The sequence below is a fragment of the Centrocercus urophasianus genome, unplaced genomic scaffold (genome assembly GCF_019232065.1).
Source record: "Centrocercus urophasianus isolate 14NV4802_14NV808 unplaced genomic scaffold, USGS_Curo_1.0 seq_16, whole genome shotgun sequence".
Taxonomy (NCBI): domain Eukaryota; kingdom Metazoa; phylum Chordata; class Aves; order Galliformes; family Phasianidae; genus Centrocercus; species Centrocercus urophasianus.
The window spans coordinates 30,462,001-30,534,089 of record NW_024884711.1 but is presented as its reverse complement, the minus strand read 5'-3'; the positions used below and the strand labels follow the sequence as shown (position 1 = coordinate 30,534,089).

Genomic DNA, 72,089 nt, shown 5'->3' with positions numbered 1-72,089 from the left:
AGAAAAATGCAGAGACGTCTAGCAATGCCCAGGATAGAGTCCAGTTCTATAGAACATCATTCAACTACTGTAAACATTACACAATGCTTTCAACACCTGTAATGCTATGGAAAGTACAGCAGCAATAGTGGAATAGCACAATCCTAGGCTACAGCAAATGAGAACAAACCCAAATTCAGTAGCCATAGACACAGGAACAGAGGAAGAAAAACTGCTTACCTTCAGAAGGCCTTCAGGTGATCTTCAGCAAGATAGCCTTGCCTCCACTGCCAACCCTTAAATGAGGCTGCATGCACCTGAGCTCCCTCGGGTTGGCCCTGCCTTTCCACCAGGTGCTCAGTCACTGGTTCAAGCCATGACTCGGCATTTCCACTACAACAAATGATGAAATCAGACTGCAGTCCTGCTCCTCTTTCAACACGTGTCATTGTTTATTCCCTAGAATAGGCACCTTGCTGTACCACACTTGTGGAAAACATGTATGGACATGGAATCAAATCCATGCTCACAGTATGACCTACCGGTGCTCAGTTAAAGTCCTGCAACAGTTACACTCATTTCTGAGGTACCAAGTTTCCCCACTGCTTGACCTTGCACTTTTAGAAATACTTTTTTTTCCATACATTTTTTTATGCTTGAAGTTTCTTACATTAGAAAAAAAAAATACTATCACTGTTAACAAGGCATACATTACATCAAATTACATCAAACCTACCTTACTGAAAAACACCAAAATGTAAGATGTAGTAGTAGTACGAGCAAGGATCTGAAAGAGACTTTCCTGGGTGAAACTTCTGGGACTATTTCTCTTTTAACAACTTGGCAACAATCTGCACAAGGATTTTGATCAGCATAGCTTGCATGTGGTAGTAAGAGCTGCAGAAAGTGATAAAGGTGGGGTTATTCCTACAAGCTGTGCTAAGTGATCACAGTCCTACAGGATGTTTTGGAATGCTCACACAGTAATCAGAAATACAGATAATGCTGGAAGGAGAGAAGACCACTTTGAAAATCAGTTTCTCAGGAAATCATTCTTTCAGAACAGAAGGGTCAGTTCAAATGAGCTCCAGAAAGCAAGCTTGTGGCACAGGGCGCGAATGGAAATGTTGAGTGAAAGGAATTCATTTTGCTGCAGTACAACGCATTCCTGAGAACACTACTATGTTCAGTCTTGATGTCCACTTCTCAAAAACCTCTCATCTTCCTTACAGACAGCTCCACAAAAGTGATAAAGATTTGGGAAACAAGTTGTGAAAGTCTGAGCCAAGGAACCATCACACAGCCAGGCTGGGCTGCAGAGCCTCTGCCCTGGCTGACCCGGAACGTGCTCCCAACACTGCTCCTCCACAGTTACTGGCCAGGCTCATCAGTTTTGCAGCCTTCCATTAATACAGCAATTGTTTTTCCAAGTGTTGTTTTTATGCTTTCTCCCGCTGAATACGGGAATCATAAAGGAAGGATTTCCCCCCGCACGCAGATGTAATAGTTTGGCTTCTAATCTTAGGAGAAGATGTGGATGTCATTTGCAAATTTGCTTCCTAAGGAAGCAGAGATACACAGTCACCGTGTGCCCGCAGACGTGTCCAGCCCAGTGACCTTCCTGCCAGCTTTAACCTAACTTGACTGAGGAGCACTGATTACTTTCAGCTATAGAGTTCCTACACACTTTCCTTAAAACAGGTGTTCAGGTAGAAAAGGGGAGTTTGTAAGCAACCCAGCAAAGAAGAAGGTTGTACCATCCTTTGATGTAACAGCACTGACTGAGACACAATGAGAATACAGCAATCGCAGAAGATTCATGTTGAGCTCATAATCGATGACCAAACACAAATCTGTAGAAAGTGCTGGAGCTGGAAAAGCCAGATTAACAGAATTGTTTGCTTTGGTTTTCCTCAGAAATACCAGAGATTGGCCACAGCTGCAGAAAGGTGCTGACAGCACAGAGCGGAGGTGGAACAAAGAATCCCCTCAGGTCTCTGCCTGGCGCAGCTGCTCCAACTCTTAGGGCTACGCTGCTGCCAGAGCAGGTAAGGCACTTCTCCATGTCAAAGGGCACGGAGCTTGGTGAGGGCTGACCTCCCACCGAGCCCTAGGCCACAACTCACCTGCACAAGTCAGCGTTGTGTACTTTCTCTAACCACTCCCCAGGCACACGGGAACCTTTCTAGTTTAAATCCAGACTCAATTAACTCCACCTCTGGAAAGCAGTTGGTGGGTTCTTCTCTATTGGAAGGGCTAAGATAAATGGAAGAATCTCATTTATCGTACTAGCGGGATATGTGATCAAAATGACTGTACTGACACAACTGGTATCTTCCGGGTACCATTTGATCAATTTCCTTAATGAACCAGCTTTGTAAAAAGGTGCCTGAATAAAGCAGGGCACGCTGAGACATTCATTTGACTGACAAGCCGCAAACAACACTCGTACCAAGGCGAAACATTAACCCCACACATCAAGTAAGTGATCCCTGTAGTGTCACTAACAATTTGGAGCGACCCTTCTCTCATTAACTTCCCTTTTCATATACATCATTTTTATTAAAAAATCTGCATCTTCAGTCCTTCAGACAATTATTAGTTGAAAGTGAAAGGTTTACATAACCCAACACTACCACAGGTGCACAGCAAAGCAAGCTCTCAAGCAGTGTCAAACTTGTTATTCAGCCAGCTGCACTTCACAGAGATGCCAAGAAACCAGCGTTTCTAGAGTTAATTCATCAGTTTGAAGACAAAACATTCACTTAACTCCTACGTATTGAATATCAGATGATGCCTTCCATAAATAAATATTTTTGCTTGGACAATTCTAACATTTTCAACTGACAGTGTTCTTTATCGATAAGCAAAAACATTTTTGGTTTTAACTGTGGGAAACTCATTTTTGAAGCTATGAACTTGATAATTAGTAAGATCTTCAAGTATTTCTGAAGTACACCCATGTCACAGCAAGGACATATTCCTTTAAATATTGTAAGCAGAAAAATCCTCCAGGGGAATAAGTAGGACAAACATGTTTACGATTATTCAGCACTGTAAGATTGCTGAGCTGGTGATGTCAGCTGTATGAGGCATTTCTACAGGGAAAATAACAAACAACAGGATACCATTGGAATGACTGTACCTATATTCACGCACTGAAAGCGTGTTCGAATTCCTCATATTGCTGCACCAAAAAAGGTGAGAATTCTGTAAATGCTTCTCACAGATGCACATAAGAGTAGACACCAAAAGTAACATGGAATATATTCACCTTCCAAAATAACACATTTCAAAGTATTGTTTATTAGCAGAATGTATTCCAATAAACTTTTACTTTTTTTTTTTTTAATTTGTAGGCAACGCGAAGTGCTTTTGAGCATTTTGAAAAGGTGAAGTGAACCTCTCCCCTCAAATCCTTCATGCTGGAATTCAGCAAATCCCCCTGCATCTCAGTTTCCTTTTGATGAGCACAGAACAAATATTGTGTTACAGGGTGACAGCAGCCCTTTCTGTGATGTGACATGGGGCTTCTTGACAGACCTCACTGTCAGCTCACACTGTTGCCCATGGAGCTGCCTCTTGGCTCAGCACCAGGTTCAGCAGCTGAAGGAAATGCACAGTGCTGATTTAGTAACACTGTCGGTCTGCACTGGCCACCCCCGCTTCATGGTCTGCTACGATGCTGTAGCCGCACACACACCTGCAGCTGCACTGCCCTGTGCTACACAAGGTGAGGCCAAAGGAATCCCTGGGCAGCAGAGCTCCTTCAATGACCAAGTGCCCCCAAAAGTGAAAAAGGTAACTCCAGCAGGTATTGCTTTTTCCAAGCTTGGGCAAAAGCACCAAGCCAGCCACAGACTCCAGCACTGGTGTGAGTTATCAAATCCAGGACTTCATTTTCCAGCATTCAGCACCCCAAGTCGGATTCTCATTAAGGAAGCTAAGTTAGCAGTATCTCATTATCCAGGCCCTGCATACCTCCAGCAATGACACTGTGCCCCCTGCAGTTTCCAGGGGATACCTTCCCTCTCGCCTTCCTGTTCAGAGCATTTTTTTCCAGCCCAAAGAAAGTCTGGGTTGAGACATGACAATGCTCATCAGCACAACTAGCAAGGCCTTGGCTCTGGCAACAAGCACAACATGAGCGCTTGGGCAAAAAGCATCTCAGCATCATCTCAGTAACTGTTTCTCATCTCCTGTGGAGGTACTAGGGGGAAAGCCATTATAAGCACAAAAATATATTTTCAGGGAAAGGGTCCTCATTTTTCTCAAAGCTCACCCTCACTCCCTCCTCCACTACCAAGCAGGCCAGAGACACCTGCATGCCATTTACATGTCCTTAGAGCAGCTCCAGGCACCGCAGACCAGCCGTGCACCTCGGGACGCCTCCTGCTGCACTGCTGCTGGGCCGGCGCCCCTCTTGTGGGCATGGCAGCAGGACCTGCCTGGCCGGGCTCCCTCACCACACTCCACATGCCGGTAAATGGGCTGCACTGTGAAAGATCATTCAGAGGTGAAATGCTACTGGCTGTGAGAGGACCATTCCACACATTTTCCCACACAGAGTTAAGCCCACATTTACAGCAATCCTAAATTATTAATATTGCAAACAGTGCTATTAACACTTCTGTGAATAACATACTAGGCAAGTAAAATACAAAGCAACTGGTATCACTGCAGAAGGACAGAGCCAGTAACTGTGAATATACTTGCTGCTCATAGGCTGAGATTTAATCTACTGCAGCAATTTACAGAACAGCCAACAGTCACAGTGGCTTTTAAAGGACCTATTTTTGAACAGTTTATCTGGTCACAGCAACGAAACATGCAGCTCTTCATTCCCACGTGGCTGCCCTGAAATGAGTTCTGTTGGGGCTCCCCAGTGCCAGCTGTACAGTCGCTGCTCTGGGGGTTTATCTCTGCCCCCCCAACCTCACCAGCTCATTTTGTTAGAAATACTGAACTATTTGCACTGCACCATGGCAAGGAGAGATGGCATTATTCTCATAGTTGCATGTGTCATATAATCATAGAATGGCATAGGTTGAAAAGGACCACAGTGACCATCTAGTTTCAACTCCCCTGCTATGTGCAGGGTCACCAATCACCAGACCAGGCTGCCCAGAGCCACATCCAACCTGGCCTTGAATGCCTCCAGGGATGGGCATCCACAACCTCCTTGGGCAACCTGTTCCAGTGCATCACCACCCTCTGCGTGAAAAACTTCCTCCTAATATCCAACCCAAGCCTCCCATCTCAGTTTAAAACCGTTTCCTCTTGTCCTATCACTAAACACTCTCAAAACAGCCATTCCCCCTCCTGTCCATATGCTCCCTTCAAGTACTGGAAGGCCACAATGAGGTATCCCCAGAGCCTTCTCTTCTCCAAGCTAAACATGCCCAGTTTCCTCAACCTTTCTCCCTTTCCTACTTTTTTTGAGCAGATCTCAAAACGCACCGCTTGCAGCTGAGCTATGAGACTGTGGCCAGTTACGCCAGGAGGATGGCTGGGACTGAAGTCCCACCGGCAGAATACACAACACAGCAGATGCCTGAGGGAGCAGGAAGGGCTGCCCAGGTCCATGCAGGCCTCTGCCCAGGAGCTTGCTGAGCTAAGCACAGCCTCCTCCACATGAAGGACATGCTCTGTCTCCTGCATTAAGGAGTTTTCCAGCAACAGTGATCTAAAATCTCAGAATGTACCAAAAGCCTTCTAGGAAAAAAAAAAAAAAAGAAACAAAATAGCCACAACAAGGTTTCTATCTGCAGCACAGCACAGCCGGCAGCGTGATGGCAGCAACGCACAGGTGGGAGATGCGGGGCTCTGCACAGCCCACCACCAGCACAGCGGGCTGCACAGCGAGCAGCACCGCCCTCGCAGGGCTCCCACGAGTGGGCACTGCGGCACGGTTCCTTCTGCTGCCAGCCCGAGTTCAGACCTCGCAGGTTGCAGCCTCGGCAAGCACGGGGACAGCTGGGCAAGCTCTGGCACCCTGCACGGAGACTGCTAGCGGGTTCGGTGCGACAACCCTCCGCCGCAATTCAATACCTAAGGCGCAAAAAGGCGCCTCTCCCAGCTGTCCCGCCTTGCCCACCCCCACGCTGAAGCAGGAGCGCGTTTTCACACCTCACCCCCGAGGCGGCTCCGCACGACCCGCCCCGCGCTGCCAGCGGCCGCCCCTGCGGCACCCCGCCGCTCCAGACAAAGGGCGCGAGGGCGGGATGCGGCTCCACCGCCGCGCTCACGCTGCCGGGGCTCCGGCCGCACGCGGTCCTCCCCGCCCGCCCCCGACGGGCTGCGCGCTTCCGGCCGCCGCTGGGCGCGGCCTCCCGCGGAGCTCCGAGAGGAGCGGGCGGAGCTTCGCCTCGCCGCCGCTTCCCGGCCGCCCGGTGCCCGCCATGTCGCGGCGCGGGGAGCGGCTTGCCGCGGAAGCCGCGGCCGGCTCTGAGGTTCGGCGGCAGCGCGGCTCGGTGCTGCACCGCCGGGTGCGCGGAGTCGGCCCAGGGATTCGCTCGGCGTTAAAAACAGAAAAACGCAATGACGGGAATGCAGAGGTGCCCGCGTGGCACGGCACTCGGCAGCGGGCTCCATTTCGGGTTGCGCTGGCAATTCAGGGAGGATAACGCTGCCCAGGTGGATGGCGCGACCGTGCCGCACTGCACAGCGCTGCGCGGGGCGGAACGCCGTGGCCGCTGATGGGAAACACAGCCCGGGAGCAGGAGAGGATTCTTACGGATCCTTCTTGTATGCTTACGTCGTCCGAAATGCGGATATTCCTCTGTAAACCTTTTACCATTCAGCAGGCACCTCCTTCACCTGCTTCGTTTTCACCCGCGACTATCGATCCCCGGGGTTTCCGCGCCTCATTAACAGATTGGTGGCTAAATGAGGAGAATTAATTTTTAAATCCCTTTAATTCGCTTTATTACTGACACCGGCGCGCCCCGTGCCCGGCTCCGGGGTGGACGCGTCCTCTCGGGGTGGGCCGCGGCCAGGGAGGGGACGGTGCGGGCGGAGCAGCGCCTGCCCGCCGCTCCCGGGGCCGCCGTGCTCCCACTGAGCAACGCCTTCGCCGCCGCAGGGCCGCGCAAACAAAGGAGAGACGAGCGGCGCGGCGGCACCGCCGTTACTGAGGGAAAAAACTCGCCCGCACCCCGCGGACGCCGCTGCTCCGCTGTGGGGCGGCAGCGGAGCTCCTCCCGGGCCGGCCCCGCTCCCCGTGCCGCCCTTCAGCGCCCGCTCCGTAGCGCTGCGCTTTGTAGCACAGCGGCTGAGCGGGGCGCAGTGCGGGTGCGGAACCGCTCCGTTTGCGCGCACCGCCACCGCGCTGCTCCCCTCTCTCTCAGGCAACCGCCGCCAACTGCAGAGGAATATCGGCAGTCAGCACCGCGATTTCTTCGCTGTCTCAGACTCCCGTTTACCCGCAGTATGGGCTTCAAACAGAGACGGATTAATTCTCACCCCGGGATTCACGTGCCACTAAATTAAAAGAAAAAAAAATACATTTATCCTTTAAAGAATTCTCTTAAAACCTTGGCTGGTGTTTAAATCGTGTTGGTGCCCCACCTGTGTTTTATTTCCATGATCTAGAAATGAGGAAGCGCAGAGAGAAGGCGGCAGTGAGCGCTCGCAGCTCCGCCACTCGCACAGCGAGGCAGAGGTAGCGCTCAGCAGCCGGCAGCGGCTCTGTGCGGCGCGCAGCCCTGCGCACGCCGGGTAAGCTGCTCCTTTCAGTGAATGGAAAAAAAGAAAAAGAAAAAAAAGGTATGCGGATCGGTCGGATTGGAAGATGATTCTGTGTATTTGTATAGATTTTGCCCACCGGTTCTCGCACACAATCCCCGTGAAAATATACCGCCTTGCGAGAAGAGCTGGCTGTGCCGTTCCAGTAGTTCATGCCTGTACAATGATTTATTAATGGAGTTTGCGTGACATTTCCCTGCGCTGCCTGCAAAAAAGGCATCGAGACTTGACCGTAAACTCATCAGCACCGCGTGGAGAAGCCAATGGGATCCGGAACGCACAGCTCGAAGCTGGAGAGGAACGCAGGACGCGTCCCTGCGTGTGTCACAGGACAGATCCTGCCCCCGGATTTGCAGCTGATGAAACACTGCGGTGCTGAGGAATAACAAGAGACTTCTGCAGCTTCTAAGCCTAATGTTGAGAATCTGCGGGATTTAAATGATTCGCTGACTTTGTACCTGTCTTTCCGCACAGAATTTAGGCTGAATTTTATCCATGGCTAATCCCATTGACTTCAAAGGGAATCCCGTATGAGTAAAGCAGTTGATGTTTATTTAAGTGAGATCTTAAATATGTGGGGGTTTTTTGTTTGTTTGTTTGTTTTCTCTATGGAACAGCTTGGCTATTTAGGTTCTGAGGTTAATGCTGCTGTGATTCTGTTCCTTGGAAAGTTCCATTTTTAATTTCTCTGTAATCTGAGCAATTATCTCTGTACAAGTCCTCTGTTTTTGGACAACAGTTAAGCAGAAAACCTTCATACTGCACAGAATCCATTTGAAAGTTAAATGAGGTACCATCTAGTCTGGATTCAGCCAGATAGACCCATGGACAAAACGTGTGTTGGTTGGCTGTTTTTTAAATACATCTTGAATGTGGAGAAAAAAGCGCAGTGGGATTTTAATCAGTGCAGTGGAGTTTGAAATTGCATAGAGAGATGTTCAGAGCTGTTCTTTTCTGATTTTCCTTTTCAGTGTTAATTTCAAGGAAATCTCTAATTGTAACTTCACCTTTTACTTCTCCAGCTGCGTCTCTTGGCATTTTCCTGTGCAGGAATGGCGATCCCCATTCCTGGTAGATGGGTGAAGTCTTTGATGTCTCTTCTCTTCTGATAAGTTCAATGCTTCCTGGTTTTCAAGGTAATCACCTGTTAGTTGGTTCATTTATTATTGCTGTTTGATTGCAGGGTCATTCTCACCATCCCCATCAAGCACCTTTTTTTCCAAAATAACAATGTGTTCCAAACAACTGAGAACTGACCAGCTCTGTGATTGAGAGGGGTGGTCACTGGTAAAACAGTCTGCATGTTTTTCCCATAGATAAATAGACTACATGAAGATAAATTTTCAATACCCTGGAAACATTCGCCATTCCTGAGTACAAGAGATGCAAACATGTGCCGTGACTTTAAAATGCAGGTGAAGTGCACAGAATGACTGCTTAAAAATCCCTAGCCTTTCAGAGCGAAACATCTTGCAGTATCTGTGGATTAGCATTTTTTAAGACAAGTGGGCAAGAAGATAAATCAAGCTGCAGAGTTTATCTGATGAATGCTGTCTTCATATGAGGTCCTGTTTGGTCTTTATCTCTTAAGCAGAGAGTGACTTCAATTGCAGTTAATATAAAGATTTATTAACCTGAGAAGTAAATATTGACCAAGGTGAAGCCAAGGTCAATGTTTACCTAGAGGACTAATAAATCTTTGCATTTAACCTAAATATGGAAGCTAGTAGGCTATATTTTGCTCTCAAATCACTACCTACTCTGGTTTTGTCCCAGTAAGAGCGAGGTGTTTGCACAAAACATGTCCAGTATATAGATGGCTGTAAAATATGTCCTGTATGCACTCATCAGAAATAGAAGAATTAGGCTTTTTTTAAAATATAGCTGATTATTTCATCATATTTATAACTGTAAAGAATAAATGAGAGCGGATGTTTAGAATTGTTTTTGCTTTAGGGTGAACAACGATTGAAGTGAATATAGAGGTAGGCAGGGGTTTTGCTTTATTTTACAATCTGATTGATAAATATTACAAGTTGTTATGGAGGTAAAAGGGTACTGATGTGACTGATCTGCAGAGATCTCCGATTTTTACCCTCTTATTTACAGCTCTGCCAGTGCTGGCCCCTTTGTTGCAGTTTGAGAGCCGGCTGTTCTAGGTGAACTGGATCAGATGTTCATCAGATCTGCCGCCCTGTCTATCTCCAGTGCCCCTTGAAAAAACTCAGTGTTTCTGGAGGTGGAATGCTTTTGTCTTTGTAACATTTAATTTCAGACCCACGCAGCTGTGCTATTTGATTGGTTCTCATAGATTTAGTTGTTTGGCTTATTTCAGAGGCTTTACTGGGCCTTGAACTTTTAAAAATGCTGAGAAATCTCCAATCCTTTGGACCTACCTGAAATACACTGCTGTGGTGTAGTCTGTATGTGTCTGAGACAAACACCGCCTTTATAAACCCCTCAGGATGCTTTATGAATTTTACAGAATTAGTCTAAGTGTTTTTCTCTTTTGTCATCTCTTTAATAGATTTCTTTTCCCTGGGTTCCCTGTCTCGGCTGTCTGGCTGAAATGCTGCTTTCTCTCTTCTCGGGAACAAAGAAATGGCTCCTGTTTAACTTAATCAAATACTCTGGTCTCTTTCTGATAGAAAGAATAGTGGCCAATTTACCTCTAGCACTATTAAGTCCCCAACAGTTTTCCTGTGTTTGATTTCTGCATGTGCTTTCAGCACAGCCTTTTTTCCCCTGCCCTGTTTCCTTTGTCTCGCTCTCAGGAAGATGACAGATACCAAAGAATATCTTATGCATAACATATTTTTGTTGCAAAATTTAGTACCATTCCATTAATTTATTTCTTGACTTTTATTTGCAATCAAATTAATTCCACCTTCTGTACGCACGAGGTGTCAGAAAATGAAAGTAATGCTGCCCCGATTAGCAGATCTGTCTGTCTGCTTTCCTCAGCCTTTGTGCAGCAGGAGTCCTGTTGGCTGCAGTGGAAAAGCAGAGTATTACTGACTTTAACAGTCTTGCCCGTGTGAGAAATGATTCTCAAGTTTTGTCTGTTAGGAAATGCGCCCTGGATCATATTTCACAGGCAGACTTTCGTAGGCTCTCTGCTAACATTAGGTTTCTAGGTTCCATTTTTTAGTTGCACTTCCCATTCATCACGCAGAATAACTGATCCTAGAAAATGAATCTGTGTTGGGTGAAACAATAAAACTAGCATCCAGTCTCTGTGCTCACTGTTCTCATGCGAGGAGACCCCTCGAAATCAATAGAATCATTCAGGGGAGGCAGACGAGCCAGAGCTAACTCAAAACAGGTACTCTGCACTGCACAGAAACAAAATGCTTCTGTCCTCTCTGTCGCTATGAAATATGGGTGGCTCCGGTCGTATCCAAATTACAAAAGGAAACACATTTTTAAAAGGTTTCTGTCAAAAAGCACAGCTCTGAACACTGGTCCTATGTTGCCGAGTATTGCTCATGGATGACTTTTGCATAGGCAGAGTGCAGTTTGGCAGATGAGCAACAATACCCCTGGTCAGAGAATGCTAAGGGGCAATTTGTTAAGGAAGTGTATGTATGTAACTTGTTTGGAATAGCAGATGTGTCATCTAAATTGCTCTTTTTTGAAATGGTAGCATTGAAAGAGAGCACTGGGAAAATGGAGGGCTGCTACGTTAGTGTGATGAGACAGAATGTTTCTGTTGTTTAATTCAGTTGTTTTCACTCTGTTTATTTCCTTTTGTAGCCACTGTTTTCAAATGTACTTCAGAGGGACAAAATATTGTCCAGTCTCTGTGAGACTGTTCCTAATATGGTCATTTTTAACCAAAAATATATGTATTTAAAAAAAAAAAGAATCTGGATTTTACTGCCATGGATGGTGGAAACTCTGGCTCCAGGCTGCGTTTGCGGGAAAGAAGCATTCCTTGGGATCCTGCCCTGATGGCTAAATGCTCATCTGGAATTTCTTGTGTAGAAACTGTAAACTAAGATGTACTTGTGCTGCACTATTCATATGATTTTAAATAACATGTATTCAAACCTCAACATGTATTCGCAGTTGACATTCAAATCGGAAAAGAGATTGTTCACATAATTGGTGGAATATGAACTGTTCTTATGGAGCTGGAGGAGCACTGGCTATGCTGTATACCACAGTTCTGTGGCAGTGAAAACATGGTCAAACAAATGCTGCTTTACCTTATGTGACCTGAACCTGCAATTATTTGTAGGTAGTTCCCTCAGATGCAGGCTGCTCCCATCTGTAGAGCTACATACATGTTTGGGCTGCTGTGGTTTTACTGTATTTATCACACTGATCTAAAGATCTACAAATTGCTTTCTAATTTCTACTGCATCGTGATAATTAGATTTTTTACAAATGCTATTGTGTAGTCAAAAGCCTAGTTAAGCATCCTTTTAAACCTTAAGTTATGTTACTGCCAATAAGTGGTCATTAAGGGCATGTGAGGGCAACCAGCGCTTGTGTGCAGTCACATTCTGAGGGGTTGGTCTCTAAAGATGATGTTTTTCATTTTTATGCCATTTTTAAATGATTGCTGGAATACTGAGGCAACTGTAAGAATAGTAAAGATTTTTTATCTCAACAGTGCATTGTGAAGGCAGAGCTGAGCTTTTAAACATAACATTCTATTATTGATGGTGGGGGAACAATCCTTGGTCTGCACAAGGAGAAGCATTCTAAACAATATTGATGGCTTAGGATAATGTACACTATATTTTAATCAGGAAAAGAGGAATCAATAGTTCTGCAGTGTGACAATTTCCCTGCGACACGAGGAAAGAATTTCCTCAAATGTAATAAAGAAGCAGAATGCAATTTCTTCACAAATTCCTGTTCTTCTTATTTATCAGGAGATTCCTACTGCTTTTCAATACATGCCATGAAAAGACATTGCTGCTGTCTGTTCAACATGATTTTTTTTTCAGTATGTCATGTATAGTCAAAACAGAAGTAACTCTTCCTGCTGAGCTTTTGGGTTTTGTGTATGACCTGCAAAGTCTAATATTTGCTCAAAAAGAAGTATGACTGCTAAAAGACAGTCCCAGAAGGACACTTCCAAATGGAAATAGTTAATTAAACAAACCTCAGAGTAGGTGAAAACTGTTAATTTCACTCACCTTCTTATTCCCATCTCACATTGCCACCCTAATTAATTTAATCTTCACTGAAAATGAAGTATAAACTCTTGTTTGGGAAGTAATAATCACAGCATGTAACAGTCTGAAACACTCTTCTTAGTCAACACCAGCTGTTTGGCTTGAGGTAGTTTGTGGTGCTGAAAAAGCATTTAAATTACACAGCAGCAGTGGACTTTTAATGGAATATCTGTTTCCACTCAGTGGAAAACTCTGTCCAATATCAGTGTGACAGAGAAGACAGACTTATCTTTTTTTTTAATTGTTATTATTTTGTTTTTTGTTTTTTGTTTTTTTTTGTGCCAAATTTCAGCATGGAACAGATGAAAGTACAGGGGTGCAGTTATAAAGCCCAGTATAAAGTAATAAAGCGCAGTATAAAGCCCAGTAATCTAAGGAAAGAATAGCATCCTTCTTGGACACACCATAAACTGCATCCTGAATACAATTCCTGTTTTAAGGTAAGCTACAGAATGAATAGAACTTAGTGGCAGGTTTATACCCATCAACATAGCTAGGCAATTTAGCATGTCTCACTGCATCATCACCATATAGCACAGAATAGCTCATTCTGTTTCCTTTCTCCAAAACTGTTTTCATCTAAACTCAAGAACTGCAGGGTTAATGGAATGGAAAATTCAGACGTCCTCGTGCTTGTGATTTATGAATGACAAGAGAAACCGTTCCTGTAGATTTCTATGATGAAATGCTTTCCTTTTATTGCAATCAAGTTCTTTGTGTTTGTTTGCTTTCTGTGGGGGTGGATGTTACCCGTCACACTTTAGACAGCGCATGGTGCTTATGAGCTACTACAGAGTTCTGCTGGCATGGGAATGTAGGTCACAATGGCTAATCCCCTCAAACAGATGCTGTTTTACCCACCTAATTTTCCTTTCTTACCTGTGCTGCACACATTCACAACCACAGCACTCGTCTCAGTACGTTAGACCACCTCCCTATTTTGGTAGCATCTTCGTTGTGCAGGCACAACAAAAATATCCAGCACAGCACTGCCAGCGAAAGTGCAAACAGCTCAAGCAGGTGTAAGTCAGGCATCACGCGAAGCTATTTGTACATGCAAACCCTGACCTGCAGTGTGTTATTTGCAGCCCTGCACCAGATATCTACATTTGACCCTTCAATGTCAACAGAACTGTCTGACTGGCAGAACCTGGCTGTCATCTCCTTTCATTATCACAGGATTTTCTTGGGCCCTTTTCTATTCTTCATATTCACAGTGCTAAGCTTCTGTATTAATTAAATGTCAACATTCACTAGTCTGAGACTATATTATCCAATAAATACCTGCCCGGAGCGAACTACACGAAGGGTGGAACTTGCATGATTTTTAATACAAATTATTTGTTCACAATGTTTGATCAAATTAATCAGTGACAGAATAAATGGGAGCTGTAACTATGGCTGAAAAGGATTTGGAAAATATTAACATTGCTGTTGTAAATCATCTCCCCACTTTTCCTCCGACAGTCTTCATTGCGGGATCTTAACCTTCATCTGGGCCTGTACACCTAACAGCACATTTAAGATAGCAGCGAGCTTTACGTAAATAATGCCCAATTGAGATCCCGTGGGATCTTTCTCTTCCAGGTGCCTCACACTCAGCTCATTTCACTGTTCACGGGTAGAAAGTAGAAAAAAGAGAACTGATGGGAAGCCAAGCCACACACGGCCCTGTTCCATGGCTCCACGTGGCAGCTCCAGCCTGTGCTGCAGCACGTCAGGGTCCCGTGGGCAGGGCGATTGCCCAGCTTGCAAGGCAGGAGAGGGGCAGCCCCGGGCACGGCGAGGCCTGGGCACTGCGGGGGTCCTGCCCCTCGGTCAGGCCACGATCACCCCGCAGCACCACAGGCCCTGCTTCCACCCCGCAGCACAGCCAGACGCTGCCGACACCGAACCGTCTCCAGCAGAAGAGTTTGCAGCCTGCGTCAAATGTTATTTTCCCCAACAGTGCTGCAGATGGAGCTCCAAGCAACTATGGAAGAGAGGGGACTTCCACCTCCTCTGAACTGGAGGCAGGTTTAAGGCAGTGACCTACAAGCAGAGGGCTCCGTGTGGTTGCACTGAACTCCCCTGCGATCCGGCCGCCCTGCCAGAGCACTTCAGTCTCAGCAGCCATGTCGGCTGTCGTGGGGATCGAGCGAGGCAGGCTTGCTGCTGCACTGCTGGTGCCTCTCGTCGCCAGGCCTGGTGGGATTTCTCACTACCACGTGCCTCGGTGTCTGTAGGCTCCTTTCCACTTCCCCTGGAGACTTCAGGGCCGCGGCCTTCCCCAGCAGCCATCCAGCACCAGGGCCTGCTGTTGGCCTGCAGCTCACAGCCCCCACGTGCTCCCCGTCCCAGCACTGTGGCCGGCAGCGGTGGCCTGTTCTCCACAGGCACCAGGGGAGGACGAGGCACCCCAAGGCAGAGCGCCGTGCATGAGCTCAGCACCCTGTGTGGCCCTGGCGGACACCTTCCAGGGCACCATCGCCATTTTGCAATACAGAGGACTACTCGAGTCTTCTCACTCTGACAAATGCCACCGGGCTATGGTGGTTCAAAGGCCCTTGGAAAGGACCTGGGATTTCAACACAGAAAGATGATGCTGGTGCAGCAGCATTTTAATTACAATTCCGGCATATCTGTGTCACAGAACCTGGCAATTTTAATGACAAAGTATGGCGATTCCACAAAGTATTTTTAGAACTAATAAAACCTCCGCAGAATATTTCCATGGAATGTATATTAAGATCCAATTCCTGCATTCGTTAGTAACATCAAATCACATGGGGTGAATGGTTATTTGAGAAAAATGTATTCAATGTAAATTGATTTTATATTATCGAGACTAATGTAGAGAGAGGCTTTCCAGCATCTTCAAGCTTCAGCCATCCCACTGCCTGCTGCAGTTTATGCCCTAATCTTGTGAGATTTACATAGCATTTTAATTTTCAGTCTCGTCCATGTTTGCCAGCTGAGGGACTCTTGTTATACTTTACATTAATTCCAAATTCACGCCACCACAACAGCAAAATATAGAGTGCTGACAAAAGTGAGAAGCCAAACATGACTCAATTAAAATAACACATCACACCATTAATCGCCTCTGCTTGCCCGTCCACATGCCCATGCCTGTGTCTTCCTCCATGACAGTGTCCACAGGCAAGGCCAGCTCTGATCCCACCTCTCCCACTCCCTCCACACTGGGCAGGACATGGCATCCATGGGCAATGGTGAGGAGCTGGAAAGCCCCGTGGGGCAGTGGTGTGAGATGCCTGGGCCCACAAGGAGCTGGCACCTGCCTGCCCTCTGTGCTGATCCTGCCAGAGCCGGCTGGGGACTCGGCTTGCTGGGGCTGCCTGGCTGCGGCTGCATTTTCCTTGGATTTGCTGTTCTCAGCTGGTTGCCAAAGCTTAACACATCTCTTTATTATTTAAGTTAATTAGTTATGTGCCTTATTTTTATATACATTAATTTGTTAATGAACATAAAAATAAGGCACAACAATGACAAAGAACAAATGCAGAGCCATAATAACTCCTGTCCACAAAGTAATCCCCCCAGGTAAATTAACTGAACAGAGCAGGGCTCCCACACTGTTTTTTTCCACCATGCAGAGTTAATAGAAGACTGCTCAGAGTGAGCACTGGGGCAGATGCTGGCTGTGGGACAAGTGATGGTGAGCTTGGGGACAGTGAGCCCTTGAGAGCAGTTAGCTGAGGGACAAGCCCCAGATCTGCCCTTCACAGAGCCTTGTGCGGCATTGCCTGTCAAAAATGCCAAACTGAACATGGACTGCTTATATCTTCCCATCTTCTTCTGTGTGCTTTGTGCCATCACTTGGAACAATACGCTGCCCAGTCCAGCCACCAGCAGCCTGACATCTACATGGGCAGCAAGAGCCCTGCTGTAAGACAAAGCCCCACATGCTTTCAGCTTGTTCACCTGGGTTTGAAGGTCATAACGTGAAGCTGCAGCTGAAATATCTGCCCATGGCTTTGTGAAGCTTTTGCAGAATGAACCTACTGCTTTCCTCATCTTGCTAACCACAGGCAGCTTCTCTTGCCCCTGAAGTCACTCAAATACAACTCAAGGAGTTTCTTTGGGAAGGAGTTTTGACAGGTTGCTGCCATTTGACAGAAAAAGACAAGCCTGCTTACAGGAAGTGATTTTTGTCTTCTGCTCCTCTCCCTTTTTCCAGATAAGTCCTCTATGTGTCAGCACTACCCATTGCCTGTAGCACAGAGACAGCTATCATCAGAAGCCACAGGCCCGTCTGGTTCAAAGGAAAGCGAGGAAAACCACGCAACCTTTACAGTAAGTGCTCATATTTGATCCATTCACACTAACTGCTGGCAGAGTGCTCCAGCCCGGTGCGTGTGTGCTCCTTCTCATTTGAATAAAAACACTTTTGGTAGCCATGGAGGAAAAGAAACAACATGCAAGAAGCACTTGTGAGTTTCACAGGAGCAATCAGTCATCTGAAACTGGTAGCTAAAACATTTGCCCTGTAGCAAAGCACATGGAACTTCAGCTTGACTAATTTGTGACTAGTTATCTTCTTGTGAACAGCACATTGAATCAAACCGGGGGAAAAGTGGGTAATTAATGAATCAGTCAGTATCATCAGCGCAGAGGCGAAGCTCAGAATCTTTTTTGACTTGGGACTGTCATTTATTGCAAATGATCAAATGCCTGAAGAACGTTTTGTGTAAAAAATGTACCAAGCCAGGCAGACCCAGAAACGTTTGTAGCAGAGCTGGGCTTGGCCTCTTCCCCTTGTCTGTACCACAGCTTTCTGTACTGAAACAGTAACCAGAGATGAAAAATCAGGCAGGTTGATAGTAAAAGAAATGATTTTTCACTCTGCTGAAAATGCTGGGAGAGGCATTTCCGATTTCTTTCTTCAGTAGCAACTCCGGCCATCGTGTAGTTTATCTGACCTTTGGCTACGCCGCACCACGAAATCAGACACCGGGAGGAGGGGGGCCAGAACAAAGCAAGGAGAGATTAATACGAGCATTATTTGCGATGTGGCTCAGGGCCATGAGTCACCGTTCAGACAGGCTGCTCTACCTTCTGGCAGCGGGAACAGCCCAAGTTCTGCAGCAGGATTTTTGATTTAAAACAAAGAATTACGATCTTCGCTTCTGTTCTTCTTTTATACACAGTCATGGTCAAACCAGCAAATGGGAGAGGGAGGGGAAAAAAGCTCACTCAACTGGAGTTGGAGCAAAATATAAGCATCAAGTTAATATGTGACTCTCATTCCAAAGAGTCTGTTCTGTGCGTGATTGTTTGGGGCTTTGGGGGATTAACCAATAAAGAACAAAATTCTGCCTGATCAGCCTGGTATTAACGTTGGTGTGGTACTTTCATTAGTGCAAAGTTTTGCTCTCATCTCCCTCTAATACCTCTCACCTTTATGGCCACTGTGTGCGGGGGTGCAAGTGCAGCTGTCTGTGGACAGTATGGTTGTCTTCAAATGTCATCATGCACAAGGGTCTCGACTTGGAGAGTGCTAAATTCTGTGCAGTTCAGATTCAAAGAGCCGGACAACAAAGAAATATATGTTATTGTCACAGTTAGTTCTATATGAAGGCCAGATAATAAAGAGGGGAAATAGATTTCTGAAATTCAACTGCATTTGACTATCATGTTAGAGGTTGGCAACATTTTGATTAAGAAAAGGAGAATGACATGAATCAAGAGATTCAGAATGAGTCAAGATTAGTGAGTCACAGTGAATCAAACGTGAGCAATGAATTGTGCTTGCTTGCTTAGGAGTTCCCCAATGGCACAAAGCTCCAGCCAGAAAGCTGAGAGTAAGAGATCTCTGAGTGTAGAGCAGAGAGGAAAATCCCAATGGAGATGGGGCAGCCTCTCACAGAGCACCCATTCCAGGAAGTTCCCATGCACAGGGCTTTCTAGAGACAATTGGCAGAAGTCTCCTTCTTATAAGCCCTGATGCTAATGGAGGGTTTCAACCATCCAGGCATGTGCTGGAAGGACAACACAATGCTAAGCAGGCAATCCAGGAGCTTCTTACAGTGCACTGGTGATCGTTTCTTGCTGTGAATGCAAGGGAGGCCTGCCAGGGGTTATGCTCACCGCTTGCTGTTGGTGAATATAGTCACAGTATCAGCCTGGGCATCTTTTACACAACCACAGCTGAATTCAGGATCTAGAAGAAGGATGGGGAAGTAAGCAACAGAATCATAAGCTCTGGACTCCACGGAAAATAAAGCCCAGTTTACTCAGGGAGTTGCTAAATACAATCCCCTGGGATGCAACCAGGAATTGGAAATGTGCCCAGAAGATCTGAACAATTCTTAAAAAGCACTTACTGAGGGCTCAGCAAAAAACCAACCTTGTTATGTAGGAAGATGGAATTTTGGCAGAAGACCTGATCAACTACATGAGCGTCTTCCTGATGAAACAAAATGCAGAAAGAAAGCATACCAGAGCTGGACCCGAGGAAGGACACCCACTTCCTGAAAGAGCTGCTCAGGGTCATTGTATGACTGCTGTCTACTGTCTGTGACAACTTTGGTGACTGGGAAAGTCCCTGATAGCTGAAAGGATCTAACACTTCACCTATCTTTAAAAACATGGGAAAGAGAACTGGGGAACTATCTGCTGATAAGCATCATCTCAGTCACTAGAAGATCATGGAGTGTTTCCCTCTTGGGATCCCTTTCTAAGGCTACGAAGGACAAAGAGGTACTTTGGAACAGTCAGTATGGATTTACAGATGGCAAATTGGACCTAGCGAACCCACCTGCTTTCTAAGAGGAAATGACTGAATGTGTGAAGATGAAAGTTTTGCATGTAATCTACCCTCAACATTAATAGGGTTTTGACACTATATTGCGCAACATCGTCACTTGAAAGTTCAGAGTGTGTGGGCTGCAAGGACAGACTGGAAAATTGTCTGAAATGTGGAAGAAACACTGGGTTCAAAGGGCAGTGATCGGTAGCCCAACATAAGGCAGGGCACCACTAACCAGGTCACCCAAGGGGGGTCAGTACTGAGATCCACATCATTCAGTACTTTCATCAACAACTTCAATGGTGACACAGTCATATATGTTGATGACACTACACTATTTGGACTGACAGGAAAAAGGGCAAAGATTCAGTGCGGAGGGTCCTCGAAAAATTCAAGGTTCAACAAGGAAAAATGCAGCTCCTGTGAGGAGCCATGAGGCCTCCCCTCGGCTCCTCTGCTCTGGGATGAGCAAACCCAAGCAGCTCAGCTACTCCTCACACATCATGCCCTCCAGACCCATCATCATCTTCATAGCCCTCCTTTGGATGCTCTCTAATTACTTTATATCCTTCTTATATTGTGGCACCCAAACTGCACCCAGTGCTGGAGCTGACGCCACACAGAGCAGAGCAGACACCCTTCCCTCTCTTGGTGGCAGTGCTGGGCCTGGTGCACCCCAGGGCACACTGCTGGCTCACATTCATCTTGCTGTCAGCCTGAACCCCCAGATCTCTCTCTATGGTCTGCTTTCTATCCTCTCATCCTCAGTCTGTACATGTATCCAGAGTTGCCCCAACCAATATGCAGAATCCAACACTTGCTTTTGTTAAACCTCACATGGTTGGTGACTGCTCAGCCTTCCAGTTTGTCAGCATCTCTGCAATGCTTCTCTAACCTCGAAAGAGTCAATAGTTCCTGTCAGTTTAACATCATCTGCAAACCAATTTGGTGTACCTTCAAGTCCTGCATCCAAGTCACTGCTGAAAATATTAAAGAGAACTGTCCCTAACACAGAGCCCTACAGAACCCCACTAACGACCAGCTGTCAGTTGTCTTCCACAGACAGCGCATGGTGATAGGGCAAGGGGAAATGGCCACAAACTGAACCATAGGATGTTCCACACATGTGCATAAGAACTTCACAGTAAGGGTGATAGAGCACTGGAAAGGGCTGTCCAGAGAGGTTGTGGAATCTCCTTCTCTGGAGACATTCAAGACTCATCTGGATGCCCACCTGGGCAACCTGGCCTAGGGAGCCTGCGTTGGCAAAGGGATGGACTTGATGATCTCTAGAGGTCTCTTCCAGCCCCTGCAATTCTGTGATTCTGTGATTCCTTCACGTCCTTCATGCGGACAACACCAGAGAGCCCTTTGAACCCATGCTGAGCCCTGTGAGCCTGCACTGAGCTCTGCCAGCCCCTGCTTCTGGCTCTGCCATGGCGCTGAAGGAGCTCTCGAAGCAGAGCTGAAGGCATTGGTCCCACCGTCAGGTTTTCTCTTCGTGGGTCTGTTTTGCTGTCTGGGGCATCTTCCTACATATGGCACAGACCTTGGTCTCTCTATAGGTGGGTGAGGAGCAGAGATCCAACACCTCTTAAAGCTTTCACAGAGACTGGGAGCTGAAGCTAGATCAGTTTAAACAGGAAACAAGACAGAGTTACGTACAGAATGGTGGTTAACTAGTGAAATAAATTACTGGGGAGTGAGTGCTGTTAGGTGCAGTGTTTGTTGGTCCCAGGCACTGGCAGTTCTGCAGCTCCAAGGCCGAAGCATGAGTAACTCTGGCCACAAAGCAGGAGGTCACTCTGAGGATGGTGCGAGTGCTGCCAGCCCACCATTCTGCTGCTCTCTGGAAATTGTGTGTCAGAGGGTTTTTCTCTCCGCAGCCAGACTGGGAGCTTGAAGTGCACATGGTTACTGACAACTCCCAACTGTCAGTAAAGCTGTTCCGCAGAAAGTGTTACATGACTGATGTCTCTACAACTGCACTTTTCCAAACAGATGGGGGGAAAAAAGGCACCGGTCTTGAATCAAATTAGTCTTGACAGATTACGCAAAAGAAATTTAACACATGCTCCACATTTTGAGCAACTTCTAAATATAATGTCTCCATTGAAAACAAAGTATACGGCGGCGCTAAAAATGTGTAAATATAGAGCTATAAAACTTTCCTCACATTATAGACTGAGGACCACTGTGAGGGGCTGCTAAAGCAGCATCTGCGTGGGGCAGGAGGCCCTGAGAGTGGCCACACCTTGTCTAACTGCAGAGATAAGCTCGTTTTTGAAAGCTCGCTGTTTGCCTTACAGAGGTTTGTCTATTCAGAACACGGGGCAAAGATAAAAATGTTCCCATTGCAACTGATGTCATGATTGCGTTTAGAAATAATAAATCCTTGACATTATGGAAAAAAATTAAAATAACCCACACGGGAAAAGGTGATATTTATACTCTGTTGCAGCTGGAAACACACTGTAATAAAGAATTAACCACTGTGTCTTGGTCTACTGCCTGTTTTTATTTCATTATAATTAGGCAGGGCTATAATTTTATTTTACCAAGCTAGCTATACTGGTAAAACATTTACCGCATATGCAATTCTAGTCATATAAATGTTTGATGTGTTAGCATATGTGATGCCATCTCCATTTTAAGTGAGAGATACGTGTAAGAACAGCACACAGCACATGTAGCAATCGTACTGCCTTCAGTGCAGCTGGGTAGTTAGAGGAACATGGTGGGTATGTGCAGATAGGTTCTCGGAAAGTTAGAATGGCGTTTTGAAGATAAAACCTTTTTCCAATGATTTGTAGGAATTAATAATTGTAGAAAAAGCCATCTCAGAGACTGAGATTTAGCAGAATGAAAGAGTAAAGCAGATTTGCATAGCCAAAAATGTAGGGGGTTTTTGGAATATTTTCAAATCACGCAGGTAAAACAGGCTCTGAAGGGAGCAGCAGAAGGAGTCTCTTTAACAAAGGAACCCTTTTCTCAAGAAACATTTGAATTCACTCCTAGCTGTTCTGAGTGCTAGAAGGCAAATCACATCTACAGTGTCTCTGGGAAGAAAAAAAAGAGTGAAACAGTTTCCTAATCATTACTTTAACATAACTTTTAAAATGCAAAAAAGAATCCCCTATGCAATTGTAAAAAAAATAAATAAATAAATAAATTAAACAATTGCTTTGAGAAACAGGTCAGGCTGCAGCCTCCTGCTTGGCACAGCACCTTTCCTGTCAGCCCACAGCAGGCGGAGGGGCTGCAAGGACTCTCAGAGCAGCACACTGATGTCAGAACATTAAAGTAGGGAACAATTTCCTTTCATTTGCCAGTGAACACATATCAATACCTGAACATCCTACTTTGACCAGCAAAGATCCGAGAAGAATGCAAATTTCTCCAGGAGAAACCCTGAACATCAGTGCAGTGCTTGTCAGTGTCATGGTTTTGTGATTTTTGGCTTTCAGTTTTCCACATCTTATCATCATGTGGGGCACTGGGACTTTAAGTGTCAATGCTCAAGTCCTGGGTACCTGCCCTGAAGAGAAGAAGAACTACATTCCCCAGGGGACCTTGCGGACAGGGAGAGGAGGTTTAACTCCTGGCAAGGTCACCTGATGAGCCTTTTCTCGCCTGCCCTTCGTCGTGGACACTGCTCCCGTCTCCCTGCTGCTCAACTGGACTGCGCATCTCACCTCAGCGTTGTGGTGAGGCCTATCCACCTATCGGACATTCTCTCTCTCTCATTATATTTGATTTATTAGCTTCAATTCTGATTATATTGTATTATAGTGTGTTATCTTGCATTCCGATAATATACTTAGTAAATTAGTTTGTTTCTCCTCAGATCGGTGCCGCTGTTTTAATTATTTTGGGGTCCCCTGTTTCCTTTTTTTCCGGAGGCGCGGATCTGCAGATCCCTCCTCCCCGCTCGTCACGGAACCGGGCCGAACCAGCCCGTAAACCGTTGACAGTCAGGTTTGTGACTGATGAAATACTGCCTGGTGCCCCAGCACTTCTTGTATCCACAGCATATCTCCCAGTGCTGACCTGCAGCCAGTAGAGCCGGGCATGGCGGGCTGCCCATGGCACCCAGCGCCTGTGAGGAGCACTGCTGGGGAAGGCTCCTGCTTGGCACTGGCAGCTCATCCTGGCTGCACACTGCAGGCCCTGAGTTATTTATGGCTGCCCTCCCGCAGCAGGATTCTTGAGGGAGGATGTTGGGGCAGCCGCTGCTACTCTGTGCACATGTACACATGCATCCACACACGACAGCTGCGTCTTTATTTAATGAATGGATAACGCTCTTCTGACATAACTTCTGTGTTGTTTTTTTTTTCCCAACGAGGTCACAGGCACTGGGGGAAAAAGAGCACAGCTCTGACCACAGTTAATCCACATCTCCTCTGAAAGCCTGGAGGCCTCCCCGCAAATTGTCATAACATCCTCATGAATTCATCGGGGCTGACAGCACGGGTAAGCCTCTGACCATGCAAACAAGCTCTAATGCTAATGTGGCTCCACACACTTAGACTGTACAAATACCTCCTCCCGGCCTCAAGCCACTGCACTGCTCAGAAACTCATGGTCCTTGGAGGAGCCCCAGACCTGGCCCCAGGGACACCAGGTGGCATCACAGTGAGGTAAGAGCCCAACCACTGCTCAGTTTAACCAGGCACCCACCATGAACAAAGAACGACCTCTGTGGGGACTGTCTTATACCTTAGAATAGGGATGAGCTGAGCAGGAAAATGAAACAACCTGAAAGTGAATTGACAACAGGGATAATAATAGGTATAGTCATTGGGCATGGAAGAACATGTCTGCTAGTTTATTTTCTGTGCTTTGCAGTTTCAAATGAGAGAGCATAGGCTGCCTGTTTGCTGCAGGAAGACTTTGCAGCAGGAGACGCCGCTTCCTCGACAGATTCTGTATGTCTTCCTTCCCTTTCATTTTCCTGTGCAGAGGGAAAATGTGCATTTTGCTCCCTGTGTACAGAAAATATAAAGAAACTGGCAAACAGGATGGGAGTGTTTACTAACCCGCTCTGCAAGCCAACATAACGGGGAGAGAACAAATGCAAAATCTCCATGAGAGGGAAAACAAAGCCTGCCTCTCCCATCTTGAATTCTCATGGTCCTGCCAGGCAGACATGGTGCTCCACACATTTAAAGGCGCAAAGCACGTTATAGCAGCTATACCATAGGGAAAAGAGGTGTGGCTGCACACATTTCATAGAAGGGACTGCTGGAAGCAAGGAAAGCACAAGCACAACTCTTTCCCCACCTTTTTTTTTTCCATATGTGATATGTTTTATGAACTACCATGACTGTGGAAGGTGGCATTGCAAAACAGACAACCAATTACAAATTTTCATTTTGAGACCTTTCACACGTGGCACAACAGTTCAGCTAGATGAGCCTTCTTCTGCAGCAATGGAGCTGAATAAAGAAGCTGGCACTCCTGGTCATTATGTATTTATTTCAGCCAAAAATCTTGGGTGGCTTCGGGGATTTGCAGCCCGCCCGCCGCCCTTCAGACCAGGTGCTCCAGGCCCCGTGGCTTTATCGCAAGCCCCTTCAGGCGTGGCCCGGCCTGTCAGAGGGTTGTGTATTTTAGAAATACTTCATACCTTCTTAACAACAAAATCTTTCACCTGGCCAGTCTTTATCTTGTTGTCCCATAATCTTCCATCATGCACTCTTCCCACAAAGATCTTTGGTGACCGTTACAGGTGAGGTCACACCCAGGCACCAGCCACCACACGGCCCAGTGCTGCACCACGGAGCGCGTGTCCTGCAGGGAGCAGGTGCAGGCAGCTTGGCCAGCAGAGGACTTCTGCCATTGTTTTAAGGTGCTGCACATCACAAAGTGCCCTGACACCCAGCTCCAGTCTGCTTCTAATTCTACCAAACTCCTGCATACAGATCTCACCCTGACCGTTCCTCCCCAGGCGCAGGCTCCAGCAAGACAAAAGGACACCCAGTTATGTAGCAGGTATGGCTGCTTTGTATCCCAGCTGTCATCCGGAAAATAAATAGCAGAGTACTTTTCTTGAGTGGCTTACCAAGACTTGAGGCATCTTTTCTCCAACAACCCTGGAGAGGAACCAGTCCCTAGATAATCTTCCCCAAACTGCAGTTTTGTGGAATCTGCTATCTTCAAGCTCCTACAGGAGCAGCTGAACTGGCTGCCTGGTTGTGGATGCACCAGTGCTGCAGCTGTTAAACAAACCTGGGCTCGGCACTCAAGGGATGGGTACAGACAGGGAAACAGGGGAGGAGAGAAGGGTCTGCAAGAAGTGTCCTGCGGAGAAACAGCCCCTGCCCACCCCCCCACCCCACCCCTCCACGGCCTGGCAGAGCATGGGATCCATGTTGTGCAGTCGGGTGACATGAAAATCAAGACAGGAGGAAGGCAGGAAGGCACCATCAAGCTTTGGGAAGCAGTCAGCTTCCCCATGAGCAGTGAAGGCTGATGGCAGCGGGGAACAGAGAGAGGACAGCAACAGCCTGAGGAAGGTAAGAAGCACTGCAAGAAAATGAGAAAGGAAAAGGGGCAGATTAGCTGAATAAATTTTGTGGTGAAAACAGCTGGATGAGCATCTCAGGAGACTGAGAAAAACCAGAAACAGAATGGAGAGATCATCATCATCTGTCCATGCTCATAACGATGACAGATATGACAGACGGCCCCAGCCAAGCATTCTCATCATGCTGTGGGACCTTCCCTTCCTGGAACAAAGCTGCCTCTGCAGCCATCTCCAGCCCAGTCTCACTGCTGCCTCTTGCATTTTTATTTACTGTTAGCTGTTAGCTTTTTATTTTCTGTTTTTATTTTCTGACCATTTTGGTGATAAGTAAAGAACGTTACCTGGAGAACCGTGCTGCTTATGTACAGGCATCAGGGGAGGCTCAGCTGCTTCCTGGCCCCTCTGGGCCCTCCTCACATGTCCTCAGCAGCATCTGTCACCCATCGGATGTCACATAAGAAACATTTTGTTTAATGGCCAAAACCTTTATGTTTAACCCATCGAGCCTGTAATTAGCTCTGTTCTTCATTTTTGTGTTCATTTCTTCTTCTAAATCCCAATCCATAGGATTCCAGTGTAGAGTTTCACTCTCTCCCGCTTTACTCCATTATGCTGTCAGTGCAGACATTCCCCCACACTGCAGGAAATATTCTCATCAAATACCAGTAGCATACAAATAGAGAAATACAACATATGAAAACTATGACAGAAATGACGTTATCACTGTACCTCTATGCATATTCTCTGCACTCTGCAGACTGCAGTATGAGGAATCATGCAGAATGCCTTGGAGATTCCCTATGGAGAGAAGTGCAAGAGAATAACTGGTGTCTCAGCATCCCTTTTAGAAACTAAGCAAATGCCTTTTGAAGCAAAATAACAAGTTGCCAGCATTTCCCCTGATGGTGGTTTCCAGTCCTGAGTACAGCCCCACTCTGTCCCCAGCTGCTGTTCATTCTTGCCCCTCAGCTCCAGGGCTGCAGGATGAGCAATGCATCCCAGCATCACTGCAAGGAGTCAAGCTGCTGGGGGCTGGCAAGCTGCCCTCGCACCTCCACAGAAAAGACAGTGGAAATGACCAGTGGGAGCAACAGACCAGCCGCCCTTGCTAACGGCAGTAGAATCTGTAGAAATAAAGTCAGTGAAGACAGGGATATACATGGTCTGTTGGAGAAGACAGCACAGCTTCTGCAAAGAGAAATTCTGCCTTGTTGACCTGTTGGAGCTCTGGGTGCACGTTATAAGGGCATGGAGAGAGGATCCAGCAGGTGTGGCACAGTCCAGGTTTGAAAATGGTTCTGACAAGATTCCACACCAAAAATCATCCAGGAATAGAACTTGCCACAGGATGGGAGAAAAAACTCATAGAAAACTGGAGGCAGGACAGAACAGAGTCAATTCCAAAGCCCAAAGGTTGTCCTCCAAAGAGGGTGACTTCTTCCATGACAGGGATGGGATATCTCAATCCATGCAGAGGGTCACTGTCAGAAAGCTCATTAAGGAAAAGAAGTCAGGGCCATGTAGGCAGCAGGGCAGACCCTCGGAAGCAAGGGCAGTGGGGGAATTGGAATCAAGAGAGCAAAGAGGCTTAACAGCTTGCACGGTCTGCTGCAGCTCCTCAGCCCTGCGTGCTGTGTTGTTTCCACAGCGATAGGTAGAAAGTAAATTCTCTGCCTCTCCTAGCTGCTCCTCTTCCCTTTCTGTATGGGTTGCATCTCGAAGCCATTCTGGCTTTATGCCCCCTCTGCCAATGCGCAGGGCTCAAGAGCTCAGAGGCTCCCAGGCTCCTGTTATGGATCAGGGCTGCCGAGGCCAGTCCAAAGGGAGACCTCTGCTACCACTTAGAGCTGCATCCCAGCCCCCCTCAGCACCACCCACGCAGCCATCCATCAGCATCACCCGCGGAGCATCTGGGGGCAATGTGTAATTAGGAGTGATGCTGTCTGCCATTTATAGACATGCTGCTACAAAGCAAAGCTGGTGAAAGTAATACCCACCGACAGACATACCTTACAGCACGCCTCAGAACGTAATGGGGAGAAGGAATGGAAAGGTGGAAGAAAGATGCAGGGAGGAGAGAGAGAAAGATGAAGGCAGTAGCTGGCTCCACACAGCTTTAAAATGAAGCAGTCATTAAAACACACAGAAGGGTCCTGATGAACTTCTCTGATGAAGCAGTTTATCTGAAGCAAAGAATGAATTCCTGCCTTGCTGGAGGAGCTACATTTGCACCACGAACCCTGTCCTGGGATACAAACCAGCACAAGTCGTGCAGGGACCCTCATGCAACATTTCCTATCCACAGGACAACGTCGGGCCTCTGACATTTTCCTCTGCTCCTGAAATCTTTCACTGAAGAGATTTACTTTGAGATTTTACAGGGAGCTAATTAAATCACACTGTGTAGCTCATCTCAAGCATGCCTGCTTCTCGGTTTGGGTGTGCTGCTTTTCAATTTCTTTATTTTTTTTTTTTTTAACTCCACATTTGGGTTTGTTTTTTTTTTAAAGCAATTTAAAAAATGGGTTGTCCTTGTCACTACACTGTTAGCATTTAACATGCAGTTATGTGCATTCACTTCAAGGCATACATCAGCCGACTGTCACAGCAACAACTGGCTGCCAGGACTGAGTAACTACCCTTAGAAAAGCAACATCAATCCAAAGGAGCACGAACTCTGACAAGGAAGATATGTAATTTAGGAGGGCTAAAGAAAATCTGAAGTGCAATTAGCCAAATGAATAAAAACAAGGCAAATTATAAGAATGCATCACAACCTGGAAGCATGTGAGGACATTTTCCAAAGCAAGTAACTGAGAGTGCTTGAGGTCTAGAAAAACATTGAGAAGGAGCTAAAAGAGAGCTTTGCATCCTTTGCAAGGATAAAATCATGTAGGACATACACACATCAATGAATTTAAGTAAATGAACTAATCAAAATAATTAGAAGAATTTAAAAAAAAAAAAAAAAGAGAGAGAGAGGGAGAAGATGAAGGAAATCCAGAAGAAAGCAACTGAGCCACTATTTCATTAGTGGGAGGAAGGGAACAAAGCAAATGGTCCAGCTCAGGGCACAACGACATGGCTACAGAAGACAGCTAAGGCCTTAAAGCCATGTGTCTGGGGGCTATGGAAAATGCTTCTCTAATGAGGAGTTTTTCAATTATACCATGAAACAATGGTTTGCTAATCTGCAGCAGTAAAACCGATGGCAGTTAAACGGGATGGAATTTATATCAGGCTCCAAAATTTTACTTGCTGTCTACAGTTTCCCTGCAGAATGGCTTCAGATTACATTGCACTCGTGTGAAGTTGCCGAGTTTTGTCATCTGACGATTCCACCAGCTCACAGCACATCGCGGGAGCTGCCGCCCTCATCTGACTGCCATATGCCCGGGAACCATCCCTGCAGCACACAGGCACCCTCACATCAACAAAAGCTCTTCCTGGCTGGGGGTTTGCAGGATCGGCTGCCATACAAACAGAACGGCCCGTCTGCAGCACCAGTTAGCTGACATCCTTCTTGTGTGGATTCTTCATGTGCCTCTCACCCCAGGATCCAACCACACCAGTACCACATTTCATTCATCTGCAACAGACTGGATTGAAAATTCAACTGAAGTTTAATTAGCATTTGTTTGGGTTGTTTTTTTTTTTAATGTGATCCTACTATTGAATTTTTCTCATTTACTTCTTTTGTTTCATGGATTTTTAAATTAGTTCAGTAACTATTTGCTAGGGTTTTTCACACTGACCCCATCAGGTGACTGCTGTATAGAAAAGGATCTCCAGCTTTGATCCCACTCAGGCTGGGGGGAAGGGAGAGGTATATCGTTCCTTCAAAATTCAAATAATTTTCATGAAGACTACAGAAAATTACTTGTGGTCTCTGAGGAGCTGGCAAAATCCAGATTTCGGATTGCTTTTGTGGTTCTGTGTCCTTCCTTTAGGTGTGTGTGTAATGATGTAGCTCTATTTGCACACAGAAGGAATCCAGCTGAGAGCACATTTTATTATAGCTCCAGATGATGTTCAAGAGGATAAAAAACTCCTTTTTCTCAAGTGGTCAGAAAACAAGTCCCAGCTAACTGGCATTCTCTCCCATCTAAATTATGCAGAGGAACTCAAGCCATTTATAAAGCAGTTTCAAAGATGACTTTAAAAATAAACACATGAAATGCAAAGAGAGAGAAAGAGAGAAGACAGTCCTGGACTTTTTCACCTTTTCAATCAGTTTTTAATCTCTTAAGAACAGTCATTTAAGTCAGAGTAGTTCAACTGTTATAAAACAGCTGCTAAAGCATTCTTCCATTGTAAATTAAGCTGTGAGTTTACCAGACGTTCCCATTGCACGACTACAGCACATAAACACAACATCGGGATTTAAAAAACACTTAGGGGGAAGGTAAGACCTAAAGGATCCATGACCTCATGATAATTCAAGTCAATGACAAAGTTACAACAGATTTTGTTACTAGTAGATCATGTGTGATAACATAGATGCATAAATATAGGGAGAAGGACCAAATGGAGCTCACATTTCAGGGTGAAGGCCAGGTTTCATGCCCTTGCAAATGTCTCCGCTTTAAACAAGAGCACTACCACACAAAAATGAATTAAGGTCAGCTACGCACTGATCACATTGCAAACAGTAATAACACAGCATTCATACTGGCTTTCAGTTTCAGAGCTCTTCTGAACACTCACACAACGCTCTGGGACACACCGAGGAGGAGGAGGAAGCCCCCCATGTGCCAGACCCAAACAAATGAGGGTGGTGCTCTCCTGGACGCAGGATAGAGAAGCAGAGCAGAATCAATGCCTCCCTCATCCCTGTAGGTGCAAGCTGTATAAACGGACAGCCTTATCTATCTTTCAGCTCCATCTCTCTGCTTGTGACAGTAGGCAAGGAGCCTGGTCTCTCCGAACCCTGCCCATCGCAGGTGGGCAGGCCTATACACAAAGGCACATACACAAAGGCCTATGCCTCTGTGGGGATCAGTCCCACAAAACCCACATTAGTGAGCAGAGGGTCTGCCAGTGACCTGCTCCCCTCAGCCACTAACGATGCTTTACAGGGGCAAGCCTCTCGAGAGCGAAGACAGAAATCCTAACAATTACAACTCAATTAATTATGATTATCAATTGTGCTTGTAAAAGAGTATGCACGTGTATACACAAACATCAGAACAGACCTTAAATGGGTGATGTTCTTTCAAATTTTATACACTGCTTGAGTCATAAAAAAAACAACCCAGCTTCCCTCAACTCTGTAAACTCCCTTCCCTCTTTGTTCATATTCACTCTTGTATATCCATCATTTTTGACCCTCTACCGATTTCCATTGCTGGGGCTCATTTTCTGTGACTTGAGAACCTGAAATTATACTATATATCTTTGTAGCTCATTGAACTTACCAGCATTTATTTTAATTTAGTAAGGAAACATTTGGCTGGGTGTGACCAAATAAATACTGTGTCTAAAGCAACACAAATATACTTTGCACAAGGCTATAAACCTGTCTCAGAGCTCTAATGATATTGCAAGTCAATGAAGCTTCAGTGTTCTCATTAACATGATTCCATCAGACCTCTATGCTGCATATTATTAATTTTCAACAATAGACGGTAATATAATTATAGCACTGTGGGGCAACAAAAGCTGAATCCTGGTAATAGACCAACGTTTTAGATTGATAATGGCTTTAACACCGACCTAATAGTTAAAGGTGAACATGCACAGTGGACATCAGACCTAATTATAAACAAGACAACAGGGAAAAAATGCATCACCAGCCTGTAGCTACGGAGACGAAACTTTCCACAGGGAGCAAAAGGCACAGATCTTGTCATGGGGTCAGGAGGAGTTTTGTCACCTATTTTGTCACAAAAATAATCAAGAGCTTTGATTTAGAGAAAGATATTATCACAATTTTTCCCTACCTTTAGTTGGCTTTGTGATCAAAGGAGCAAAGTACCTGTCCTTTAACTCAATTTGGGGGTAGGAATTAGCATTAGAAACAAGCATATTTTTATGGAGAAAAAGTAAGCCATCAAAATCTCTTTTGAAATCCATTGGGATGATGCCATTAGATGATGCCACACTCACACTGTTCCTCTCCACAGCCTGCTGATGCATCACAGGGAACACAACCAGTTTCTGCAACAGACAGCAGATGTGATGGTTCTCAGCACTGCGCTGAGCACTGAGCTCACCTTGTGGCCGGACCTCTGAGCAGGAGGGAACGTGAAAACCTAAGACATGTTCAACTTCTGTAAGAGCAACTTCTTGTGAAAGCCAACACAGCACAATTTTTTGGTTTAAAAGGCATTCTACTCACCAAAATTTGCTTTGGAATTGCTTGTATTTTCTAAATCAGTCTTTTGTGCAGTATCTAGAAATACAGTACAGCAGTAATAACGTAATTAGTATTTTCACTAGCTAAATTATAGAGCTGACTGCAGAATGTAGCATAGTAATATCAATATTAACAGTTCAGCATTATACAAAATGACATCAATAGTTTTAGTACAGTCATGAGAGACATTGTAATTTCCTCCTTCTCTGAGATTCCTTCAGTTTGTGTCAGGTAAGGAAACTCACAGAATCCACTGATTTTTAGTTCGACTCAAACTCTACAATTAGCATCTCAAAAGTATCTTAGGTAAATTTTTGAAGGTTCTTGAACAATATAATTAATATTGTGTTCAGAAAGGAATATGGCATTTAAGTCCTGCTGCACCAACCTCTTACGTGAGCGCAGTATTTCCAGCACTTATGCAAATTAACACGTTATACTCCACAGCTGAAGACAACGTGCAGGGAGATGTAATGCCAGGACCATTAAAGCAGTCTTATGGCAGGTCAAGAAGTGCAAGTGCAAGCTTTGCAGTCTAGTGCTACTCTGCATTTCTGTTCTATCCCGGTCACATACTGAGATCTAAAATTCTAGCAACCAAAGTAGTGGACTCTGAGCAGGAAGACACTGAGGCAAGCATACTTTTGGACTTCTCGCAGTAAAGGACTGCAGTCAGCCACCTCCGGCATGCCCAGAAATCAGGGAACTCCAGCTTACACCAGAAGCTATGGACAACGCCACGGCATCCTCCATGCCTAAAGCTCCCTTCTGACCAAGTTATTCACAACCCACAACACCAAATCAAGAATACTGAGAATATTCACACACACCATCAGCTTCCTTAATTACACTAACTTTATGCTTTACTTTGTAAAAGGAGATTCACTTGTTCTTTCACCGGTTCCATTCAGCTCCTTCAGCATTTTGTTCGTTTGTTTGTTAAGGTGCAGCTCTACAGCAGAGTGATCACTTCAGATGAGACAAAACAATGGCTTAGTAAATCCCTCTGGAAATGCAGAACATATTATGTGCATAACAGTTGAACTCCTTGAATTTCCCCTTCGCAGATCCTCTTGGTTTCCAGTCATTCAGATAAAGAATGGAGCTTTTGTAGGCCAGTTAATCCACCCACTGAATGAAATATAGTCAAGTTTTACACATCCACATGTTCTTTTGAGGCTGTAGTTTACATCTGTAGATGTAATAATAGATAAAGTAATGTAGACAAAAATCATAGCTTGGGCCCCCAGAGAAGACCTTTAAAGACTGAGGTTCAAAAGTCCCCATGCTGCAGTCAAAGCAACTGGCAAAATGATTTAAGGGCTGTCTCTGCTTACATTTACTTCTGCCAAAGCACTAGCTTAATTTTCTTTGTGTGTCTTAATAAGCTACCTCTGCAGAGAGACTCTTACTTAAAATCTTTGTGTGTCTCTAAGCTCAGAAGGAGAAATTTCGGCACTGCTGAGTGGTATGCTGAGACAAACGCCCAGAGGTGGTGTCAGGCTCAGCTGCAAAATGAGTCTGTTCTTCATTTTCTTTAACATCACAGTCACAGACTAGCATGAAAACAGCATTTACACAACAAATTAAAATGCAAATCTACATTTTATTCTATGAAATTGAGACGAATGGTACACACTTGAAGCTTGCCAGAGTAGCAATTACACACATTAATATAGTTTTAGATGATGACTTAAGACAAACAGGAGGATAGAACAGAATCACTGTACATCAGAACCTGTGAAACACTCCAAGAAAAAAAAAAAAAAAGCAACTCTTGCTCTAGTAAAGAAAGCCTAAACCACAAATTAGTGATAATTCTGCAGGAAAGGCCTCAATCTGCCTTATGCAGATGTGTACTGCCTGGGAAGCCTCCAGCCCCAGGTGTACTACCATGCACGGAAGCAGCCTGCCAGCAAAGGAGAGCTGAGGGCTTCTCCAAAGAGGGATCTTGGCTCGGCCAGGGCCGAATGGGATGTGGCATCACCAGAGAGGGAGACCTGCGACAAAAGGCCTTACAGCTCCTCTGGCCTGGGACAGAACTGCATAACTGGCGTAAAGAGGGATTCATGCTAGGTCTGATTGAGACTGTGCACTGCACAGTCAGACTGCTTTGAAGGTTTGCCTTTTGCAATCATTTCCATTGTCAGGAATCAGAAAAAAATGTGAGAAGACTGTGGACAAAGGGTTTAGGCACTGAAATTTAACCCAGTGGAATCATTATGGTGTAACATATTTGTCAGGGAACTGATGCCTCTATGCTCTTTCCACAAAAAACACACCCATTAGCATCGTGTGCTGTGCACGTGCACCCAAACATCTGATGCAGCTATGGGTACACATCTGAATGCCGACCCGCCCTCCCAGCTGCACTGCATTCAGCCTTCTGCAGTATTTCTCCCCTGCTAGGGAAAACAAAGCCATCAGATCCTTCAGGATTCTCTGGAAGTCCTTGCATGACATTTTCTTTCAAAGAATGTTTAAGATTTGATTTTTAAATATCCATAACGCATTTAAGAAAATTCATTGAGTGTTACAACAATCTTCTTAATATACCTAATGATTTTTTTCCCACCAGTGTCATAACATTATTAATGTCAAAATATGAATACCGAAAAGGAAAAGGTTAGTCAGTTCCAAAGCTGTTCACTCTGATGCAGGCTAAGGCAAGAACCCAGCTGGTGTGGTTTATATATCAGCAGTCATGACACCAACAGTTTCCATCTCAGTTATGCTCTGTACAGCCAGCTATTGAGCAGCCACAAACTCCTCAAACTAGTCCGAGAGCACCAAGTGCCTCACACCAGGAGCACAGCCCTCTGTAGAAGTAAACCTTAGCAGAAGATAGCCCACCAGTGTTTCTGTGAACCAACGAAAAATATGCTGACAAGAACATGGTAATTCGGAACTTGGCAAGGAAGACTCACTCTAAATCATTTCCAACTGCATTAAGATTTTGCTCCTGTTTTACAAGTAACAGAAGATGCTATCCCTGTTTTATAAACTCATTCAGCTAATATGTTTAAGAAAGTAGACAAGTTTCTCCTGCAGGGGTTTTCAAGTATTGTATTTCCTTGCAGCTGCCAGAATTTCGACATCCCACCCCAGAAACACTGCATACTACTCCCTGGGAAAGAAAAAGAAAAGAAGAAAAGCAAACAAACAAACAAAAAAACCTGCTGCGTACTTGGAAGAGGAAAATGGCTAGAAGAACAAAAAATGATGAATGACAATTACCTATTACTTGGTGAATACTGTAGGGTTGTATGCTGTTCCCTGTTGTTACAGTACGCAGCAAAGTAGAATGTAGAAAGTCTTTTTACTCTACCTAAGAGGGCAAAAGTATTTTCAGGATGTTGTATACAACAGAGCTCATATCTACAATAATCTCCATGCCAACATGATTTGCAAGTTCAAGACTAAGTTCCAAATGTGTTTCAACCCACCTCTGCAGTAGCTTCATCTTTTGAAGAGAAAGTACTGAGCAGTCTTAGTCCCACCACTCAATTCAGTGAGACTCAAATATCCTCAGTTTTCCTCTGGATGTGCTCAAAACTTTGCTAATAGCATTCCTGAAGTCAAACAATTTTCCTCTTCCTGAGAGGCCCAGGTACTGCCGACCCAAATGGGGCAGAACCTCAGAGTCCTTGCTCTCCTTTTGTACCTGTGGGAAGTCTGAGTTCACTCTATCCTTTCCGATAGGAACAATGACACATAAGCACACCAAATAATGTATTGCTGCTTCCCTCCACAGCAAATCTTGCCTTAATTAGGAGGAACTTTGCAGATGTACTATTTAGCATGCCAGGATCATGACACTATTGTAGCATGCAGAATACAGCCCTTTTATCATCATCAGATCTGATTACTTCTCTTTTTAGCAGCTACTAATGTGTTTGGGGATGCAAAAATCACATCACTTTCCGAAAGGTAGTGGTGGGAAAAAAAAATCTCAGCATAGAATGAATTCTATAATTAGAAAAGGCAGAGGGGATATCGTTTTCCTCCCCCTCATCAAGCTTGGGAAGCTCTAAACAATATGCAAAGACAAAAGGGGGAAAATTGATAAAGTGCTGAGAAGGATAAAATTTGAATGAGATAATAACAAACCTTTCTTGTGGAAGGAAAAGGAAATGACTGATTCTAAAAAAGCCTCTGTGATAAATCAACACCCTCGCATGAAATTCCACTGATATATGCTGCAGCGTCTGGTCATAACGTTAGAGAAAAACAAATAGGAACAAAAACTTAGCAACATTTCTATAAAGAACAAAACACAGCTTGTTGGAAATACTGAGGTCTTGCTGTGGTTCAAACAGTAGAAGTAGATTTCAGAACCTAACAAGAGTTTCAGCAGCTGTATTTGTATTACAGTCATAAAAGCGTAAACGTGAAATACAGCTCTAATAAAAATTGAAGTTTATAAAACTGGTTGGTAATTTTCCACCCGTTCCAGAAGCATCTCAGAATATCCAGGGGAATAATACCTGAAAGAGAAACATATTGTTTGTGCATTAGACTACAAAGCATGTTCTGTGCCAAGTAATGAAACTATTCATATTTCTATCGATCAGGAAAAAGTCGTGGCATTAAATAGTGGTCAAGGAATTTTACAGTTATTCTCTGACAGCGCTGTAAGAGCTTGCTTTTCAACTTACGGAATCATTTATACTTGGAAGTCAGGTTTTCAAAAAATATTTGGCTTCTTTTAGGGCGTATAGGTAAGTGACTAGTTTTTGGACAGTTCAGCAGCCATAAGCATTGCTGTTTCTGGGAAGTGTAGATGTTAACTTCTGTTGAAATGATGGCCTTTAATAACACGGCATGAGTTTACACAGAACCATAGGCTGACAGACAGCAACAGTCTACCGCTGTTTGTGAAACATAACCACACACACCAAAGCCAATGTGAAGTCTACATCACTTCAAGAGGCATTATGGAATAACAACAACAAAAAAAATCACAATGACTTTCTGTCTGTTACAGAGATTATCCAGCAAGTTCTCATGAAAGAAGAATGCTGTGGTGCCATTACTGTCCTGCTGTCACTCAGTTTTCCACAATGGCCAACTACATGCCTCCTAGTATGCAAGGATCATCAAAGCAGCATTTAGTTCTTGTTTTCCAGGTTAAGAATATGTGAAAATTATTACTATGTTACTCTACAAACATAAATCACAGTACATTTCTTGTTTTGCAGACATGTTAAATTGCCACCTCTGAACCCTGGAAGCTTTAACTACAAGGACAAAGGAACGTTTCCATGTACTATATGCCTAAAATGTACTTAAGTGAAAAAACTCCAACGCATTCACATTAAACAAAAATCCATTTAACTTGCTGACTTCCTGGCTGATTCTGTACAATGAAACTTATTAAAATTTTAAAAGAACTCAAATTAGTTCTCCAACCGTACAGGTAACTTGTCAGTGTGCTGTTATCATATACGGGCTGCAAACAGCTTGAAATAATAGGACTCCAAAACAACCCCAGAGCTGATGTCTATTGTAGCAGCTGTGGCTTGGGCAGCAGAAACCACCATCCATTAGCATCAAGATGCACGCAAGAGATGTTGGAAAGGCCCTTTTCTTTGTTATGTCGCAGTCTACGCGAGTAATTTTGTTTCATTTACACAAAAATAAAATAGTTGGACAAGGGAACATTGATTATATCCAGAGACGTATAAACATCCTCTTTCACTCCGAAGTATCAGTAGCTGTAGAATAAAGTTCCTTTATGATTTCACTTTTACCCATTTGATAGCTACTGGCTTTTCCTCATGGAGACAACAGGGCTCCGTTTTGCATGACTGTAGCTACTACTAGCTAAAGATCTCCTTTGCTGTAATTAAAATTGATGATGCAGATTTTCAGAGCCTGTAGAGGGAGTGCATGAGTACGACATCCTTTTGATGTGTTGATGGAGTGAAGGACTGGTGAATGGATATCTAGAATCTAGGGGGGTATTTACCTCCTTATTACAATTTAGGATAGTGACATTTTGACTGTAAGCTATTTAATAGTGTTTCTGTATTCATTAAGGGCAAAGTTCAACTTGGTGCAGACAGCTGGTGTATGGTCCTTTTATATTTCACTTAAGCCTCATGATGAGGCTGGGGGAGGAAGGGCAGCTGTGGACAGAGCAACTGTAGGAGAACCTCTGGACCCTCTGTACATCAGACAAAGTTTCAAAGGAGCATCTGAATATTCTAGTATTTAGCCAGGCTCTTTGGGAAGTTAAGGGTGTAAGCAAAAATTCACTGATATCTGAGAAACCAAACATAAGTTCCTAAGATAAACTAAACTTGCCATAGGTATTTATATCTCTGAGTGACTGTGCTGAAGCCTCAGAGTTTGGCTGGGTAGTGCAGGACTGACTCTTCTTCCCCATTTCCTGCACCAGCCTCATTATTTGGGCTTTGTTTACAGACAAAGAAACCTAATTCCAAAACCAATCAGAAAATAGAAAGTGCTCAGAAGTATATCTCTAACATTTGTGCATACCACTGGGACATTTAACCAAATGCTACACTGTTCTATTGAAAACTAAAATCATGTGGGAGTTCAATTAACATTTTAAATCCTCATTTTGTGCTGCTTCCATTACGAACATTTCATGTTATACATGTGCATTCTTTTTTAATTTTCCCTACCTTACTATTTCCTCTGGGTAGCAGTTGTTAATAGTGTTGATATACTCCTGAAGAAGTGACCCAGGTTCTGCTTTTATTTCTTGAACCTTTTTAAGCCCACCAGTTGTTACAAAGAGACGACGTGCTTTACTGTCATGTGGTAACACCTACATAGAGAAGTATATTAAAAATATGTACTCTATTAAAGCAACCTCTGTGCTACTAGCCTCAAATATTGCTAACTTGTTTTAATTCAGAGGACAGATAAAATGGAACACATTAGAGATACAACATCTGTAACGACTTCTGTATTTTAACACGGTTATACAGCAAGTATCATAAACCAGCCCTTTATTGTTAAAGCATAATTTAACATGTACTTTAATACATAACACAGATAAAAATAGCGAATTGAACATTTATCGTTACATAAATAATATTTCTTGAATTATCCCTACAGAGACAAGATGATTGTGGAGATTAAACAGATAATAAAAACAGAACACTAACATGGAATAACAACAGCATTTGTTCCACTTAAGCCAAGTTATTCGGGTCTTTTATGTCAATTCCCACAGTTTAATTGTAGAGCAGAATTTTATATCATTATAATGATCTAGTATAGATTATTGCGTGAAGACAATACTGAGAATTGTTGCAAGTGAACAATGCAGCCTCGAAGCATTACATGCTGCTATTAAATTCCTGGATATTAAAATCCTACAACACACTGTGTAGCCATGGAAGCCTTTTTACACACATATACACACAAAGCAAAAATGTGAAGTTTCTGCAGCCAAAGGGGATGAGAAGCAGAAACGATCAGACAATACATTCTGCGCTCCCTGAGTAATGCCAATATGCAGCTCCGTCCAGAGGACGAAAGAGAGGGAGGTGGGGGCTGGGCCAGGCGACGGAGAGCGACAGCATGTAGTCTGCAGGCCCACAGGGCTGCAGGAATAATAATTATTATTATTTTTAAAATAAATTATTAAAAAAAAAAAAAAAAGGATAATCCAAGATGTAAATGTCAGCAAAAACAGATAGGTTTAAAGCCAACTCTGAGAGCTACATACTATGGGGGCAAAAGATTTTTGTAAGCCTTCACACTGATGGGACAAATCAAGCCCATAAATTTGATTGTATGTCAGTGTAAAACATGAGCCTTGAAGGAGGAAGGGATTGCCTAAAAGACTGAAAGAAAATAAGGATGAGATTTCTGGCAGGCATACAGGCAAACAGCCTTCACTCCTCTGGTCCCTCTAAGCTGCAATAATCTCCAAAAAACTGGTAAGAAAAACACAAGGCTGAATAGACACTTCTCCCTGCTGTGTGCTGGGAACAACTGGGAACTCCGAAGTGGCTGTTTCCACGTTCCTCCTACAAGAACTGCCAAGGAACAACTAGCAAGGAGACAGGATCTGGCCCTTTCCCTGCCTTCTGCCTCCACACTGTGGTTCCCAGGCTGGATAAGACAGCAGAAAAGTCTCTTGGAAGAGGCTCTAAAGATAGACTACACCTCAGAGACCTAGTGTCTCCCTCTTCCCAGTCCAAACTGAGACAGCACAGAATTGCAAAGACCGTGGAAAGGGCAATACTAAAATGACACAGTCCAGCACCAAAAACACATAGCATCCCACCCTGAAGCACAGCTTGGAAATAAAGCTTTTACTGTGCTATAAATGAGCCAACAGAGCCAATGCATCTCAGGTTTAAAAATAGGAAATTCCTAAGTTATGGTATTGGAGAGAAAAAAGCTTTTAGTGCAAAGGACTTAATTTTAAATGTATACTTTAGAAGAACAAATGCTAGACAAGTACAGTTTGTTTAATACAGTGTAGAAGAAAAATTAAACAAAACACCAGCTGATATGAAGGGTACAAAACCGCTTCAACAGCAAACAGCATTCAAATGTATACACTGGGTAACCAATTACTACACATTCAACTCTTCAACAGTTCCAGTCAGCACACAGAAGCAAAGGCACTGGATTCTGACTAAATCTCCAGTACACATTACAAACAGTGGCACTTCCAGATCTTTGATAAAAGGAACTGATTGCTAATCAGAAGTGCTTTGCTTGGTCATTTCCAAAAAGATACACCTCACCAAGAGAATCTGGTATCCCCTGCTAACAGATTACATTGCACGGTATTGCACAAAAGAAAGGCCTACAGCTAAACAAGGCTTTCAATTGCTGGTGATCAAATCAGACACTGGAATTTTGATTATATTGCATTATATTGCAAATGTAATATTTTGATATTGCAATGAAATAGTTTGATTGCATTTTGATTAAACCGCATTTCTCTTTACACGTTGTGCTTAAATCAGTAACGTAATTAACAATAAGCAACTGAAAATTTTAATGGAGATAAGAATAGTGAGGCCTTCAGACTCTAATGTAAAACATCCAACTTAAGCCACTCCTGGACAGACAGCTTGCAGTTTGTCTAAAACAGATGTAACTGGGATTTACGTGATACTTTGGCTCAGTGAAAATATTCGCATGAGAGTTATTTTGCTTCATCTCAAGAGGCAAAGAAGAAAAAAACACCTTGCTTATAATTAACTGTTTTCCTACTGTCCTGGGATGAACTATAGAAGGTTCCAGATAAAACCATATCCATCTTTAACAGGCAACAAAGCACAATGCTCCAAACTGCTTCTACAGGGGAAGCTTGAGGATCCTGAGACAACAACTAAGACCTATATGAAGCATCTATATGCTTCATATTTGGAAGGATAACTTTCTTGATAAATGGAAAATGATTACTCATCAAGCAGAGCCTTTTCTTACCTTGCTAAACTGCCCAATAATGTGTTTCATAATGTTGGGAGGGGCATCGTGCAGCAATGGTTCAAGTGCTGGAAGATAAGTGCATTTCTGAAGGATGCTCTTTAAGGCTCTTTTAGTCTATTGAAATGCAAAACAAAATTTCTACAGTGAGACATCAATGAAAACAACAAGAATTCATGAAACATATCTCTGAAGTCTAAGCAAAAAAAGCAAATTGATCAGAATTCTCAAAGTGCATTTTTTAAATAAAAAATATTATATCCATCAAGTCACTTAATGAAGAATCAATTTTCTACTTAGATTTATTAAGCTTCAAAACCTATGGTGCATCATATTATTATTAAGTTATCTACGGTCAAAGTAATGGCAATTTGACTTTGGCTACAATGGAAGCATGAGTAGACCCTTTAAGAAAATTGAAGTACTTCAACATAATAAGAAAGCTAAATCAAAATACAGTTTAAAAGATTGTATTTTACAAGCGGCTTACTGGGAGAGCATGCTGGTGTGGGGTAGCAAAGTGCATTACCATCCAGGCAGAAAGGAACAGGGACAGTGAGAGTCAGTGCTGGCTACAAGAAGCAGTAACGGCCTCACTGGGTCAGATTCTAGGTACAGCTAATTTGGTCTTGATATTTTTGTGAGCACTGAAAACAGCAATACAGAAGTTGTCATCTTGTCTTACAGATCTGAGATTTGTTGTACTTTGGTGGACTGTAAAGAGGCACAGTACAACCTGGAAGAACGTATCCTGTCATATTATACTATTCAGTCAGTTCATTTACTGTCACCCAAAACTACCCTTTATCAAAGTCCAGCTTTACTAGCTCCAATGGAATTAAGGCCCTAAACAGGAACAGTCACATGTTTTCAAGAGAAGAGTACTTCGGGTACTTGTTACAGTTTTATTACAATAATAAAAATGTAAACAAATCTACTATGAGCTCTGTCACGCTTCATACAAGAGCCCATACTTGAGAAAAAAAGGTAGACAATTAGTCACTTGTAGGACATAACAGTATTTGTGAGTACACACAACTCTGATCTAAAGTAGGAAGAAAACGAAAGATTACACTGCTGTGGCTGTATCATATGATTGCATATGCACCATACACATACCCATGCATTAGGGCCAGTCAGTCCTAGTAAATGATACACAGCCTTCAGGCACAGGAAATCCATAACTTATTGAATATCAGTAAAAACACATACCATGTATAGTTTTTAAGCACTTAGATACGTGGTTACATTGAATATCTCATACTGCATATACTTTGAATATACTTGCTTTCAGCTGAAGATCTTCTGAACTGCGTGTGTCCATATACATAGAAAGCAGCGTGGCTAGCACATTTGTTACTGCTACTGCACGTGCATGCTCAGGAGTATGTCTGCCAATCTGTCCCAAGGCCCACGCAGCTGCTGCCTTAATATGATCTTCATGTTCTTCTAACAAACAGGTACACAGTGGTGGTATTCCCTGTAGCAGTAACCAAAAGCACTGCCTTTAAACTAATACAGACTGTTAGAAAATGTTTCTCTACTTACACTCTTCCTATAATATAAGCTAGAAGAGAAAGATTGCTATTTGTTGTCATGTCTTTACATCATCGTGACTAGCAAGAATTTTGAATAAATCTTTACAAATTTAGTTAAACAATGAGAGAAACAGATTCAATATTGTGTCCATTTAAGCTAACAGACTTTAAGGGATAAAAAGGAATGCATCACACAATTCAGGCTGTACTAAGACTAAAGTCTGCTTGAGTTGAGCAGTTCATGTTTGATGCATCCAATATCTTCCAAAAAAGGTTTAAATGCTTGATGCGAAGACATCAAGAGATGAAGAACACCTCACTCACTTCTAGCAGTTACTGAAGTTCTTGTGGATAAGGGGTCTCAATCTTTATCCCTTCTCCACAGAATTATGGAGCTGTTCAGTAGCCAGTATTTTACGTCCAGGATGCTTCAACAGATATCACCACTTCACAGTACTTTAGGTGGGTCAAGGCTACTAAATCTCTAACTATAAACACATTTTCTTCCATCCTCTGGATCTTCTATGGCCTCTTCTGCATCCCCTTTGTTTTTCTCAAGATCCTTCTCAAACACAGACAATGGAAAAATATGCACTTGCAATACAGATAGAATCACTACTTTTGTTCCAGCAGTGTTCCACCTTCTACTTCTTAACATAGCAAAGGACTCGAGTGCCTCTTTCCTCACAGTGCTGCAGCAGAAGACCACACTGAAGTGTCTGTCCAGTACAACCCACTAAGCCACTTTTTGATATTCATCTTTTCGAGCACTTAGTACAGCTATATGCAGCTATAACATCCTAGGTGTATAGCTTTCAAATGGTCCCAGTTTACCAAGCATTACCTTTTGCATTATGCATCTCTCAAAAAAGCTTGGTTTCCCCTAAAGGAAATATTTTTAAATGGGATTCAGATCTTCTGTGAATCATTTGTTAAAATACTTCATTTCAGATGTCTGCACAGATCCCTACAAAACCTTATTGCACTCTCATTCAGTTACAGTAGCAATCATTATTTTTCAGAAATTTAACACATAGGTGGTTTCTCTTGAAGATAAGCCTGGAGTCATCATGATTAAGAGTTTAAAAGCAGAAGCATACTATGCATCCCTTATAGGGGTGAGACATGGGCGTACCCACAAAAGGTGGATCTCCACAAAGAGCAAGCCAAAAGACCGTTTCTTCAGTCTTCAAATGCAGAAGAGCATTTCTTTTTTTTTATCACACCCACCCTCTCTGTGCACATATAGATGTTATGTTGTACAATTTTCATTTTTTAACTTGCAGGTCTACCAGCAAACACTTCCATTCCTCAGTTTTTATTGCTTGGTTGTCTCTATTCACATGGTAAACTTTAAACCGTAGAATGATTTGGGTTGGAAGGAATATTAAAGATAATCTAGCTCCAGTTCCCTATCATGGGCAGGTGCACTTGCTCAAAACCCCACACAACCTGGCCTTGAACACCTCCAGGAGTGGGGCATCCACAGCTGTGCCAGCACCTCACATCTTCTGAGAAAAGAATTTCTCTCAAATATCAAATCTAAATCTACTCTTTTAATTTAAAATCATTTCCACTTGTTTTATCACTGCACTCCTTGATAAAGATTCCCTCTCCAGCTTTCCTTTAGAACCCCTTTAAGTACTGGAAGGCCGCAATGAGATCTGCCCGAGCAATTCCAGCTCCCTCAGCCTGCCTTCACAGGAGAGGTGCTCCAGCCCTCTCAGCATCCTCATTGCCTCCTCTGAAGCTGCTCTAACAGGTCTGTATGTTCTTCATGCTGAAGGCTCTACAGCTGAACACAGTACTGCTGCCAGTGGAGTCTCATGAGAGTGGGAGAATCACCTCCCTCAACCCGCCCGCATGAAAACGGACCAACAGTGCTCAGTGAAATTACTTCCTCCTGTCATTAGCATCATTCACATTAGAATATTACCTCAGGCACTAATTTCATCTATTGCAAATATTGCAAATATCCCTACTACATCATCTTTCTATCCCAATGCCCAGCAGAATTTATTTAAACCTGAAAACATACAGCTTATCTCATTTGAAATATGACTTGCACAATTGAATCAAACTATGCTACATTTCAGAAACTGAAGTCTTTGCAAGTCTGAAGATTTCAGTTGCAAGATTATTCTAACAGTCATGCTAGTGCAATAAAGAATCTGCCATTAAACATTCTTGTTTCAGAAGGAGTTTTGATGTAGCCACAAATATTCATTTTAAGACGAAACAGGCCATAGAAATTCTCTGACTTACTTTTGTATTCATCCAATTGCAGCACAGAAAAATAATGTAGTAGAATACAAATAGTTGTTCAGAAATGCATCCAGGTCATTTTATAAAAGGTTCAGCTTGATAAGGACCAACTCTGATCAGGCTACCATATAACCTCAGACACTGCAGCAGCAATATTACAAGAAAGTGCATTAATCAACAGCAAGTATATAATTCTGTCACAAAACACATGCTCTGCCTATGTTAATTTGTATCTCTTTCTCAGAACACCACTGAAGAATTATAGGAAGAAGGCAAAGTGATAGCTAACCTTGGAGACAATAACTGCCATTGACAGGTTCTCTGAATGAGCTGCTACATAACCAAGCATCATGATGCCAGGCAGTCTGACAGTCCCTTTGCAGCTGCCAATACAATCAATCACAGCAGCAACTCCACCTGAATTTACTATAAACTGTGAAAGCTGTAAAGATAAACAGAACAGATTAGATACTGTGAAGTATCAACAAGCATAAAGCATCACATTATAAAAGTCCTTACATGTATTGCTCCTGACTTAGAAAATAAAACTGGGATAAGACTGACGTATCACACTGACTGTTAAGCACTGAGTGAAGCATGAAGTTCTCAGGAACTAACCTGTCTTGCTATCCTGGTTTTGATTCACTTTACTGCAAGGAAATCAGGATTCTGAATTTCTGATGTTGAAAATGTTGTTCCATGCTATGCAACCGCATTATTATACAAAACAACTTATACATTTACACCAAAGAACCATGCAAATGACAGCCAAATACACAGATGACCTTGAAGACACAACTACTAAGCCAGACGCTCTTTCATACTGTTGTACATTTGTTCTCCAAGCCAGCAACACATGTTCTGTGCAAGGAAAGAAGGAAAAGCTCACACCTCCTCTCACCTGTGTTCTATAGATAACCTCAGCAGCCTTTGTGATGTGCTAAAGCCTTTGTGATCCTCCTCCCCCACACCAAGGCGTGAATCCAAAGACAGCTGTCATGGTTGCCCAAAACCAACTTGGGCTACATCACTCTGTCAACACTGTATATCTAAAGGACACATCCAGGGAGCACACTTCATGAGCAGTGGACTTTTCTCCAGAATCTCCAATATAGCCTTGCTTATAAATGATAATCATGTCCATAGTCTGTGATGTTTGCTGTGTACATTAAGCTACGTGACATGTTTCATTCCAAATGATATTGCTTCTCACATCACTTAAGGGACAGCAGTAGAGAATGTACGGTATCAACAATGCATATAAATTAACATACTTCCATATTATGATTATTTCTTTCTACGTTGTTGGGTATACACCACATCTTTGCAAAGATTCTAAAGTAAAAGTAACACCTGCTCAAGAGTTGCAATAACATAAACAAAAGTTGAAGGCAGGTGGATTTCCAGTCCAGCTGATTTCTAATAGTATGAAATCCACTCTTACCTTTGAGCCTTTTATAAGGAGATGGCTTTATTTGTGACAGAGCCACAGGAAATGTAAAATTACTGCTTAGGAAAAAGCGTTCACATGGTAGCTAACTGCAGTCGGTGATGGCCAAGCTCTACATCTGGGCTCACGCATGTGCAGAGATGTACACTACTACTGCACAGACACAAGCAGGCTGCAAATCTCACGTTTAAACAATTCTCAGCTGTTAAGCTGGTATTACAATGGTTGTGTTCAGCACTAGTGCTGAAACAAATACATTGCTTGCATTTCTTTTCATACTCATTTTTAGAGTCTGTTAAATGTCTTTGTGATTTGACAGATTAATGTAGTTCTAATTATTTATTTTTTCTAGGCATTTTGCATTTGCTTTGCTGATTCTCACAACCCTTCTGTACCTGTTATTGGCAAAAAGACTGCAAATGCTGAGAATCAGATCAAAAGCTCAAGCTATCAGGAAAAAACTATCATCAGCTTAACAATAAATGAGGGGATTTTTGAGTTTCATTGTTGTTGGAAAAATAAAAGAAATGCGATACGAGCACTCCCTAAAAGATGTTTTCAGAGACACACACCTCTGTTATTGTCGCAACACGTTCGTGTCACCTATAAGCTGCTATCATGACTTCTGTGAGGCTTTACTTGTGGTATTTTTAATATCTGACACTGACAGTACTGTCAGCCTAAAACTCCCTTTCTGCACTGATATCTTATGGAATGAAATAGCCAGGTGCATTTTATGCGATTCCCAATTTTCCTAAGCCAATTCATATTCAATACACATCTCATAATATCAGCAAGCATTTCCATATTTTTCCAATGAATATGCCAAACAGCCATTTGCCCTCCCTTTCAAAAAGCAAATGACAGAATAATCCTGTATTTTATTTAAAGTGTAAAATCTAATGATATGACCTTGTATTTGCATTTTCAAGGTTTTACCTCAGGCGAATGCTTTGCTATCTCTCTAATTAAAGTTGCACCATTTTTCTTGACATATTCATCCGAGTCCTTCAGGCATGTGAGCACAACTGGGAAAATTTCTGCTTCAACCACCAACTCTGCAAGATCCACTGAATGCTTTGCTATTTGGCTTAGCGCTGACAGCACCTGACACTAGTAAATAAAAATTGTTATAAAATCAATAGTAGACAAACAGCCTGCAACATGCACTCCTCCTGCACACAAAAATCTATTGCATCAAGGAAAACAAAGAGGATAGAGAAAACAATTACAGCTACTTTACAATTCACTGAATCAATTCATGCACGAATATAATGGCTCGGAACGTTTGCTGGTTGCTGAATAAAAGTTTCTCTTTTGTTTCATGCCATTCAAACTTACTATGTCATAAAGAAGAAACATATATACACATATATAAATTAAAAAATTTAAACTATATTAAAATTCAGTGACATCTACAGAAAAGTATCTTTATTTGCCTACGTTTGGTGTGCCCGATCAATTATTTAAATCACTGTATCTATTTGTTTGAAGTGGCACTTTTATATTTTCTTTTGTTACTGTTAAACACGAAAATTACACTAAGAAAAAATCGTGACTTTTAGTCCATTAAACTTGTGAGAAATTCTTCAACAAGAACAATTCATATCGTATAGCACATTCTAAAATACAATAATACATTTAATATTAACTTATAGTATAATCCTAAGCACACAAAACCTTTTTTGTAACTGAATTGTGCAGATTTTCTCTATTAAAAATATTTGTTAGAGAAATTCAAAGGATGGGGTTTCATACATCAGATTGCATTCCTCACACGATACTTTATAATTAAAATAAATAAAACGCTGTTCATTGAAAGATTGATTTAACTGCTCCTCACTGGGTGGCAGTTTTTATCCAGCAGCTAAATCTGTGAACGTGTTCAGAACTCTGTCACTGCGTAGTTACCTTTTGCGAACGTTCAAAACAAGAGCTTTCTAAAGAAATATACACATCTGTGTCAATGATTCAGTATCAAGTAACGACTAGTAAAATGGAGATTAAAAATAATTTTTAAATGTACCTTCAGTTTAGCATCAGGGTTCAGGATCATCTGAGCTAAGAAAGCGATAGCTCCTGCATCCACTACTGTCTGTGCTAACTCTGGAGAATGCTTTGAAATATCGCTAAGAGTTGAAGCAGCAATCCTTTTCAAAGCAATTTCTGGCTCCTGGATACAGAGCACTAAAAGAGGAACGGCTCCTGCATCCACCACAGCTTGTGACAGTTCTGTAGGTCCAAGGAAAGTAATTAAGTGAGTATGGGTGACTGACCCTTGTGCAAGCCATTTTTCACCCTGACAGATACAGCAAAGGAAAAAGGGGAGGGTGTAGTTCACTGTCTCGACATCTGCATTTCAAATCAGCCCTCCTGGTTTCATAAACCATGTGGACCAATCCAAAACTGAAAAGAATGCAGGTCAATAGATGGACCCCCATTTACATGCACACATTTGAGGTAGATTAGGCTGAAATGGTTTGTTATTCTGTTTTCTTTTTCTTTTTTTTAAAGTAAGCAGATGTCAGCTGTTTAAACCCTGGCTATTCTACACTGATCAATAGGAAAGCATTTTATGCATGGCTAACAACAACACAGAAAGCCAAAGTACCAAAATTTTACCAACCACCTAATTAGAGAGCATTTTACCCTCTTTAAATGATAAGCAGATATTAGCATAGATCAAATGCCAAAAACAGAAATACAAAAAAACACACATAAAAGATTTATCTTACATAAAAGACTGGAAAAACAGAACCGACCAAAATGAGGTTTTGCAACCATACATGGGAAAATACAGAATTTATTCCTTAGTGACATCAAAATGTTATTGTAGACAATTGGATAAATGAGAAATATCATCACTGGGATATTGTGTGTCTGAGATTAGTACAGTATCCTTAACTAACTGCACCTTAAATAAGAAAAAAAAGAATCTGAGCACATGATTAGCTTACAGGGACAAAAATTACACCACTGGAAATTCATTAGCTCTTTCTATATATATGCAGCATTAAGCACAGTCCTAAAATAAGAATTACTGGATACCACAAGCAAAATGTGTTCTGTAACAAAGCTGTGCTGTTTCCAAATAGTGTGGAAAAGCAGTAAAAATCACGATGAATTCAATAGTCTATTAGGTCTTAGCTCAGTTTTGCTACATCTTATTATGCATATCCATTATTATCTTTAACATTTATCTTGACTTGCAGTACCATGGCAACATATAGCTGTTGTATTTCAAGACTCTAACTTAGCTTTTGATTTATAGTCCATCCATAAAGACATTTTCATACTAAGAAAAATATAGCATACTTCATTAAATATACATAGACTAATACAGTTCTTCATGAAATCTGTAAGTCATGTCATCATTAGGTTGTTAGCATCCAAGTAATATTCCTGACCAGATTTGTTTTCAATTAGTGAATTATAGTCACACACTCCAAGGCATGTGATAACTCAAATATTTACACCATACATTATTTCACATGATATCATATTTTAAGCAAAGTATAAACATCACCTCAGAAATTGTAAGTAATGCAGCGATTTTTTAAATAAACTAGTACAATATTAAACCTCCAAGTAACTTCTTGGCTGAAAGCATACAGTGTGCACCCTGCAAATAAACACATCATGTGATTGGAACAAAACCCTGCCTGATGGTCCTGCTGCAAGTTTACAGATTTGAGACGAAATGTACCTGCAGCATGTATGAAAACAGACTGGAGAACTAGCTAAACATTTCAAGGAGTATAAGCTGCATTCAACTTTCATGGAAAAAATAAACCTGTCTTTTTCTCCAAATTACATTTTGATACTGTATGCTGACAGAGAGAAATACATCGGGAACTACTGACCAAAGGTCTGGCTTAATTCATCAGACTGTGCCCAGTTACAGACTGCGTCTCAGAAGCAACTTCAGAGCAACCATCTCAACTGCCTGCAGTCTACTGATGAGATGCTAATATCACAGAAATTACGTCAAGAGGTACAGGACAGTTCTAGAAGAAGGTGTTTGTTTGATACCTTATGAGCTGAAATCAAGTAAGGAGGGAAAGAGCAATACCTTAAGGTCACAGCAATGCCCAGGTATGTAAAAGTAACCATAGAAGTAATTTTAAAAGAGCAAAGTCAATCTGATTCAATTAAGATCAGCTCTTGCTGTTAGAAGCTTGACATCATTTAAATACTGATGGTTACTGTTGGTCGTGGTTAATTAAGTGGTCCTCCTTCCAGTGGTGTTTGTAAAGCTCAAGGCTAATAACTTACCACACGTAGGGCTGCACCAGGTGTCAAGACAGCTGAATAGTAAGAAGACTGTCAGAAAACTGGGGAAGTTGAAGCAGGACAAAAGAAAATACGTATTCTCCCATCACTTCCCCCTGCCGACTCAGCCCAAAACTATGATACTAAGTACTAATGAGGCTATGATAATTGCAATTCTTTTTCTCAAAAAAGATGATTAATCTCCCAAGTTAGTGGAAAATCTTTAATTCAAACTGTGCAATAAGGATTTTAAAAACTTTGCTATCCAATTGCAGAATACAGATAGATATGGAGAAAAAAATAATGCTGAGAAAGAGTTAAAGGAGAAAATACAGTTTTCAGGAAGAAATTTTTAAAAACAAATATTCAGACAAAGAAATTAAAAGAGATGGAATAGAATAAATTACAGAAAGACTTAACACTCTTCCAAGAATGTGTTATGTGGGTAAAGACCAGACCAGCAGAAGGAGAAAGACAACAGGAAAAAAAAGAAAAGAAAAAAATGAATTTATGAATATCATTTAAATCAACAGAAGTTTAGGAAAAAGGCAAGGTCGGAATTGTAGCCTGAGACACAGACCAAAGAACTCACCCAGCTGTATGGTGATTAAGCAGGACTTTTCCTTGCATGAGAGTAAGCAGTGAGTGTGATTCTACATATAAGGAGAGACAACAGAGCTTGGACTCAACACTCACTACAAGTAAGATGCTTTTGTCCAGAAATATGGAGAGGATTTTAGCAGAGGGATATACTACAGACAGGAGGACAGACTGACACAGAGCTATGAGAAAAACTGATAAAGAAACCCATTGGAGTTTAAGATGTCACCATTTCAGCTAGAAGCTGTACTAGAGTTGTACTGATTTGTCTAAGTACAGAAGTGTTCACCAGGGACTGAAATTAATTCACAGTAACTTGAAGCCTAGTCATGAGTTTGCGTGATCAGGAAGAGTTGGAAGTGAACAAAGAGAAGTCAATAAACTCCTGACTACACACCCTCTGAAATCAATGGAGAGTCTTATAGGATTGATCTAAAACAAAAAATCCATACTAACATTAACAAATTAGCAGTAAGAGGAAGGGTTTTGAAAGAAAAAAAAAAAAAGTGAGGCAGAAAAATGAATAAGAGGAAGTGAATGTGATGGTAGTCCCCGGGGAGGAAAACCAATGTAGGAATATAGCAAGAAAGCAGCAGCAAAACCTTCTTTGCTTGGAAACAAATGTATGTTTCAGTCAAGAGCATGGTTCTCAAACAGACCCTGCTGTGGTGGCAGGTGTATCCACAGGAAACAACAGGTTTTGACTAACACAACCACCAATACTGTATTTTTCTGAATAACACGTGATTATGTGATGACCACATAGAAAGACTCTAATCCCCACAAGTAGTCCAAAAGGCTGCACTCCGAGATCACTAATTTATGCAGACCACTTCAACCACAGTGGTGAATATTTCACTGGAAATAGAGGGAAAAGCTCAAATCAGTGGGATGGTGGTTGTTAATTATGGGGCATACTTAGATCTTGGAATAAGACAAAGTTCCTACCAGACTGAAATCACTGAAGATGCGAGCAACGTTGTAGCTGACTCTGCTCTAAGCAGGGATCTTGACTAGAACCCTCCTGAGGGCCCCTCCAACCTGAACTACCCTATGATCCTAAGGCACCACGGCATGGTAGAAAATGAATTTAAATCCTCTCTCAGCAATATGCTTGAGTATAAATAGCATTGATTATTTTCATTTTACTATCAGTTCACCGTATGCTAAAGCAGGTACAAGCACTACTAAATTACATCTTTCATGCACTTCCGAAGGCAAAGAAAATGGGAAGCTAAGTTATATGCATTTCTTTCTAACAAGAATGTTGCATTCAAATTAATTGTACAAGTAAAATTTTATAAAATACTTTTCATGCACTTGATAGCATTTTGATATTATTTGAAACTCTGCACTTCTTTTCAAACACAAATATGCAGTAGCAGTAATGACCGACCAAGTTCAAGCATACACTGATCCACAAACTTTGGAGTAAAATCAGCATCTGAACACAGCTCAAGGGAATCTTCCAGAATGAGCAGAACTGCACAAGCTCAGGCTAGGCTTTGGAAATGGACCTAGCACAATTTCTAGTGTCTTGGAATCTCTGTCTTGACCTAAAATCTTGCAGGCGTTCTGGAAATACCTGTTCACAGATGAATTGTATTTTAAGTGATGGCTGTATGAAGATAGAAAGGAACTTGCTAATCTGTTTGGTTGTTTGTTGTTGTTTTCTTGGTGGCTCTTTTTATTTTTAGAGAAGAAAAAAGAAGTCCCAATTTCTCAAAGTTAAAAGTCTTTTCAAGGGAACATGCACTGTAGTTCCTAGAGAGCAGCTTTATCATGTCATGGATGGAATTTCTGATAAAAACTGAGAAACTGTCCCACTGCAGAGCAGATACCACCTAATGCTAGGAGCCTGTGCTTGCACCCAGAGACTGAGTTTCACATCTCATCTAAGGCGGATCAGGGTGTTAATCTGTCTCCCATAGCCCAGGCATATGCCCCAATTGTGAAACTATTATTGCTGAGGACAAGTAAACTTCCCCCACATCATCCTTTCAGGAGGTTAAAAATAAATAAATAAATAAATAAAAAATAATAATAATAAAAAAATCTTATCTTAATGTTGTCCCTATTTAGAACAGAAACAATTTTTGAAACTGAAAAATTTCTTGTGGGTGGGGAAAACCATTTATCACCCCACTCTGTGTTTAGAGTTCAAACTGCAATATGTGCCCACAGCCAGTGAGAGAAAATCATAACTGCCAAATTTAGACAAAGCAAAAGCATGAGTCCAATCCAGAGTTTCTTTAACAGTAAATACCAGATGTTGATAAGAAGAGATCCAACTTTGGATCCCACCTCCAACAATACTGTTGCAAATGCTTGCAACAGTACAGGAGACATACTATGCACAGAGAGATCTTCCTTCAGTGTAACTGCTCTACTTTCAGTAGCCACTATTTTAGAGGCTTCCTGTGATTGTGTCAGAGAGGAAGGTAAATACCCAGTTGGCTGTAGTTGGGCAGCTCCACAGCAGGGGAATAACTGATTTTTTGGTTGTTGGGTTTGTTTTTTTGTGTTGTTGTTGTTTTGGGGGGGGGGCCGGCCGGTTGCTTTCTTTTTTTGGTTTGTTTTTAACTTATGATATTGAGTGATCTGTCCTTGTCCTCACAATTTCAACCCAATTCCTAAAAATGCTGTGATTATTGCTGGCATAAAATGGTGAAACATCCATCCACCCACTGTCAGTGAATAAACAATTTATAACCATGAAATAAAAATTTGTATAAGGAGTTTGCTGTATTCAGTACCTCCACATCTCTATCTTTGTAGACAGTGCCATCACAGAGAGAACTGGATCACCCTAAAGATCAGCCAGCATCCACACAATGAATAGCATGAAGGGCAATTGAGGTGAGTCAATATTGATTTACTGATATAACAAAACTACAGACATGTTTATGTTAAGAGTAACACAGACACTCTTAGACTACATACATTCATACAAAGGAACACTTTCAAATGACTCTTAGCAAATATATTTCAGATGAAAGCAACATTTGGTTTCAGGGATTCTGATCCAACAGCCAAAAAATAAAAAGATTCTTAGCAGACAGGTGTACCAAGAATAAATTTGTTCCCTGATAAAAAGCAGCCCATGTGGAAGACACTGACAACTCTAGAGTTGGTCCCAGTAACTGGGGAAAATACCCCATACTTTTTGCAGACAAACACTTAACAGCAATTAAAAAAAGAATAGCTTCCAAACTGCTGTGATCCTGGAATAATTTTATCTTTAACCAGTACGAACACAGGCTATTTACTTCATCCTTTCTATTCAGCAGTTTTGTCTCTCAGTTCTTCTCTTCCTAGCTCCAAACTTTTACTTGAACTATATAAATAGCTGGTAAAAGAATTATTGACCATGTGGATTGGCTTTTAAATAGGAACATGACACTGCAAGTGAGTTATATAACTGCCTGCAAGACAGCAGCGAGCTGCTCGACATCAGATTCCTCAAACCTATTCCTGACTCCCAGGGAAAGAGTGTGGTCTGCTGCCTAATGATAATATAGTCACTGCAATGAATTTAGCACATTTATACTGCAGGCTCTGCTGTCAGCTGAATGGATCTTGGTTCTGCCTAGACTTTTCCCTTTTACTATGTACATAAAAAAAGAACTTCCAGTAAGCAAAAGAAATTTTGTTCCACGATAATATTTACATAATAGTGCAGCTTCTGAAATTTCCTCATAAGGGAGAATAAAACAGAATGTCATTTCCCAGCCATTCATCCAATGCATCTCTTCTTAGAGCAACTCTCACACAGCAGGTCATTGTGGATGTCAGATACACCAGCTTCTCACATAAGGGACAGCATTGCCAGATTTGTAAAATTAGAGCAGGTTTTTACCCCAAGTTTAAAATTTTATCACGGGAAAAAAAAAAAAAAAAAAAAAAAAAAAAAAATCTTTTGTTCTGATTTATAATAAATTATATTACTGTGATGTCTGTAACTCTCACACTGTATTAGGTTGAAAGATAACAAACTGAACCTGTTACCTGAATTGTGTTGGGCAATATAACCGAGTGCCCAAGCTGCACCTTCTTTCACTCCAGGGTCAAAATCTTCCAAGCAAATCACAAGTGCTTCCAGCGCTCCACACTCAATTACTGCCTGAGCTAGCTGTGGAGAATGTTTACCAACTGCTCTTAACACAAATGCAGCTGCTTTCTTGTAGAAACGCTATACAAATGAGAAAAAAAAAATGCTTTTTACTAATGTTTAGTAGTTTATGGCATAATAGAGCAGAGACATGCATAAATTAGACTTTTTAATAGCAACAGTATCTCATTCAGAACCAAATCAGGACCACCAGGCATCACACAGACAATGAACATACAGTCCTTCCTTGAGACAGCTCATGATCTAAAATCTGCAGCAAGTGCACAAACAAATGGAAAAAAAAAATAGAGCTAAGAGGATATAGGGAAAAGATAATAGTCTAGATAAGTCTGTTTGTTTAAGTGAGTTGTGAGTGATAAGGGCTACAAAAACAATAGTTCTTCACATATTTAATCAGATTACATAGGTTATGCAGAGCAAGCTCCTAAAACTAATTCTACCCATCTGCAACATCCACAAGACTTCACAGTTTCTGATGTGCATACCCTCGTAACATCACTATGTGAAAACACTGTTTACAAACAGGAAACAGAGACACAGAGAATATGATGTAACAAAAGTCTTTAGGAACTGAATCCCCAAAAGCCTAAATACTGCCTGATGCCCCAGCTAAGATCCTGGGAAAACCCAGACCAGCAGACACCCAGTGTGATACTCCTCAACTTTGACCAGGCAACTTGAAAATCTATTCCTGCATGTGTCCAGAAACAGCTCACTTCCAAGCAGACTAAGCTTGGCACCTCTGTCACAAGTTCAAGAAAATACAAGCACTTGTCTCTGGTTTTCTACTTTTCTGCCTCAGTGCTGGTGCACCCTTGTAACGTACGATGCTGCACACATCATGGGGTTCTACATAAACTGCAGTGGTGGCTGTGGCTTCTTTTAAAAGCATATGTTATAAATCATTTTTCATAGTCTTCTGCAATTTCAAAGCTATCCTTAGTATGAGGAAGCTGAAGGTTACATTTCTTCCTTGCTCTACAGATTCAAAATTCAGAATCCAATTCAAGTACTCCTGCCACAACTGTGCTGGCAGAAAGACCACTCAACCCTCTTGTGAAGTCTCTTTGTAGCAACGAGGGCAAGGTTCAGCAGGACACAACCAACCTACTGCCACTACCCTGTGTTCTTGGCAGCTGGCCTATCAGCACTGTGGAGCAGCTTGGGAGGGCTCCCTCTCCATGCACCAGCTGGATGTTTCATTCTCCCCTGCTCTGTACAGGAAGCCTAGGCAGTTAACTATGATGGATTCCTACTGTCAAGGTACCCAGAACTTATACAAAGAAAACCCCTCAACCCTTTGGGATCAAGTGCATAGAGATGTGAAGCCAAGTTAATGCTTTTGTGCCTCCTGCCAGGTGCCCAAACACCTTTGAAAAACTTCCCCGAGGCACTAAGGTGTGGCAGTAGAGGACTGTCTGCAACAGCTCCATCAGTAAGTGAAGTGGACTCTGAACAAGCAACAGTGCACAGTGTGCCTCAAAGCACATTGGCCTCATGTGAGCCAATGGAGATCTGCTTCTGCCATCCCCTCAACCACATCCAGGCACTGCCAAGCATTTTGATTGCTAGCAATGGCCAAAACACCATTATTTCAGCATATAAAGAGCAGTCATCCTCTAATGCTACAGTGCATGCCCTGTCTCTGCTTAGTTTAGATACAACTCCCTACTGCCAAAAACCCAGACTTCTAAGTTAAGGCCTACAAGTAGATACAATGATTGTAATTTACAAGAAAGACATCTTAGGAGAAGAGAAGTTAGGGGAAACAGTACAGACACAAGTGGACAAACCCCTAGCTAGTTTAAGTTACATTCAGTTTTGCTGAAATAAATGAAGCTAGAATAATTTTGTACCAGTCTACATCTGTGCAAATACGGGTACGTTATTTCTGTTAAGTAATTACACTTCTGGCAAAGAAAAACACTTCTTTGTTTTTACTGTTATTCAAAACACATTTGTTTACAAACAAACTGTATCTGCAGGCACAGTTAGTACATACTGTAAAACTCTGTTTTGCTCAGTTTAATTGACAAAACACTGAGCCGGGATGTGACCCTGTAACTATTCTCCATAAACCAGCAGAATTAGTATTTGTTGTGTGCTCCAAGAATCAGCTCCTTAAATATAGATGTTGATAGTTTATGAGTGAATGGAAATTCAAATGTTTTGGGTTTTTTTGTTTGCTTTGGTTTGGGTTTTTTTGGTTTTTGGTTTTTTGTTTTTTTGGTGTTTTGGTTTGTTGTTTTTTTTTTTGCCTATGGGAAGTAACAAACTGCATGCATTGCTAAACTCTGCATGAACTGGATAATGAGTTTCCTTCACTTGCCCTCAGTCACCAAGACATAGTAGGATTTCCATGACCTCACACTAATCTTGCTGCTGCCCCAACTGATTCTGAATTACAGCCATCTCACAGATGTAGCAACAGCACTGGCAGTAACGTGGAAGAGATAAATCAGGGCAGTCAAGCTAATTTAGTGAGTGCTTTGAATTGTAGCAGGGGAGTGGCTTCCAAATTATTTAAAACAAACAAAAAAAAAAAAAAAAGTTGTTTCCCTCCTTCTCTTAAAAGCATAAATTAACTGAAATGGTCATAAATTTGTCTAAGACCTTTTCAGACTTTTTGTTGTTGTTTTGATTAACTGTGTAGGGAATGGCCAGACATGTAAGAAAAAAAAAAAGCAAAGAATATTTGAATTTGTCTTCTTCAGAAGACTGATAATGAAAATGCACTTTTCCAAACTATACTGCCATTGAAATCATAATATCCCAGAAATGTAATTAGCCAAAATTGCAACTCAAGTATGGCAATGGTATCAATGGACTTAACTGTAAGCTGTCTCCTCCATTTGCCAGTAAGTAGAAACTGTACTGAAAGTGTTTGTTTTTTACTTTATTTAGGCTAGGAACCAAAAATTAGAATATATGGAAAAGCTGAAGGAAAAATGGCAAGAGGGGAGAAAGTGACACTGTGGGATTTATTTGCAATGCAATTGCATAGTAACATTTTTTTTTAATAAAAGATCAAAACCTTAAGGGTATTTTCCTGTATCAGTGGTTTGGTATTTCTTATGCTACAGATTTCCACATGGCTGTGTGGAGATATAAACTGAATATCCATAATGAAATATTTACTATGTATTTTACAAATGTTTGGTATTATTGACAAATCCCGATCAATTTTCACTACAACTTTCCAATTGTCTCATTTTTTAAGAGGAATTTTTTTGTAATACATCACTCAATATTTTAAAACCATAACAATGCCACGAGTGTATTTCTTATAATGCACTGGGGGCTAAGACGAGATTTTAAAGTCAAACTTGTTTAAGCTCAAAGTTATACACACACTGATCTCCCAGAAGTTCAAGCACGCACGCTCTCTGACTTCCACACATTCCTTGCTATGCTAGGAATATCAGCAGATAGCCAGTACAGAAAGATTTCCCTTTACCTGTGCAACAGTTTAAACAAAAGTGATTGCTTAAGAAAACAATGGTGCCTTACATTCTGCTCAGACAGTGAACACACGAGCTGTGGAAGAATGCCTTCCTTCACCACTGCCTCTGCCAGGTCATCGTTAAAATAGGCAAGCCTCCCAAGAGCCAAAGCAGCAGCCTGTCGGATAGTTGGGACCACATCCAGCAAAAGAGGTCTCAGCAAAGATATTACACCTGTGTTACACCAGGAAGAGAAAAGCCCACTTGGTAAACAGAAGTTTTTCAAATCATTTATTCTAAACTTTACATCAACTTTACTCATAAAAAATCTATTAAATTATTCTTCCAGGTAATGAGAGCTTGTAGGAAATGCAGGTGTTCCACTGAAATGAAGTTGGCACTTGGACAGAATTGCTGAAGCATAGCAGTTTTTCATAGGTAGAAAACAACTGTGAAAATTTTTTAAGAAATCACACAGAAATATGGTATATACAAACATATATAAAATACACGTGTTAACGCAGCACGTACAGGAAACCTCATCAGGAGGTTCTGGTGATCTCCCACTGCTGTGCCACTCCTCCAGCCTGCCAGAAGAACCTCTGCCTTGAATTATGCTAAATTACATTCCGTCTATTACAAGCTACCATTGATGGAAGGGCCAATAGCCATGACGTCTTATGATCCGAATACAAGAATTTAAGTTTGTTGGTGGTGCCGTCTTTCTTTTTTTTTTTAATAACTTTGTAAATGTTAACGTGTTCTACTGCAATCCAGAGTTTGTCAGTTAAACATGAAAGAATCCTGAGGATGAAATCCTCATGTATCCTGAGGATATTGCAATATACATACATTGTTGAAATTATAGGTGAGGTAATCAACCATGACATGAACCATTAGCAGTTATAGCCCAAAAGAGTACTTATAAAGATAAATGTTTGGCTAAAAATGGGAAACAGCAGGTGTAAACTTTCCATTCTGGCCATAGGAGGGAGGAGGTCACAGTGCAGGTCTTCACGAGTCATGCATGGACACGTGCCTTGCAGCACTCACCTGTGATCTGGAAGGGGCAGGAGCCATGAGGTGAGACCATGTACTGGTAACCGAGGGTTATTCCAGGGAGTGCCAATGGGGAAAACTAAGAAACTAGGGACTGAATGATTGGATAATAAAACAGCAAGTGAAATCAAACACATACAGGAAAGCTGATCCCAATATCCCACAATGATGAACTTCAAGCACATCGCTACCACTCAGGAGAAAGGTCCCACTGCTGGACAGGCAGCTCCATGGAGACATCAGGTCACTGGTCAGCCGTGGGAAAATAATTATGCACACAGAAGTATATGGGGATATGAAAGTGAATAGATGCCAAATTGGAGACCATCACTATGTTGCTGTATAAATCTGTCCTGCATTTCATATGAATGACCAAGGCTGACCACTCTGTACATAGGGGCAATTTCTACAGTTAAACTAAGACTTTTCAGTATGGATATAAAAAAGATACACGCAGTTTCAAAGTATATGATTTGTAAGGTCTGAAAAGAGAAAATTATTTGTACCGCAGTTCTTTGAAAGCAGTGCCTCTCTAAGAGCCAGCCGTATGGATTAATACTGCTGAGCTTTGAAACTCAGCCAGAAAGCAATGCTCCACGGAGCTGCAAAAGTGCTACACCAGAACTCAAATGACTGAGAGCTGCAGTTAAAAAACTCCGTATCAGCTGCCTCAGTTCTTTGCTCTTTCCACTACATTTGTTTGCATCAGATAAACATTTAGCTGGCTGACCACTGAAGAAAGCAGGACTTCTCAAGGGCTCATAAGCTTCTAAGTACCAAAGGCCTTCTGGTGCAACAGTCCCATTGCAGAGGGATCACTGTCTAATGGCAGGTAACACCTGGATGTTGAGGAGACACAATGAAACAAGGACAAGCCGAGGGCATTAGAGCAAGGATTAGGCCAAAGGGACGGAAATCACAGTAAATTATATCTACGATACACTTCTGTATAGAAAGGCACCCTGAAAAGAACAAAAGGAAGAAGTACTCAAGTAGCAGGGTGATTCTCACGGGTTAAAACTACATTACTTCCAGTGAGAAGAAAATATCTTAATAGTCAATAAGAGGCTCTAAAAAAGAAGGATGAAGAGTGAGAGTGAAAAGCTAACCACGGAGGCCATGCTGACACCACTGAGTTTGCTCTAGCAAGGTCAGCACTGCAAGCAAGCTATGTGCGGTGGTTTCAGCCTCCCAGGATGTTCACAAGTTAAAGCATCACAGGTCTTGCAGCAACACACAATAAAAAGGAAAGTGAAATGAAATCACGTCTGAATAGCACTAGAGAAGTACCAAAAATGGCCACGGTCATAGCATGCATGAATTGAACATGCACGTAGAGACTATGGAAAGAGGACTGCGGTATAGCTGGGTCCTGCTCACACTCTTGTCAAAGCCATGGGGCTGAAAAAGGCCTCCTGTGCAGCAGCAGACAGAAGCTGGTCCTCCGGCACTGTAGGGCCACTGTGAACTCATTGAGCACTTTGCAGGAACCTCTGTTTAAGAATCTGGCCATTGTACTGGTACCCTCTCACAGAACCTTCCAAATAGCAGGTATGGCCTCAATAGGAAGTTACACTTCATATCAGGATGGGTTAAGGACTTTAAAGGACAAATTATAAGTGAAATCAAAACCAGAAAGACACGCAAGTTGGTGCCAATGCAATATATCATCTACAGAGAGCTAATCTTCTAGTAAGTCATCTGCATCCCCTACAGGAAAGCATCTCCTTGTCCTTCTCCCTAATGTAGGCACACCCAGCCCACAGCACAACTGGCAGCACAGCCCAGACCCATCTGCCCTCCCATTTCAGTTCACTGACTAAACACAGTCCTGTGAACAAAAGAAAAATATGCAGCCATGCTTTCTGTTCTGATAGAGGGATTTGAGAATAGGTTTCAAGACTGCCAACAAAAAAAAAAAAAAAAAAAAAGTTTGTTTTAATATTTGCAACTGGGAATTTTCAAATGGAACGTATGGAGGTACAATCAGAGATTCAACTAAAAAATCTGACCATGTCTCTTTACTTTTGTAAGACCTCTCTTAACAGAGAAAAACCTTTCTCACTTCACAATCATGCCTTATTGATCAGAAATCTCTAACAAACAGCTTGAGACCTCACTAGGATTTACAGCCACTGCCATCAAATCAGGGAGTGAGCGTTAGTTTCACAAAAGCAAGGTGACATACACCACTACTTCTTGGTTTTTTGCTTTCTTTGTTGTTGTTTCTTTAAAAATATATACATTAAAGATTAAAATAAGTTATGTTACTTACATACATGAACTATATTGTATATTTTAGGAAGGGTGCTCTGAAAGTATTGCCTCCTATTTTATTATGTTGGCCCACACCACCAGAGATGGATGGTGGTGGTATGGCAGCAGTGTTGGAACTTTCCCACCAGTATTCCAATACACACTGCTGCTGTGTGACAGATGGCAGCAGAGGGGCAGTCTGACAGAATGGTGCATAGGAAGAAAAAGGGGTAGAACTGAATTCTTCCACGTGGAAAAAAATTGCATCCACTGACATTCATCAATGTTTGCTGAATGTTTATGCAGATCTAACAGTGGATGTGAGCACAGTGAGGTGGTGGGTGGTGCATTTTAGCAGCAGTGGCAGTGGGTTATCTCCACTGGTACAGATTGTTAGGAGTACAGCATGCAGGCTCTCGTTCGTTGCTGGTGAAAATGCTTATCTAATGGTGGTGACTATAATGAAAGACAGTGTTTTGTAGCTGAGAATTTGCTCTATTGAACTGTGTTATTGTGCTCTTGATATCAGGTGTGGTTTCCACAGAAATAAATAGGAGGCATTACTTTTGGAGCAACCTTTGTGTATACAGCCCAAGACAATTCCTGTTCACTCAGTGCAGAACAGGCAAGCCAACAAGTTGGACACTCATTTCCTAATGAGTTGCATGATCAAATATCACCTGAAATTCTTACAGGGACCTCATGCTGTTCCAGCTCTTCATACTGCTCCTGCTTTACTGAAATACTGCCAGGCAGAACAGTTATAAAGACATTACATTTGAACCCTTAAGGTAAAATATAAAAACTAGATTCACTTTCTTTTAAGTAGGTTTTACTGACAAAAAAGAGATAGTTAGAGTGGTTGGGAATAAAGGCAACATCATAACACACAATGTTCTGTCCTTAGAAAAGCCAAGGTGGCACATTCGAGGCAGCCTTAAACTTCAGTGACAGAAGTGAGCAGAATCAGTTTATAGCTGATAGAAGATTATAGCTGATAGAAGTTTATAGCTATATAGAAGAACCCATGAGCTAGAGCAAGACCTCATAACGTGTTTTTAGCCTGCACAACATACCTAGTCACTGCAAAAGGTAAAACCACATGCTAGACAGCTTAAATGGCCATACACCTTGAGTTGACGTAAGAATGAGATTTACATGATTTGCATTTTCAAGACTAGCTGATACAGACTTCACTTTTCAGGATCAAGGCTTTTTAGCATGTTTTAAAATGCTGCCATGCAGCATGTCTCACCATGACCACAGCCAGACATTTCTCTGTAGAATAAAGCACATAAAGCTTGCCGATGACATCTGAGCATCAGCACAAACGTCCTACTACAGATTATTTTAGGTGCTGCAACTGAAAGTGAGGATAGAGACAAGAAGTGGGATAGGAGTTACTGTTTGAAGAAAACACTAAAGAAGAGCTGATAGAAGAGTGAATGGATTAAAAGGATCTTGGAAGAAAAAGAAACCGTACTGGTTCTCAAGGAGAATGTATTTTCCCAGAGTGATGTCTGAATATGAGAAAAGGCAGTGACCAAATAATTATCATGACAAGAGCTTTAATGTAACAAGAAAAAGAAAAATCAATTCTTATTGCTGTGCAAGCCTTACATTGACATCAAATTGAGAATTGAGGGATGTATATAAACCAAGATTATGACTGTGCATTGACTTTAATTAAAAGCTTTACCTCCAATTTCCACATTTTCTAAAACTAGTTTATCTTCCTGCATCAAGTTGCTATTCATCAGTTCTGAATCAGATACCACAACAAGACCAGCTGCTTGAGAAGTTTTTATTAGATTCATTATTTTCATTTGCTTCATTTTCCTATTTACATCTTCAGTAAACCGAATATTTCTCTCCATAGCACTTAGAAGAACAGTTAACTTTGCAAATTAAGAACTGCCGCTTAGCGACGGTCTCCTCTAAAACACCTACAGGGAAGCAGAGATGAGTGCTGAAGACAGCACTGGAAAGGACCGCTGTGCTCACCTGATAGAGCTGCCTGCCCCAGGGCCTGCGCAGCTGCTTCCACCTGAGGTACTGCTGCCTCTGCTGAGCTCCTCCGCTTCATCTCCTTCCTGAATATCCTGTCCAGAGCAAAGCCCACCCCTTCTGTTGAAACAAGTCCATACCAGGATTCCTATCAGCTTTCTGAGTTGAATTCAAATATCTGTAAGTCTATCATACAGCAGGAAAATTGGTGAGAACCTTCCAGCAACGTCTTCCTGCCTCTACCACTGACCCACACGAATAGGGCCAATAGAGCAGCACAGTAGCAGTAGCACAGCATTTCGGTGCCTGAAATTTTAGGAGAACTGTTTGGTCACCTTCTGAAGGAGCCTTTTGTGACAGAAGTAGGGAATTCATTAAGTCTAATTCAAAAGCAGCAGCAACACAGAGTTAACTAGAAAATAAGGTGTTTAGACTGTTAGACTGGATTTGTGTTGGAAGAGTTCCCACCAGCAACTCAGAAAGAAGGTAGCAGAGAATTACTGCCAAATATTCTCTCTTGCACCATATAACCTTGCCCGACCTCGGGTAAGGACTGATTCCCCTTTCCATCCTCGGTTTCCCACTCAGAATTGTTTCAAAGAATGTCACACTTAGGAGCTGAATTGCCCTTAACGCGCTCCTCAAGTGGAGCTGTTGTGCCCAGGCCTGATGCACTTCCTTTCAGCAAGCAAGAGCTGGCTGCTGCCTCTCTGGAAAGGAGGTAGGAAAAAAAGAAAAAGGCACACTTGGGGCAGCAGCAGATTCTAAGTTTTTTCGTTCCAAGTTTCCAGACAAACAGTTGCTACTCCAGAGATAGCAGACTTCGTTAGGGTTGCTTTCTTGTTTTTGTTTGTTTGGTTTTGGGGTTTTGTTTTGGGCAATTTTTTTTTTGGGGGGGGGGGCGGGGGGGAGAAAGGTGGGGGGAGGATGATACATGAAAGTCAGTCAGAATCCCCATACTCTCTTTCCCTAAGCCCCTGAAAGCCCTCATGAAACTTGAATAACTGCAGGTCAGAGAAAAGCAAAAAAGACTCCACGTAGTTGGATAAGGGAAATAAATCAGAACAGCCTTCTCTTACCAATAAGGATGCCTGTAACAACCCAAAGCTTTGGGAATGCAGCTTTTAAAACCCACAGTCAGTGGAATAGCTCTGGGGCTGAGAGAGAAAACCTCCTGCAGCACCACCCCTGAGCTGCAAAAGAACAAGGCCACGGAGGAAGAGGAACCCTGCCACAGCCCAAGGATTTGCCACAGTGCCCTCCTTTACACTGACATTTTGGAAGTTGGTTCCCACAGCCCTGAAGGCTGGTCAGTAAGTAGGCATGACTGAAGAACAGAAAACTGGAAGAGATCTGCCCGAGGCATTAAAAGTACAACCTTGGCAGAAATGAGAGGGAAAGCTGGGTGAGGGATGCCAGCACCCAATGTCCCAGGCTCCTTGGCCACACGGGTACAGGTTTCTTTTTCCACACCTCAGACTTAGCCTTCTCTATGACACCCACTGCCCTAGAAAGGCAAAGAGCTGACTTCATAAGTATCTTTAAGGTCAAAAACTGAATTGCTGAACTGAAACTGCTTCTTAATTACAATAATATTCTTAAATAACTCTGAAAAGCAAAGCACTGAAAGCAAAGATCCCATCATCATAAGCTCCGATGCAAAAATAAATAATAAATTCAGATCATGGGAGAATACAAAAATGAATATACATAAATAATACAAGTCTTAATCTGATGCATTTATTAATGGTGAAATGTAAACGTTTCCATTAAAATGATATTAATGGAACACTTTACAGTGTTGCACCTCCCAAGGCAGATGAAGAAAACAGAATTAGGCCCTTGGGGACCACCAGCCTTCAAAACATACTGGAACCAGTTCAGGTGTTCTCCTGATATTTCTAAAAGACCAAAAGCTGCCTGAATCTCAGCACAAGAAAGAGGGCTCAAGTTCATCTGCCACTACAGTTGAGAATGGTCAGCTTCTTGCAGAGGAGACGGAGCTCAACGTGGCATTCCGGTACCAAACTTGATGAGCTGCAGCTATCAGAGAAATAGGTTTATTCCTAAAGAATTTGTTTAAATCAGTTCCTGCCAGAGTAGCTTCTCCCAACACGATCCTGCCAGAAATGAGGTCTGAAAAGATAATTGCCTGTTACTGTTCCAAACTTACATTTACCAAACAGAAAATGTTTAGGAGGCTTGGAAAATAATTTTTTTTCCCAGCAACTGATCTAACATTCAAAGGACAAATCTTACAGTTAATATTCATAGCAGTATTTAACCATAAGAAACAAACTGAACAAAATCAAAACAGTAAAAATTGAGAGTTGCTGAAGACGAACAGGAGCAAGTCCTCCAAAAGGAACTGCTCCGATGGTTCCTTGCACAGTGAGGTCAAGAACAGCACTAACATGTTTCTGTCTTGTGCACTGCTAGCTTGATACCCAGAGATACCTCCACAAAGAACGAAATGGTCTCAAACTTCTATTTCTTTTTCATGAGATACTAAGTATTTATCATAGGAATTGTTAAAATTTGAACCAGATGTTTATTCCTTGAGCACTGATAGTTCACAGTTGCCAGCGTGAGTTTTGGCTGTTCCAGAAACGTAAGCCAACAATACAAACGTAGAATACAGAAAATTTTAAGGGCTCAATTTTGTTCCAGTTCAAGTCACTGTGAGCTGCTTTCTGCTTCTGCTGAGGGAAAGACCTCAGCACTGACAACTCCTGTGATCCAACAGGAGAATCCCTCCAAGTGCCCCAGGCTCCCACAGCCAATGGAAAATGACAGCAGGCAAAAACTTCCTGCATCCTCTTGAAACAGTGAGCTTCCCAAAGAATAATGAACTTCCTTTACCAGAATATTATATTGGCCCCCCAACTCGTTTATATATGGATTTCAACAGAGATACTTGTGCAAACAGACACCTCTCTTTATCAAGTTGCTGCGATGGAGAGATCTGCAGCACCTCGCTGCTTGTGTTGGGTCTTTCTGACAGCACACAACCACTTGTCACTTAGAGCAAGGTTTTGAAGCCTGTTTCTAGCATATTCAGAAAAGATCAGGATAACAGTTACCACTGTAATTGTAACTTCAATTTTAAGTTTTAAAAGCATAGGTTGGGGAGAGAGAGTAAAATGTTTGTGGGCCTCAGTCACTCAAATAAGTAATAATAGGAAAGACTGTTTTTGCAGACATTTCCCTCTCTTCTAGCAACTAAAAATCGATTCCAACCCTATGGGAAAGCAGCTAAGTAGTGGAGAATTGCTTTCCATTCTCCTTGGCTCACAAAAGCACATTTGCACACCGTGACCCCAGAGCGGATCCTCGTGCAGCCAGCTCTCAGACCAAGGCACGCACAGTCTGTGGCCTCTCAGTGATCGTTTCCTCCTCACAACAACAAGGCAGTGCTAAAGAAAGCTGCCCACCAGACTACAAGTGACTATTTTAAGTTCACGCAATACAATGGAAGTAAAATTAGCTTGGCACTTCGACTGCTTTCTTAAAATAGAAATTTTCTGCATTTTTTAAACACTGTAAGAACTGCATCCGAATGGGAGCTCTGCAAGCAGACAGAAATCAGAACTATAACAGGCACGGTGAGGCTTCTCCTTGCGAATAAGTCCTAAACTGCCTCCATGGCTGAGCTGTCCCTTCGGTAGATGTGGGTAATTTGTGTAAATTTGTGTAAAGCAGTGGCACAGAAATACGAAAAAGATTTAAAAAGAAAAAAGAAAAATAGATGAAACAAATGAAAAAGCAAAGAAACGGAGCAGCGAGGCGGTGCGGCAGGCCCACGCAAATGGCTCCTTAACCGAGAGATCCTCAGCAAAACCATTTTCACGGAAAGCTGGGCTCCCGGCAGCCAGAAGCTGGAAGTATTCGCGGCATCGGTTTCCTTCGTGCGTTTGTTCTGCCCGCGCCTCGGACGAGGCTAACAGCCGTCTGGGATGCGGGACGCAAACCCTACAAACCGAGCCGGGACAAACCGAAGCGCCGCCGATCTCCCAACCCCGCTCGGTAAGCCAAGCGCAGCCCTTCCCGACCAGTCGGTCAGCTCACTCATCGCCGACCGTTCCTTTCGCCCCTCTCGCTCAGGAAGCCGCGAGCGGCCCCGGCCGCTCACCGCACAGCCGTCCCTCGGGCTCGGGCGGCACGGCGCACAGCGGAGCCGCCCGCACAGCGGCTGCCGCACTGCATCGCCGTGCCGGCACCCCTGACACGGGGCCGCGGCCGAGCAGAAGAAGCGGATAGAGCTGAGAAAGTTTCCTTAGAGCAAAAAGGCGCGGCGAGACCGCGGCCGTTTGGCGGAGCCCGAAATAAAACGCTTAATACGGTCGCGGCCCCGGGAGAAGCACCCGGAGCCGCTCCGGGGACCCCGCGGCCGCCCCCACCGCCCCGTGCCGTACCTGCGTCCCGCAGCGTCCCGATGTTCTGCGGCCTCGCCGACAGCTCGGCCACCGCCTGCACGAAGTGCGTCCGGGCGCTCCGGTACTGTTCGAACACTGCGGGCGGCAGCGCGGGGGCGGCAGGTGAGCGGCTGAGCGCCCGCCCGACCCCGGCCCCGCCGCCCCGGCCCCGGCCTACCTTGCAAGACCCGCCGCTGGCTCATGGCGGAGACCGCGCGCCCGCGCCGTGTACCCGTCGCCGCGGCAACCGGGCGGGCGGAAGCGGCGCGGGGGGCGGGGCCTAACCGCGGAGTGTGACGTCATCGTCCCGCCCTCCCCGCCCCCGCCCCGTCCCGGCGCGGTGCGCGGAGCTGCTGGCGGAGCGCGGAGTCCCTCGGGGCCGGGCCGGGGTCAGCAGCCGCCCTCGCTGCTGAGGGTGCCGTCGCCCCGGGGGAGGGAAAAAGAAAGGAAAAGCGGGGCGGCCGCAGCACCCCGTGCTTCTCGCGGGGTCCTTTCAGTTCGCTGTCTTTCTTTTATTCCTTTTCTTTTCTTTCCCTCTTTCTCTCTGCCAGTTCTCGCCGCCCCGGCCGAGCTGCGGGTAGCGCCGCGTGGAGCGGCTCCCGCCGACACCGGCCCGAGCTCCCGAGGGCAGCCGCAGGGACACCGCGGGCCTCGTGCTGCTCCGCGGGGCTCGGAGTGGGCCGACCCCGAGGGGCCGCCCCGTGCGGTGGGCGGTGAGGAAAAGTTGTGGCGCGCGGCTCGAAGTCGGGAGGGAAAATTCATTGGAAAAGTTCGGAGAAGTGGAAGAAAGTCGCCGAAGTTTTAACCCCCCGACCCCCGGGTGCGCTCAGCGGTGAGCGCAAGGGATCCGTGCCGGGGCCGCCGAGGGCTTCGCGCTGCCCGCCGCCCTTAACACCAACGTCGCTCCCCGAGAGCAAACAAACGGAGCGGGCGCGGGGAGATGAGGCGGGTAGGATGGGATCGCCGGGGCCGTTTGTCACAAAAATATTTGGAGAAATTATCGCCATGTGGACTCGGGAAGGGAACAGCTGCTAAACACATTGCCGTGCGCTTATTTCTGTTCTTAAGTAACTCAAATTTAAAAATAAATAAATAAACAAACGGTGATGAATGGCTCGCGGGGTTATTTTCCAAAAGCAGCTGCGCCGATCGCCGATCGATTCATTTCTCTGTTTCGCCGTGAACCCGACGCTCGGAGCAGCGCAGCCCCGCACCGCGCGGGGCCGTTGCGTGGCCGCAGCAGCGCGCGGAGCGGACGGCATCGCGGGACCAAACGCCGCGCGAACGCGGCTGCGGAAACGTCGCCGGAGTTCTCGCAAAAGTACCGAGAACGGAAAATCACTGACGGCTGTGACGTCGCCGTGAGCGGGCGCGTCGGCTTCAGAAATAAGCAGGGACGGGAGAACGGCCACCAAATGTCCCGATCGGTATCGCGTCTAGCGTTCTGGCGGCTGTGCCTTATCCTCGCTTTTGATTCCTTGGGAAAAGCGGCCGGAGGGCGCCGGGACGCAGCTTTTTTCCCCGGCTAGGTGGACGGTAAAGGTATTCGTGGGGCTCTGGAGGGCCGGGGTGCCAGGCAGTGGCACGGCCGGGGGTGTTCCGCGGCCGTCGCCTCTCAGCTGACGTCCCCCGACAGCCCGTGCCCAGCGGTACCGCGATGCAGCCGCTACCATTACGGCTCCGGCAGAAAGAAGGCGACGTATCCCGCCGCACCACACAGCGGCTGTGGAATGTGCCCGCGGGATGTCCCCACGGGGTGTTCCCATGGAGTGTCCCCGTCGGGCGGATGGTTCCACCTCTAAGCAAAAAAATAGGTTTGCAAAAAAGAGATTTTAACTCGTGCCGGTGGGAGGACGACGCGCACAGCCGGGGGTTTTCCCCCGCGGTTCGGGGTTCGAGTGCTTGGCTTGCTGAATGGGGGGTCACGAGTGGTCGAACTGTTGGGGAATGAGACGCTCCATCGCTGAGCGAAGGGTGTGCAGCCCGGGATAGGTCATGCACTGCAAGAGAAATATTTGAACCGTTTCAAGAAATGGTTTAATTTTCCAGCCTAAGGTCGGCTTTGTCATGACCAACCCGGCTCCAGGCGGGACTTCATCGGGGCTGTCCCGCAGCCCACTCCGCTACAGCTGTTCCACACGGCTCCCAGTGGCTCTCGGTGTCCCGCGGTGCCACCCCGCGCTCCCGGCATCGGGTTCCATTTGTGGGACTCTCCTATGGAACGAAGTAGTTCTGTGGGGCTAAGGCATCGAAGTCGGGGCACTGGGAAGAGGACTTCTCTTTTTTCCCCACCGAAGAGGACATTACCATGTGTTGCCGCGGTTCCACCATCGCACGGCTCCTGCCGGTGGGGAGCTGTGCGTCGCCACCACGGTGGGCAGAGGCAGAACAAAAACGATGAGAGAGAAATAGATGGGAAATGGGCAGAGTGTTTCGGGTTGTCTGCGGGATGGGGCCAGGAAATGCCAGCTGCTGGGGCTTAGCCCTTTTGCCACCTGCGGATGGTTGCACCTCTGGTTTCCCCTGGAACCGACGGCTTCTCTGCAGTACCATCAAAATAATAACAATAATAATGCAAAATAAATATTTTTAGACTGTCCAAAACCGAAAGCCGGAGCCGCGTTTGTTTGGGCAGTGGAAAGGAATGAGCTCTCCCTTCGTG

At 43.4% G+C, this 72,089-nt stretch overlaps 1 protein-coding gene across 3 annotated transcripts; it reads right to left on the bottom strand.

Annotated features, from left to right (window-relative positions):
• Positions 1–34,144: 34,144 nt before the first annotated feature.
• On the bottom strand, positions 34,145–69,638 carry SPAG6 (sperm associated antigen 6). Of its 3 annotated transcripts, XM_042817604.1 has the most exons (11): positions 69,606–69,638; positions 69,428–69,523; positions 59,758–59,924; positions 56,124–56,307; positions 49,270–49,475; positions 48,183–48,356; positions 46,083–46,235; positions 43,279–43,470; positions 41,991–42,107; positions 39,212–39,357; positions 34,145–37,045 (listed from the first exon to the last, which is right to left on the bottom strand). In XM_042817604.1, exons 1-11 carry the CDS (start codon positions 69,628–69,630, stop codon positions 36,979–36,981), a joined length of 1,527 nt encoding a protein of 508 aa, XP_042673538.1. In that variant the 5' UTR covers positions 69,631–69,638; the 3' UTR covers positions 34,145–36,978. The 3 variants fall into 3 exon arrangements, with proteins under 3 accessions (XP_042673538.1, XP_042673540.1, XP_042673539.1); XM_042817606.1 differs by lacking the exon at positions 43,279–43,470; XM_042817605.1 differs by lacking the exons at positions 69,428–69,523; positions 69,606–69,638 and adding an exon at positions 60,744–61,059.
• Positions 69,639–72,089: the final 2,451 nt, after the last annotated feature.

Bases quoted from the DNA above. Each gene is read 5' to 3' on its own strand.
- SPAG6 (XM_042817604.1), bottom strand. From the start codon at position 69,630: ATGAGCCAGCGGCGGGTCTTGCAAG. The intron at 69,524-69,605 runs GTAGGCCGGGGC...TGCCGCCCGCAG, and splicing joins CCAGCGGCGGGTCTTGCAAG to TGTTCGAACAGTACCGGAGC. The intron at 56,308-59,757 runs GTAAGGCACCAT...TCATTTGTATAG, and splicing joins GTTCACTGTCTGAGCAGAAT to CGTTTCTACAAGAAAGCAGC.